Raw genomic sequence first — 72,089 nt, forward strand, 5'->3', positions numbered from 1 at the left:
CAGGGAAACCTCTGTCCTTCAATCTAGTTTTGAGCTCCTTGGCCTGGAACTCAAAATCACCCATAGAACTACAATTCCTACGTACGCTCATAAATTGGCCTTTTGGTATGCCACTTTTGAGGGAATGAGGATGACAGCTATTCCATTGTAGGAAACTATTTGTTGCTGTTTCTTTCCTATGTACCTTAGTGTGGATAGTGCCTTCTGATGTTTTTGTGATTTTCAAATCTAAAAAAGACAATTCTTTCTCACTGATCTCACATGTGAATTTAAGTCCTACATCATTTTTGTTGAGGGCTGCTACAAAATTATGGAACTCATCAGCTGTAGAGTTCCAGAGGATCAACACGTCATCAATATATCTAATCCATAGTCCAACAGATGAAGTCCAATTGACAAATTTGTCCCCAAAGACAATAGTCTCCTCCCACCAGCCAAGAAATAAATTCGCATAGGTGGGAGCAGCAGGACTCCCCATTGCAGTACCACATTTCTGATGGAAAATTTTGTCTTCAAAAATAAATATATTTCTTTCAAGAACAAACTGTAATAACTGCATAACAAACTGGTTATGAGCTGTAAACTGGGTACCTCTAGAACCCAGATAGTACTCAACCGCTTTATAACCACATTTGTGCGGTATGGATGAATATAACGCCTCGACATCCAGACTAGCCAGCATTGTATCTTTCTCCAGGGAAATACCATCAATCTGTTTCAGGACATCCATTGTGTCACGCACATATGATGTGAGACTCAAAACAAAGGGGCGCAACACTTGGTCAACATACGTGCTCACATTTTGAGTTAAATTATTTATGCCTGAAACAATAGGTCTGCCACGTAAGGGAGGATATCCTTTGTGGATTTTAGGCAGGCTATAAAAACACGCCATAACAGGAAATTGTGGGTATAAAAACCCAAACTCCCCTGCACTAATCAAAGATCTGCTCTTTGCATCACTCAAAATGCTCAGCAACTCTTTCTTGAATAATGCCGTGGGGTTATCCTTTAAAATGGTATAGCAGTCATGGTTAAATAAAATGTCCTCACACATCTTCTTATAGCCATCCCTGCTCATGACCACAATGTTCCCACCTTTATCAGATGACTTGAGAACAATATTCTCTTTTTTCTCTAAAGTGGTCAGAGCTAGTCGTTCAGACCAAGACAAATTATTATCCATTCCCCTGCTATCCTGACTGAGACTTTTGATCTCATCTCCCACCATATCCACAAATAAATCCACATTGGTAAAATCTCCTATAGGTGGCAGTTTCCTACTCTTCATTTTGAGGTTGGTGAAGGGACCTATGCCTGGAGTGCGTCCAGATTCCTCTAGTAACCCCTCAAGGGCCGAGAGACCTTCCATATCAGACTCCTCTAGGCCTAATTCCATACATTTTTTTCTATTATGGTGTTTAAAAAAATTTTATCCATTTGAGTTTACGAGCAAATAAATTGAGATCCTTTATCCACGAAAATGAGTCAAATTTGACTGTAGGGACAAATGAAAGTCCCTTCTCTAATAATGTAATCTCTGATGCACTCAAATTATATTCAGAAAGGTTAATGATTTGAAGCCTATCCATGTTATTCCCCTTCACTAATCCTTTTGACCCCTCAGCATATAGCGGGAAATGGGAGGATTGTTGGCTAAAAAATTATTGCCACTATTAGCAGAGGCTCTACCACGGCCTCTATTTCTACTTCTTACTCCTCCCCTAAATTTGTGTTTCCCACCACTACCGCCAAGATATGGGCCCACTCTTTCAGAGTCTGTAGTTTCACTCTCTGATGTGGAAGGGTCAGATTCCCTCGGCCCCCTATTGGTCTGTTGATATTGCTGTTGTTGTGTAGTGACAAAATCATACGCTTTTTTCTCCCTAAATTCCTGTAGGTCTCTCTGGAATTGGAAGTGTTTTCGTTCCTTAAGATGATTAGTAAACCTTTCCAGAGTTTGTTGGAGGATTTTGTCCCTTTTGTCAAAACCAGGGGTATCTACCAAAGACTTGGCTGCCTCAATCTCTTTTTTAAGCTCAACACTAATAGAGTCAAACTGGACTTTTTCTTCCTCTACCAAAATCTGCATCAGTCTAAGTGAGCTACCTGTAATCTCCTGTTCCCACCTTTCTTTAATATTAGCGGTTTTTAATCTTAATGCTGGAACAATGGGGACCCTGAGACCTCTGGGAACTATCTTGTTCTTTAAATAGTTTTCCAGACTCTGGATCTCCCACCAACTTCTAGTATAATCTTTATGCAGTCTATTCAGATTTTTAAAAGTGGATTTGAGAGATGCACCCTGAACTGTATACGTCAGTTCACATTCAGAAAAGACGCTTTTAGCCTCACTCATCCACCCATCTGTGTTTAATTCAGAAAGTGCAAAGGCTGCCATACCTAGATAAACTGAAATAATTAACTGTATGAATTAAATATAATTTCACTGTCTAGTTTGATAGAAATCTAATTGTGCTCCCACAATATGAGTAAATTATATGGTTCACTGAAGTAACAATAAAGTAAAAAATACCTTTTAATAGTAACTAGTTAAAAACAGGGGTAACACACCACTGTGACATAAGCCCCACCGTGATTGTTAAAAAACGTATTAAACAAAAAACACTGAGTCATTATGATACATCTAGCTCAGTGTTTGTAACAATATATGTTTAGTCTGGGAACAGCATATATCCAGGGCACATCATTAGTACAATCCCAAAATAAAGCACAGGTGTCCGAAATAATCGGGTCTCCTAGTGCTGGGTGTAACACAATATGACTATCCCCAATGCAAACATTCCATAAACAGTACAACGACCCTACGCGTTTCAGGTACTCATCCTCAGGGGTCCGTATAATGGTAACTCTGGCCTTCCCACCAGCGATAGAATCCTTTAACAGCAGATATTCTGCTGTGCGTCACGGCAAAGATGCACGTATCGATGTCAACGGCATACTAAGTTGCAGGCGCTACGTTACTATAAACGCTAAACTCCACCCCTCGTATTCTAGCGGCAAAAATGAACTGACCAATCCCCGCACCCTCACGATTAGTGACACCTGCCCATGTGACCCCCAGCCGTCAGCTGACAGCCTGGGGTCATCATCGGCCGCATCAAACCGCACGCGCAGGCGCAGTAGAAGTCAAGGACAAATCGCCCAGACTGCTATGTACGAGAAGGTAAGCGCTACACGATGATAGATTGTAAGTAAATCTCGCGGGACAGTTAAACACCGCAAGTAGGCTACCTCACAAAGCAACTAAAAAGTAATAAATCACATATAGGGTAGAAAGGAGGATTCGATCCCTCATGACATGCGGGACCGAGAGTAGATCGCCGTTAAAAAACGGCAGACCAATAGGGCCATCTCAAACCTACGTGTGTAGGGCAAATATGAACTCACCCACCTCGTGGACAAACCAAGAGGAGATAGGTCGTCCATACAGAGTGTTAAATAAAACATGTATAATTAGTCTGCTCATTTAAACCTGCTGGATGTATGCATTCCAATCTGTGGATCCATTGCGCTTCCTTGCGTAAAATCAGGTTATCCCAATCTCCTCCTCTTTTGGGGGGTCTGACAAGTTCAATAGCTTGAAACTTTAAACATGCTGCCTGGCCTTGGTGTTTGGCATGCACATGCTTGGATATTGGGGTGTCCCTATCATGGACAATATCTCCAACATGCTCCCTAATGCGGCGACGAAATTGTCGTGCTGTTTTTCCCACATAATTTAGGGGGCATGGACATGTGATTAGGTAGACCACTCCCGCAGTCTTGCAATTGACATAATCCCGAATAGTGTATTGTTTCTGTGTGGTGACGCTAGTGAAGCTTTTACCTTTAAAAATGAAATCACAGGCTTTGCAGCTACCACATCTAAAGGTGCCTGGTGTTTGTCTGTCCAGCCAAGTGCCCCTAGGTGAAATGGGGTCAAAACAGCTATGCATGACTCTGTCCCTTATATTTTTCCCTCTCCGATACGTGACAGACGGCCTCTGTGTGATCTGATCTGCTAGATCTACATCAGAACTGAGAATACGCCAATACCTATTCAGTATCTGCATAATATCATTTTGTTTGGAATCATAGGTACCTATGAGTCTTGTGACCTGTTCTTCTTTCCGTTTTTTAGGGACCAGAAGACATTGCCTGTCAGCATCCCTTGCTCCCTCATAGGCCTTCCTGATGACCCTCTCAGGGAAACCTCTGTCCTTCAATCTAGTTTTGAGCTCCTTGGCCTGGAACTCAAAATCACCCATAGAACTACAATTCCTACGTACTCTCATAAATTGGCCTTTTGGTATGCCACTTTTGAGGGAATGAGGATGACAGCTATTCCATTGTAGGAAACTATTTGTTGCTGTTTCTTTCCTATGTACCTTAGTGTGGATAGTGCCTTCTGATGTTTTTGTGATTTTCAAATCTAAAAAAGACAATTCTTTCTCACTGATCTCACATGTGAATTTAAGTCCTACATCATTTTTGTTGAGGGCTGCTACAAAATTATGGAACTCATCAGCTGTAGAGTTCCAGAGGATCAACACGTCATCAATATATCTAATCCATAGTCCAACAGATGAAGTCCAATTGACAAATTTGTCCCCAAAGACAATAGTCTCCTCCCACCAGCCAAGAAATAAATTCGCATAGGTGGGAGCAGCAGGACTCCCCATTGCAGTACCACATTTCTGATGGAAAATTTTGTCTTCAAAAATAAATATATTTCTTTCAAGAACAAACTGTAATAACTGCATAACAAACTGGTTATGAGCTGTAAACTGGGTACCTCTAGAACCCAGATAGTACTCAACCGCTTTATAACCACATTTGTGCGGTATGGATGAATATAACGCCTCGACATCCAGACTAGCCAGCATTGTATCTTTCTCCAGGGAAATACCATCAATCTGTTTCAGGACATCCATTGTGTCACGCACATATGATGTGAGACTCAAAACAAAGGGGCGCAACACTTGGTCAACATACGTGCTCACATTTTGAGTTAAATTATTTATGCCTGAAACAATAGGTCTGCCACGTAAGGGAGGATATCCTTTGTGGATTTTAGGCAGGCTATAAAAACACGCCATAACAGGAAATTGTGGGTATAAAAACCCAAACTCCCCTGCACTAATCAAAGATCTGCTCTTTGCATCACTCAAAATGCTCAGCAACTCTTTCTTGAATAATGCCGTGGGGTTATCCTTTAAAATGGTATAGCAGTCATGGTTAAATAAAATGTCCTCACACATCTTCTTATAGCCATCCCTGCTCATGACCACAATGTTCCCACCTTTATCAGATGACTTGAGAACAATATTCTCTTTTTTCTCTAAAGTGGTCAGAGCTAGTCGTTCAGACCAAGACAAATTATTATCCATTCCCCTGCTATCCTGACTGAGACTTTTGATCTCATCTCCCACCATATCCACAAATAAATCCACATTGGTAAAATCTCCTATAGGTGGCAGTTTCCTACTCTTCATTTTGAGGTTGGTGAAGGGACCTATGCCTGGAGTGCGTCCAGATTCCTCTAGTAACCCCTCAAGGGCCGAGAGACCTTCCATATCAGACTCCTCTAGGCCTAATTCCATACATTTTTTTCTATTATGGTGTTTAAAAAATTTTATCCATTTGAGTTTACGAGCAAATAAATTGAGATCCTTTATCCACGAAAATGAGTCAAATTTGACTGTAGGGACAAATGAAAGTCCCTTCTCTAATAATGTAATCTCTGATGCACTCAAATTATATTCAGAAAGGTTAATGATTTGAAGCCTATCCATGTTATTCCCCTTCACTAATCCTTTTGACCCCTCAGCATATAGCGGGAAATGGGAGGATTGTTGGCTAAAAAATTATTGCCACTATTAGCAGAGGCTCTACCACGGCCTCTATTTCTACTTCTTACTCCTCCCCTAAATTTGTGTTTCCCACCACTACCGCCAAAATATGGGCCCACTCTTTCAGAGTCTGTAGTTTCACTCTCTGATGTGGAAGGGTCAGATTCCCTCGGCCCCCTATTGGTCTGTTGATATTGCTGTTGTTGTGTAGTGACAAAATCATACGCTTTTTTCTCCCTAAATTCCTGTAGGTCTCTCTGGAATTGGAAGTGTTTTCGTTCCTTAAGATGATTAGTAAACCTTTCCAGAGTTTGTTGGAGGATTTTGTCCCTTTTGTCAAAACCAGGGGTATCTACCAAAGACTTGGCTGCCTCAATCTCTTTTTTAAGCTCAACACTAATAGAGTCAAACTGGACTTTTTCTTCCTCTACCAAAATCTGCATCAGTCTAAGTGAGCTACCTGTAATCTCCTGTTCCCACCTTTCTTTAATATTAGCGGTTTTTAATCTTAATGCTGGAACAATGGGGACCCTGAGACCTCTGGGAACTATCTTGTTCTTTAAATAGTTTTCCAGACTCTGGATCTCCCACCAACTTCTAGTATAATCTTTATGCAGTCTATTCAGATTTTTAAAAGTGGATTTGAGAGATGCACCCTGAACTGTATACGTCAGTTCACATTCAGAAAAGACGCTTTTAGCCTCACTCATCCACCCATCTGTGTTTAATTCAGAAAGTGCAAAGGCTGCCATACCTAGATAAACTGAAATAATTAACTGTATGAATTAAATATAATTTCACTGTCTAGTTTGATAGAAATCTAATTGTGCTCCCACAATATGAGTAAATTATATGGTTCACTGAAGTAACAATAAAGTAAAAAATACCTTTTAATAGTAACTAGTTAAAAACAGGGGTAACACACCACTGTGACATAAGCCCCACCGTGATTGTTAAAAAACGTATTAAACAAAAAACACTGAGTCATTATGATACATCTAGCTCAGTGTTTGTAACAATATATGTTTAGTCTGGGAACAGCATATATCCAGGGCACATCATTAGTACAATCCCAAAATAAAGCACAGGTGTCCGAAATAATCGGGTCTCCTAGTGCTGGGTGTAACACAATATGACTATCCCCAATGCAAACATTCCATAAACAGTACAACGACCCTACGCGTTTCAGGTACTCATCCTCAGGGGTCCGTATAATGGTAACTCTGGCCTTCCCACCAGCGATAGAATCCTTTAACAGCAGATATTCTGCTGTGCGTCACGGCAAAGATGCACGTATCGATGTCAACGGCATACTAAGTTGCAGGCGCTACGTTACTATAAACGCTAAACTCCACCCCTCGTATTCTAGCGGCAAAAATGAACTGACCAATCCCCGCACCCTCACGATTAGTGACACCTGCCCATGTGACCCCCAGCCGTCAGCTGACAGCCTGGGGTCATCATCGGCCGCATCAAACCGCACGCGCAGGCGCAGTAGAAGTCAAGGACAAATCGCCCAGACTGCTATGTACGAGAAGGTAAGCGCTACACGATGATAGATTGTAAGTAAATCTCGCGGGACAGTTAAACACCGCAAGTAGGCTACCTCACAAAGCAACTAAAAAGTAATAAATCACATATAGGGTAGAAAGGAGGATTCGATCCCTCATGACATGCGGGACCGAGAGTAGATCGCCGTTAAAAAACGGCAGACCAATAGGGCCATCTCAAACCTACGTGTGTAGGGCAAATATGAACTCACCCACCTCGTGGACAAACCAAGAGGAGATAGGTCGTCCATACAGAGTGTTAAATAAAACATGTATAATTAGTCTGCTCATTTAAACCTGCTGGATGTATGCATTCCAATCTGTGGATCCATTGCGCTTCCTTGCGTAAAATCAGGTTATCCCAATCTCCTCCTCTTTTGGGGGGTCTGACAAGTTCAATAGCTTGAAACTTTAAACATGCTGCCTGGCCTTGGTGTTTGGCATGCACATGCTTGGATATTGGGGTGTCCCTATCATGGACAATATCTCCAACATGCTCCCTAATGCGGCGACGAAATTGTCGTGCTGTTTTTCCCACATAATTTAGGGGGCATGGACATGTGATTAGGTAGACCACTCCCGCAGTCTTGCAATTGACATAATCCCGAATAGTGTATTGTTTCTGTGTGGTGACGCTAGTGAAGCTTTTACCTTTAAAAATGAAAATGGATAATAATTTGTCTTGGTCTGAACGACTAGCTCTGACCACTTTAGAGAAAAAAGAGAATATTGTTCTCAAGTCATCTGATAAAGGTGGGAACATTGTGGTCATGAGCAGGGATGGCTATAAGAAGATGTGTGAGGACATTTTATTTAACCATGACTGCTATACCATTTTAAAGGATAACCCCACGGCATTATTCAAGAAAGAGTTGCTGAGCATTTTGAGTGATGCAAAGAGCAGATCTTTGATTAGTGCAGGGGAGTTTGGGTTTTTATACCCACAATTTCCTGTTATGGCGTGTTTTTATAGCCTGCCTAAAATCCACAAAGGATATCCTCCCTTACGTGGCAGACCTATTGTTTCAGGCATAAATAATTTAACTCAAAATGTGAGCACGTATGTTGACCAAGTGTTGCGCCCCTTTGTTTTGAGTCTCACATCATATGTGCGTGACACAATGGATGTCCTGAAACAGATTGATGGTATTTCCCTGGAGAAAGATACAATGCTGGCTAGTCTGGATGTCGAGGCGTTATATTCATCCATACCGCACAAATGTGGTTATAAAGCGGTTGAGTACTATCTGGGTTCTAGAGGTACCCAGTTTACAGCTCATAACCAGTTTGTTATGCAGTTATTACAGTTTGTTCTTGAAAGAAATATATTTATTTTTGAAGACAAAATTTTCCATCAGAAATGTGGTACTGCAATGGGGAGTCCTGCTGCTCCCACCTATGCGAATTTATTTCTTGGCTGGTGGGAGGAGACTATTGTCTTTGGGGACAAATTTGTCAATTGGACTTCATCTGTTGGACTATGGATTAGATATATTGATGACGTGTTGATCCTCTGGAACTCTACAGCTGATGAGTTCCATAATTTTGTAGCAGCCCTCAACAAAAATGATGTAGGACTTAAATTCACATGTGAGATCAGTGAGAAAGAATTGTCTTTTTTAGATTTGAAAATCACAAAAACATCAGAAGGCACTATCCACACTAAGGTACATAGGAAAGAAACAGCAACAAATAGTTTCCTACAATGGAATAGCTGTCATCCTCATTCCCTCAAAAGTGGCATACCAAAAGGCCAATTTATGAGAGTACGTAGGAATTGTAGTTCTATGGGTGATTTTGAGTTCCAGGCCAAGGAGCTCAAAACTAGATTGAAGGACAGAGGTTTCCCTGAGAGGGTCATCAGGAAGGCCTATGAGGGAGCAAGGGATGCTGACAGGCAATGTCTTCTGGTCCCTAAAAAACGGAAAGAAGAACAGGTCACAAGACTCATAGGTACCTATGATTCCAAACAAAATGATATTATGCAGATACTGAATAGGTATTGGCGTATTCTCAGTTCTGATGTAGATCTAGCAGATCAGATCACACAGAGGCCGTCTGTCACGTATCGGAGAGGGAAAAATATAAGGGACAGAGTCATGCATAGCTGTTTTGACCCCATTTCACCTAGGGGCACTTGGCTGGACAGACAAACACCAGGCACCTTTAGATGTGGTAGCTGCAAAGCCTGTGATTTCATTTTTAAAGGTAAAAGCTTCACTAGCGTCACCACACAGAAACAATACACTATTCGGGATTATGTCAATTGCAAGACTGCGGGAGTGGTCTACCTAATCACATGTCCATGCCCCCTAAATTATGTGGGAAAAACAGCACGACAATTTCGTCGCCGCATTAGGGAGCATGTTGGAGATATTGTCCATGATAGGGACACCCCAATATCCAAGCATGTGCATGCCAAACACCAAGGCCAGGCAGCATGTTTAAAGTTTCAAGCTATTGAACTTGTCAGACCCCCCAAAAGAGGAGGAGATTGGGATAACCTGATTTTACGCAAGGAAGCGCAATGGATCCACAGATTGGAATGCATACATCCAGCAGGTTTAAATGAGCAGACTAATTATACATGTTTTATTTAACACTCTGTATGGACGACCTATCTCCTCTTGGTTTGTCCACGAGGTGGGTGAGTTCATATTTGCCCTACACACGTAGGTTTGAGATGGCCCTATTGGTCTGCCGTTTTTTAACGGCGATCTACTCTCGGTCCCGCATGTCATGAGGGATCGAATCCTCCTTTCTACCCTATATGTGATTTATTACTTTTTAGTTGCTTTGTGAGGTAGCCTACTTGCGGTGTTTAACTGTCCCGCGAGATTTACTTACAATCTATCATCGTGTAGCGCTTACCTTCTCGTACATAGCAGTCTGGGCGATTTGTCCTTGACTTCTACTGCGCCTGCGCGTGCGGTTTGATGCGGCCGATGATGACCCCAGGCTGTCAGCTGACGGCTGGGGGTCACATGGGCAGGTGTCACTAATCGTGAGGGTGCGGGGATTGGTCAGTTCATTTTTGCCGCTAGAATACGAGGGGTGGAGTTTAGCGTTTATAGTAACGTAGCGCCTGCAACTTAGTATGCCGTTGACATCGATACGTGCATCTTTGCCGTGACGCACAGCAGAATATCTGCTGTTAAAGGATTCTATCGCTGGTGGGAAGGCCAGAGTTACCATTATACGGACCCCTGAGGATGAGTACCTGAAACGCGTAGGGTCGTTGTACTGTTTATGGAATGTTTGCATTGGGGATAGTCATATTGTGTTACACCCAGCACTAGGAGACCCGATTATTTCGGACACCTGTGCTTTATTTTGGGATTGTACTAATGATGTGCCCTGGATATATGCTGTTCCCAGACTAAACATATATTGTTACAAACACTGAGCTAGATGTATCATAATGACTCAGTGTTTTTTGTTTAATACGTTTTTTAACAATCACGGTGGGGCTTATGTCACAGTGGTGTGTTACCCCTGTTTTTAACTAGTTACTATTAAAAGGTATTTTTTACTTTATTGTTACTTCAGTGAACCATATAATTTACTCATATTGTGGGAGCACAATTAGATTTCTATCAAACTAGACAGTGAAATTATATTTAATTCATACAGTTAATTATTTCAGTTTATCTAGGTATGGCAGCCTTTGCACTTTCTGAATTAAACACAGATGGGTGGATGAGTGAGGCTAAAAGCGTCTTTTCTGAATGTGAACTGACGTATACAGTTCAGGGTGCATCTCTCAAATCCACTTTTAAAAATCTGAATAGACTGCATAAAGATTATACTAGAAGTTGGTGGGAGATCCAGAGTCTGGAAAACTATTTAAAGAACAAGATAGTTCCCAGAGGTCTCAGGGTCCCCATTGTTCCAGCATTAAGATTAAAAACCGCTAATATTAAAGAAAGGTGGGAACAGGAGATTACAGGTAGCTCACTTAGACTGATGCAGATTTTGGTAGAGGAAGAAAAAGTCCAGTTTGACTCTATTAGTGTTGAGCTTAAAAAAGAGATTGAGGCAGCCAAGTCTTTGGTAGATACCCCTGGTTTTGACAAAAGGGACAAAATCCTCCAACAAACTCTGGAAAGGTTTACTAATCATCTTAAGGAACGAAAACACTTCCAATTCCAGAGAGACCTACAGGAATTTAGGGAGAAAAAAGCGTATGATTTTGTCACTACACAACAACAGCAATATCAACAGACCAATAGGGGGCCGAGGGAATCTGACCCTTCCACATCAGAGAGTGAAACTACAGACTCTGAAAGAGTGGGCCCATATTTTGGCGGTAGTGGTGGGAAACACAAATTTAGGGGAGGAGTAAGAAGTAGAAATAGAGGCCGTGGTAGAGCCTCTGCTAATAGTGGCAATAATTTTTTAGCCAACAATCCTCCCATTTCCCGCTATATGCTGAGGGGTCAAAAGGATTAGTGAAGGGGAATAACATGGATAGGCTTCAAATCATTAACCTTTCTGAATATAATTTGAGTGCATCAGAGATTACATTATTAGAGAAGGGACTTTCATTTGTCCCTACAGTCAAATTTGACTCATTTTCGTGGATAAAGGATCTCAATTTATTTGCTCGTAAACTCAAATGGATAAAATTTTTTAAACACCATAATAGAAAAAAAATGTATGGAATTAGGCCTAGAGGAGTCTGATATGGAAGGTCTCTCGGCCCTTGAGGGGTTACTAGAGGAATCTGGACGCACTCCAGGCATAGGTCCCTTCACCAACCTCAAAATGAAGAGTAGGAAACTGCCACCTATAGGAGATTTTACCAATGTGGATTTATTTGTGGATATGGTGGGAGATGAGATCAAAAGTCTCAGTCAGGATAGCAGGGGAATGGATAATAATTTGTCTTGGTCTGAACGACTAGCTCTGACCACTTTAGAGAAAAAAGAGAATATTGTTCTCAAGTCATCTGATAAAGGTGGGAACATTGTGGTCATGAGCAGGGATGGCTATAAGAAGATGTGTGAGGACATTTTATTTAACCATGACTGCTATACCATTTTAAAGGATAACCCCACGGCATTATTCAAGAAAGAGTTGCTGAGCATTTTGAGTGATGCAAAGAGCAGATCTTTGATTAGTGCAGGGGAGTTTGGGTTTTTATACCCACAATTTCCTGTTATGGCGTGTTTTTATAGCCTGCCTAAAATCCACAAAGGATATCCTCCCTTACGTGGCAGACCTATTGTTTCAGGCATAAATAATTTAACTCAAAATGTGAGCACGTATGTTGACCAAGTGTTGCGCCCCTTTGTTTTGAGTCTCACATCATATGTGCGTGACACAATGGATGTCCTGAAACAGATTGATGGTATTTCCCTGGAGAAAGATACAATGCTGGCTAGTCTGGATGTCGAGGCGTTATATTCATCCATACCGCACAAATGTGGTTATAAAGCGGTTGAGTACTATCTGGGTTCTAGAGGTACCCAGTTTACAGCTCATAACCAGTTTGTTATGCAGTTATTACAGTTTGTTCTTGAAAGAAATATATTTATTTTTGAAGACAAAATTTTCCATCAGAAATGTGGTACTGCAATGGGGAGTCCTGCTGCTCCCACCTATGCGAATTTATTTCTTGGCTGGTGGGAGGAGACTATTGTCTTTGGGGACAAATTTGTCAATTGGACTTCATCTGTTGGACTATGGATTAGATATATTGATGACGTGTTGATCCTCTGGAACTCTACAGCTGATGAGTTCCATAATTTTGTAGCAGCCCTCAACAAAAATGATGTAGGACTTAAATTCACATGTGAGATCAGTGAGAAAGAATTGTCTTTTTTAGATTTGAAAATCACAAAAACATCAGAAGGCACTATCCACACTAAGGTACATAGGAAAGAAACAGCAACAAATAGTTTCCTACAATGGAATAGCTGTCATCCTCATTCCCTCAAAAGTGGCATACCAAAAGGCCAATTTATGAGAGTACGTAGGAATTGTAGTTCTATGGGTGATTTTGAGTTCCAGGCCAAGGAGCTCAAAACTAGATTGAAGGACAGAGGTTTCCCTGAGAGGGTCATCAGGAAGGCCTATGAGGGAGCAAGGGATGCTGACAGGCAATGTCTTCTGGTCCCTAAAAAACGGAAAGAAGAACAGGTCACAAGACTCATAGGTACCTATGATTCCAAACAAAATGATATTATGCAGATACTGAATAGGTATTGGCGTATTCTCAGTTCTGATATAGATCTAGCAGATCAGATCACACAGAGGCCGTCTGTCACGTATCGGAGAGGGAAAAATATAAGGGACAGAGTCATGCATAGCTGTTTTGACCCCATTTCACCTAGGGGCACTTGGCTGGACAGACAAACACCAGGCACCTTTAGATGTGGTAGCTGCAAAGCCTGTGATTTCATTTTTAAAGGTAAAAGCTTCACTAGCGTCACCACACAGAAACAATACACTATTCGGGATTATGTCAATTGCAAGACTGCGGGAGTGGTCTACCTAATCACATGTCCATGCCCCCTAAATTATGTGGGAAAAACAGCACGACAATTTCGTCGCCGCATTAGGGAGCATGTTGGAGATATTGTCCATGATAGGGACACCCCAATATCCAAGCATGTGCATGCCAAACACCAAGGCCAGGCAGCATGTTTAAAGTTTCAAGCTATTGAACTTGTCAGACCCCCCAAAAGAGGAGGAGATTGGGATAACCTGATTTTACGCAAGGAAGCGCAATGGATCCACAGATTGGAATGCATACATCCAGCAGGTTTAAATGAGCAGACTAATTATACATGTTTTATTTAACACTCTGTATGGACGACCTATCTCCTCTTGGTTTGTCCACGAGGTGGGTGAGTTCATATTTGCCCTACACACGTAGGTTTGAGATGGCCCTATTGGTCTGCCGTTTTTTAACGGCGATCTACTCTCGGTCCCGCATGTCATGAGGGATCGAATCCTCCTTTCTACCCTATATGTGATTTATTACTTTTTAGTTGCTTTGTGAGGTAGCCTACTTGCGGTGTTTAACTGTCCCGCGAGATTTACTTACAATCTATCATCGTGTAGCGCTTACCTTCTCGTACATAGCAGTCTGGGCGATTTGTCCTTGACTTCTACTGCGCCTGCGCGTGCGGTTTGATGCGGCCGATGATGACCCCAGGCTGTCAGCTGACGGCTGGGGGTCACATGGGCAGGTGTCACTAATCGTGAGGGTGCGGGGATTGGTCAGTTCATTTTTGCCGCTAGAATACGAGGGGTGGAGTTTAGCGTTTATAGTAACGTAGCGCCTGCAACTTAGTATGCCGTTGACATCGATACGTGCATCTTTGCCGTGACGCACAGCAGAATATCTGCTGTTAAAGGATTCTATCGCTGGTGGGAAGGCCAGAGTTACCATTATACGGACCCCTGAGGATGAGTACCTGAAACGCGTAGGGTCGTTGTACTGTTTATGGAATGTTTGCATTGGGGATAGTCATATTGTGTTACACCCAGCACTAGGAGACCCGATTATTTCGGACACCTGTGCTTTATTTTGGGATTGTACTAATGATGTGCCCTGGATATATGCTGTTCCCAGACTAAACATATATTGTTACAAACACTGAGCTAGATGTATCATAATGACTCAGTGTTTTTTGTTTAATACGTTTTTTAACAATCACGGTGGGGCTTATGTCACAGTGGTGTGTTACCCCTGTTTTTAACTAGTTACTATTAAAAGGTATTTTTTACTTTATTGTTACTTCAGTGAACGACATTAACCCCTTCCCAATATTTGTCGTAAGTATACGTCATGGAAAGCCAGTGCTTCCCGCAAAATGTTGTATACTTACGACAAATGTTTGGCACCGGCTCAGAAGAGGAGTCGGTGCCATAATCGCCGGATCTCAGCTGTATTTGAAAGCTGACATCCGGCTGTAATGGCGTGGACCGAAATTAGCTTTGATCGCCGCCATTAACCCCTTAAGTGCAGCGCTCAAACGCGAGTGCTGATCGGCTTCCGTAGCTGCGGGCAAGATGGCGCCGGCTCAGGAGCTGATCCGGCGCCATCAGCGGTGGAAGTCAGCTGTATGTTACAGCTGACATCCACCTGTAACGGCAGGAACCGGAGCTAGCTCCGATCCCTGCCATTAACCCCTTCGATGTAGCATTGCTGCATCGTAGCGGTTACTAGCAGGTCGCCAGCCCTGACAGGCAATCAGGACTGGCGACTGATGGTATGGCAACAGGAGACACAATGGTCACCTGCTCTGCCATTACGGAAGCAGATTTAGGCTCTGCCGGGAGGCGAAGCCTAATCGGCTTGCTGTCAGTGAATGACTGACAGATCAAATACATTGCACAGTTGGACCTTCAAGTGGTCCTTGAGAAAAAGTGTAAAAAAAGTATAAAAAAAGCGCAAAAAATAAAAGTTTGAAAACAATAAAAGTTTCAAGTAATAAAATAAAACACAATCCCCCTTTTACACTTATCAAGTCCTTTATTATTGAAAACTAATAAACCATACGTATTTGGTATTGCCGCGACCGTAACGACCTGAGGTATCAAAATATTATATTATTTATTGCACGTGGTGAACAGCATTAAAAAAAAAAACGTAAAAAAACTTTACCAGAGTTTCTATTTTTTGGTTACTTTGCCCTACAAATATTGGAATAAAAAGTGATCAAAAAGTCGCACGTATCCAAAAATGGTACCTATAAAAACTATAGCTCATCCCGCAAAAAACAAGCCCTCATACAGCTCCATCGACAAAAAAATGTAAAAGTTATGGTTCTCACAACATGGCGACAGAAAAAATACATTCTTTTTACAAAAGTAATTTTATTGTGCAAAAAGTTGTAAAACATAAAAAAGTGCCATAAATTAGGTATCGCCGGAATCGTACTGACCCGCAACATGTAATTTATAACGCATAGTGAACGTTGTATAAAAAATAAATAAAAAAGCTGTGCCAGAATTGAGTTTTTTTGTTTACCTGGCATCCCAAAAAATAGGATAAAAAGTGATCAAAAAGTCGCATGTACCCAAAAATGGTACCAATAATAACTACAGCTCGTCCCACAACAAACCAGCCCTCATACCACTACGTCTATGAAAAATAAAATTAGTTAAGGCTCCAATAAGTCAGGAAATATATGAAAAATATAAAATATAGGAAAAATATGCAGTTGTGCAGGTCTGAGGGGAACATTTCTTCTGTTTCAAGAGGCGATTTATCAAGGACCTAAAATTAGGGAACCAGGAAGGGGAGAGCCCAAACATATCCGCTGGAAGCGATGGTGCCCGTATTATACCAGGACAACACTTCCTAGCAAAATTCCCCAAACTGCAAAGGTGCGGACTGTGGACCAAAAGGGGAATAAGAAAGGACGCCATTTATCAGTGCGACCCCAGCCTGTGCAGATAGGATTGCTTCACAGTGTAACACACACATCCAGGGCCGGCCCTAGGATAGATGGCGCCCTATGCTAAATGATCTTTCGGCACCCCACCCCATAATTAAAAAAAAAATGCCCCATAAAAAAATGATAATGCCCCTTTAGTGCCCACATACAGTATAATAATAATATTTAATAATATAATATATTACAACCCCTTCAAGGACAGAGTATTTTGTCCTCTAATTGTGCCCACAGTATTATGCCCCCTGTAGTACCCCAACACAGTATAATGTCCGCTTAGTGGCCCCCACACAGTATAATGCCCCCCTGTAGATTTTGCCATACAGCCTCCCTGTAGACAGCGCCATAATCCCCCACCTCCTTTTTGTAGATCATGCCATACAGCCCCCCACACCTCCCCCTTGTAGACAGTGCCATACAGTCCCCCACCTCCCCCTTGTAGACAGTGCCCCCAAACAAAAACAAAAATTGTACTCACCTAGGCCCCGTTCCCACGACGAACTGAGCTGCTCCATGACGGGACCCTTTGTACAGAGTTTCCCAAACTTTTCGGACTCGAGGCAGCACTGGAAACACAAAATTTCCTCAGGGTCCCCCTACCAAAAATTGTTTTGAGAAAGACAGAAAACGGCTAAGAACAAGCACTCCACTCGTAGGGCATGTTCACACACGTTTTGTGTAAGGCAAAAAAAAATCTGCTTCAAAATTCCTTCAGGAACTGACAGCGTTGGGTGACCTTTTTTTTGTGTTTTTTCTTAAGCTGTTGAAGCGAATGCAAAAGACGCAGGAAAAAAAGCTCCAAACGGGCGCCGCAGGTATCTTCTGCCTCCTATTCATTTCAATTGGAGGTCAGAGGTGGAAACCACTTGAAGACCATCAGCCCCCCACTCACAGAAAAATGACCATCAACCCTCCACTCACAGTAAAATCACCATCAGCCCCCCACTCACAGCAAAATGACCATCAGCCCACCACTCACAGCAAAATGACCATCAGCCCACCACTCACAGCAAAATGACCATCAGCCCACCACTCACAGCAAAATGACCATCAGCCCACCACTCACAGATTCCCCCTGTAGGTAGCGCCACACAGCCCCTTGTAGGTAGCGCCACACAGTCCCTTGTAGGTAGCGCCACACATCCCCTTGTAGGTAGCGCCAGACAGCCCCCTTGTAGGTAGCGCCACACAGCCCCCTTGTAGGTAGCGCCACACAGCCCCTTGTGGGTAGCGCCACACAGCCCCCTTGTAGGTAGCACCACACAGCCCCCTTGTAGGTAGCACCACACAGCCCCTTGTGGGTAGTGCCACACAGCCCCCTTGTGTTTAGCGCCACACAGCCCCCGTGTGGGTAGCACCACATAGCCCCTTGTAGGTAGCACCACACAGCCCGCTTGTGGGTATCGCCACACAGCCCCCTTGTAGGTAGCGCCACACAGCCCCCTTGTAGGTAGCGCCACACAGCCCCCTTGTAGGTAGCGCCACACAGCCCCCTTGTAGGTAGCGCCACACAGGAGAAGCTCCTGATGTCTGTGTCCATGACGTCATTGGCTTCTCCTAGAGTGGAATCCCCGATCATAGAGTCTGCAATGCTGTGACCGGGGATTCCGCTTCAGGAGTTTTCCCTGATGTCACTGTCCATATATGGACAGAGGCATCAAGCAGCGCTCCAGGACCGGAATCCCCGGCCACACGGGGATTCCGCTCCTTCAGGGAGCTACGGTGGCGCTATCCTGGAAGGGGGGGGGTTTGATATCTACAGGGGGGCACTATAGCAGAGCAAGGGAGGTATCTCCCTGCTCTGCTGTCTACTAGCGCCGCTGTAGCTGAAGGGAGCTACAGTGGCGCTAGTAGACAGCAGAGCAGGGAGATATCTCCCTGCTCTGCTATAGTGCCGTCGCTACCGCTATAGCAGCCACAGCAGTTGCTAGCGGCAGCACCGCCCTCATGCCCGGTGTCACCGCTATGGCTGCTACAGCGGTAGCGATGGCCACTAAGTGAAGAAGCGCCCGGGTGCGACGGCAGTTAGTATGTGTATCCCCGCTGGTAGTTGCAACGGCGCAGGGATACACACACCCGCTGGCGCCCCTCTTGCCGTGTGGCGGCTGGCGCCCTGTGCGACCGCAGTGGTCGAACATAGCTAAGGCCGGCCATGCACACATCTATGGATTATTTTATTATTTTTTTTACCCCATTATTATGCCACCTAACTATGTCCCTTATATACTCCGCCCGGCTTACATGTACCCCCACATTATAAACGGAAACACCAGCAATACTCAAACAAATCTACTACCAAGCAAAATCCGCTCTCCAAAAGCCAAATGGTGCTCCCTCCGCTCTGAACCCTACAGTGTGCCCAAACAGCAGTTTCCTTCCACATATATGGCAACACATATGTATACAACACATCGAACCGAACCAAAGAGGAGGTAACTGGGATAGGGATTTACTTCAAACAGAAAGTCGCTGGATTCGTGACTTAGGTCAGTGACTCCAGAAGGTCTGAATGAAAGCCTAAATTACGTCTGCTTTCTCTAAAATCAGAATTTTAAACATGCCGAATTACAGTAAGTGACCCCACATGAGCTAAATGAAAGCCTAAAATTATGTGTTCTTTCCTTGAAATCAGAATTCAAAGTATGTCCATTCATGCTTTACATTACTACGAGTGTATTCTATACTACACTTGTTTATAATACCTGATGCATACGAATGTACACTACACTACACCTGTTTATAATATCTGATGCTATTTAATGTCATCCCAGTTTTGTTCGTTATGTGTGGGATTAGGTTGGCATGCTGCTGTCATGAGCTGGTGCCTGATTTAAATTATGATAGTCACCAGATAGCAAGCTACAACTATAATTTAACAATGTTCTTTAGGGTCCAGATCAGAATATCGCTATTGATATTACGAACCCTTAATAAATAGGAATGACAAAATCCCCTATGTCTTGATCGAGAATCTCTACTTCTACGTTCCGTCATTTTGTTATTGAACTATTTACTTTGGCACAAAAATCAATCTATCTGTGTAACTTCTTGATAGGAAAGCTGTTAGCCATATAGGGGAATGGCTGAATGAATCCCCTATTCGATATCTTTGTATCAACACACCGTGCAGGTAACGTAGGACGCGGTATCGAGGGGAGGGTGAAGACATAGTAGCTCTCTCATTTGATTGGATGTCCGGTGACTGAGCCTCCACAGTGGGCGGAGTTTATGCACATAAAAAGAGCGCTGATACAGGCTTTCGCTGCCATTGCCATATGATCTGTCAAGCCGTGAGGCTCTCTATCTCCCTGACGAGCCAGTATAACTGGTGAAACGCGTAGGAGCATGAACCTAGTTTGAATACGGTCTTTATCATAGGGACAGGTTCCTGAAACAACCAGGCCGTTCTTTTAAGAACGTGAGCCTGGTATGTTGGTATAGCAAGGTAATTTGAGACCCAAGGGACAGATAGAATACCATTGTGTTTCATAACTGATCCTGAATAATCCCGCTCAATACGAATCTGGACATCTAATAAGCACTGGGCAAATAGAACCTTATAGTGCTACATATGCTATTTATCTACAGCACCATTTTTATCTATATTGTTATCCCATTTTATATGGACAAATAATTAAAAGTTATATTTTATACACTATCCCTTCCTCAAGATATTTCCCACGGAAGTGCTTCCGTATGCTGCGCGTGATTTTCACGCACCCATTGACTTTAATGGGTGCGTGATGCGCGAAATACGCCCAAACAACAGACATGTCGTGACATTTTCAGACATGTCGGACTCACGCTGTGGAAAAATCACGCAACTGTCTGCACTGCCCCATAGACTAATATAGGTCCGTGCGACGTGCGTGAAAACGTGCACGGACGTATATCCCGTTTGTCTGAATAAGCCCTTAGGGTATGTTCACACAGCCTATTTTCAGCCGTTTTGCGGGCCATAAACTCCCCGAAAAACAGCGAAAAATACGGAGGCTGAACGCCTCCAAACATCTGCCCATTGATTTCAATGGGAAAAACGGCACTTCATTCAGACGGGCGTTTTTTTACGCAGCCGTTTGTAAAAACGGTGCGTAAAAAACACCCTGTAAAAAAGAAGTGCCCCTTTTTTCATTGTCTCAATAGAGAAAAAGGCCCAAAACCGGTTGTAAAAAACGTCTGATGCATAAGGGTATGTTCACACGGCAGCGTCCGTAACGGCCGAAATTACAGGGCTGTTTCCAGAAGAAAACAGCCCCGTATTTCAGCCGTAACGGCATGTGCAGGCGCTTGAACGCCGCGTCCATTCCGGACGTAACTGGAGCTGGTTTTCCATGGAGTCCATGGGAAACGGCTCCATTTACGTCTGAAGAAGTGACATGACACTTCTTTGGCGCGGGCGTCTATTTACGCGCCGTCTTTTGACAGCGACGCGTAAATATACGCCTCGTGTGAACAGACAAACGTCAGCCCATTGCTTTTAATGGGAAGATGTTTGCCAACGCTATCGAGGCGCTTTTTCGGACATAAATCGAGGCGTAAAACGCCCGAATTACGTCCGTAAATAAGTCGTGTGAACATACCCTAAGGGTATGTGCACACGTAGCGTTTTCAGCACTTTTTCGGGCCGTAAACATCCTAAAAAACGGCTGAAAAATTGGAAGCAGAACGCCTACAAACATCTGCCCATTGAAATGGGAAATACGCGGTTCTGTTCCGACGGGGCGTTTTTTTACACCTTGTTTTCCAAACACGGCACGTAAAAAGACGCCCGCGAAAAAGAAGTGCATGTCACTACTTGGGCCGTTTTTGGAGCCGTTTTTCATTGACTCTATAGAAAAACACCTCCAAAAACGGCCGTAAAAAACGTTGTGAAAAACTCGAGTTTAAATAAAAAAACGTCTGAAAATCAGGAGTTGTTTTCCTTTCAAAACACCTCCGTATTTTCAGACGTTTTTGGTTAAAGCTGGGTTCACACGGAGTTTTTTGCAGGCAGAAAACCTGCCTCAAAATTCCGTTTGGAATTTTGAGGCAGATTTTGCTCTGCCTGCACGCCAATTTTCACAACGTTTTCTGCTGCGTTTTTTGCCCGTGGCTATTGAACGCCGCGGGCAAAAACGCAGCGAAATACGCTTTCTCTGCCTCCCAATGATGTCAATGGGAGGTCAGAGACGTAAACGCCCGAAGATGAGGCATGTCACTTTTTTTTCCAGCGAGACAGTGTTTCCGCTCGCGGGAAAAAACACGCCTCTGTCTCCTATTGAACTCAATGGGAGGCATTTTCGGCAGTTTTTTCACGCGTTTTCCGACGCGGTTTCCGCGTCAAAAAACGTGTAAAAAAACTCAGTGTGAGCTGGCCCTTAGAGTGTGAACATACCCTAAAAACGCCTGATGCATGAAAAACGGTTGAAAATCAGGAGCTGTTTTTCCTTGAAAACTGCTCCGTATTTTGCAGCCGTTTTTCGTTTGCCATGTAAACATTCCCTAAGGCTGAGTTCACACTGAGTTATTTTGCAGGCAGAAAATTCTGCCTCAAGATTCCATTTGGAACCCGTTTGCCGCGTTTTTCGCTGCTTTTTTCATTCGTGCCCATTGAGCGCCACGGGCAAAAACACTGCGAAATACGCTTTCTCTGCCTCCCATTGATGTCAATGGGAGATCAGAGACTTAAACGCCCGAAGATAGGGCATGTCACTTCTTTTTACCGGGAAAAAACACCTCCGCCTTCCATTGAAATCAATGGGAGGTATTTTTGGCCGTTTTTTGGCGTGTTTTCAGAAGCGGTTTCCGCGTCAAAAAAAGTGTAAAAAAACGCAGTGTGAACAGGGCCTAATACTATATATGAATATATAGGGACTATATTAGTGTTGGTGTAGAGTTGGGTTTACTACTGGGGAAACCCCGACCCCCTCACCAATCTCATGGACGTCCAGATGTTTACCTACGGGTGTACGTTTTGCACATGCTGATATGTTGAGCTATGATAAGGACATTAATAATAGTTTCCATCTCATCATAATAAACTGCTGTTACATATTTCCAAGATGCGGTTTCCCCTGTAAACATGTAGCAAAGATGATCCTGTTAGATGTAGCAGAGCTGAGGATGTTATTTAGTACTTTTCAGAGGACTAAAAATAAACAGACTATATTATCATGTAAAAATCTGAGTATATGTCTTTGTGCCCATTTTATACCATCTTAGGCTAAGTTCACACGTAAGCTGCCCTATCCGTTTTAATATCATACATTATTTTTTAACAGATGGTATCAAAATAACGGATGCAAACAGATTACAATAAATAAAACGATAAAATAACCTATCCGTTACACATCCGAAATGAAAAATCCCATTGAAGAATTTTTAACGGATCAGTTTTTATCCTTATTCTGATCTAAAAACGGATCAGACTAACGGATTATAGGATGCAAGTGTGAACTTAGCCTAACATGTTATAGAGACAAAAGATGGCATTGGTTGAAGTCTGAGCAATGACTCCTTCCTATAGGCAGAACTACTTATGACAGTGGTCTTTAACCTGTGACTCTCCAGCGGTTGTGAAACTACAACTCCCAGCATGCCCTGACAGCTGCAGGCTGTTAAAGCACACTGGGAGTTGTAGTTTGACAACAGCTGGAGACTCATAGGTTGGAGACCACAGCTCCGCGACATATTTTAGAAGATATATATTCCTTTTTAAATGACAAATTCAGCTCTGCTACATTTATATCTGCATTAACTTTGCTGCGGTATAAAAAAGTACAGGCAGATGGTGAGTAGAGTAGTTCCCTTGTATGTGCGCGCAGCATTGTTGTTATCTGTGTGGTCAGAGAATACCATACAGAGCGGTGTGTATTGTTTGCAGGAGGGTCCAGCAGCCCTGTCACATAGTACCCACCCCATGGCATGTTAATTGCCTGGTATGTGAGTTATGCCACTCCCTTGCCCGGCCTCCATTGCCTTGTCTTGCACATCAACCCTTCCTCCCAGGGTGAGTCAGTAAGCAGAGGGCGTTGGTTCAGCTTCCTATTCAGGTCTTGTCTTTTTACGTAAGCAACAAGGAAGTGTCCTAATTCTGCCTAGTTACTGTACAGCGCTGCCGCCTCTCACTGAAACTTCTCTCTTTCATCGTTTAGTGCAATAACCGGTAATACAGCACCAGGAGCGCAGCACGAAACCCACGGTCCACAGTCACCCGAGCAGCTGCGGCAACAGTCCCACTCCAAGAACGGAGCATCACCATGAGCGGCGTGAAGGATAAGTCTTCCCCGGACACCACACAACCACCATCCACCAATGCCGCAGAACCAGAAGGCCAGCACGATACCAGCGCAGCCAAGGCCTTCTATGACAGCATTGCATCCAAGAAGAAGCCGAAGCTGGTGAGTCCCCCGGTATCTGTGATAAACCAGCGCAGAATCCTACCATCAGGTAATAATACGCTGCTTTATCTCTACAGCCCAAGCCCAAGAATGCAATAACTATCGCCGTGTCATCCCGGGTCCTGTTCAACATGGTACAGGAGAGGAATATGTATGAAGCAGACGGGGTGGAGAAGTATGTGATCTATCAACAGGAACATGAGGAGGAACCTCTCAAGCCAGGGCCTGCATTTCCGTTTGTGAAGGTAACCCATGGCCGCCGCACTGCACCTCACTTTAAAACACTCCAAGGGTCATTAAAAGGCGGCAGCTTATAAGACGAGCCGCCGATGTCTCTCCTACGTATGTAGATATCGCTGGAGACTGTCAGAAATGCAAATACGCGACACGAGAAAGCGATCATAGTGGGCAGACATATTCTAGACATGGTGCCAGTCATCCCAGTGAAAACACAATAGTCATACTCGTCCTATCCTAAAAAGGCTGACAACAGGAAACAATAGATTTGCATTCAACTGTACAACAAATGTTCAAATTAATGCAGCCATGCCGCAGTACCAGGTACAGCCACGACATATGTATGGCGCTGTTCCTGTCTAAACAACAAAAGAAATGCGGCTCTCCAGCTTATGTCACGCTCACCTCATGCAGCTGATCGGCAGGGGTGCGGAGAGACGGGCCCCCAATGATCAAATATTGAGGGCTTATCCAAAGGAAAACCCCTTTAATATGGATAGATACTGTAGAGAGGACGTTCAAGGGACACTGGACCTAGTCCATCTCAGCCCTATACATGTAGCCGGCCCCCTTATCTGTCAGGTCCGGCAGCGCTGCCTGCAGGTTGCTTCCTATCTCAACTTCTTCACATTCTTCTTCCGCAGCTGGAGCAAGGACACCAAATATAGCAGCACTTAGACAACCTGCAGGCGTGGGGGGAGGGGCACCTACTCTCACCATTGACAGAAGAATTTGGGATAGGAGTGTCTGTTCGGAACGTCTGGTCAGAACTAATCAAAACATTATATAATGAAAGAAACTTGAATTTTAAGACACAAAGTGAAAATAGGAGACGTCGTTTATAAGATTTATTCAAGGCCAAATGCAAACGATGCATGTTACGTGCGGATTTGCCGCAGTGTAATACGGTGGCAGCAAAGTAAATGAGATGATAAATCTCATCTACTTGTTACAGAGTTTTTACGCACGTGAATTGACCTGCGGTGCGTATTTTAAAATCCACATCATGTCAATATATCTTGCGTTTCTGCCTGCAAATTGTATCTGACAGGTTTATAAAAAACCGCACCAAAATCCGCAACATTAAAGCGCAACTATTTTCGCATCAAAATGTAAAAACTGCACCTACAAATTACGCAATGTGTGCATTTGGCCTGGAATTAAAACTTGTTCATGTTTATAATGTCAGCTCCTATATATTAAAGAGGTTATCTGACAGCCCTTATTATTCTGAAAAACAGCCCAACAATCAACTGATCAGACATCCCCGGTCAAATCGCGTCAAGAAAACGCTCAAATCAACGGTTCCAAGATAGGTCATGACGCTTTTTTTGGCGAAAAAAAATAAATCCTCTACCTCCCATTGAACTTAATAGAAGATAGATTGAAAGAAGGATTTAGGGTATGTTCACATGGCCTATTTTCAGCCGTTTTTCGGGTCGTAAACGTCCCGAAAAATGGCTGAAAATACGGGGGCTGAACGCCTACAAACATCTGCCCATTGATTTCAATGGGAAAAACGGCGTTCCGTTCCCACAGTGCGTTTTTTACGCACCCGTTTTTAAAAACGGAATGTAAAAAAAATTGCACCGTAAAAAAGAAGTGCATGTCACTTCTTGAGCCGTTTTTCATTGGGTCAATAGAAAAACAGCTCCAAAAAACGGCTGTAAAAAAATGCATCAAAAAACACTTGATGCATAAAAACTATCTGTAAATCAGAGGCGGTTTTCCCTTGAAAACAGCTCCGTATTTTACAGCCGTTTTTTGTTTAGCATGTGATCATACCTTTTAGGCTGGGTTCACACGACCACATTAACGTCCGTAATGGACGGACGTATTTCGGCCGGAAGTCCCGGACCGAACTCAGTGCAGGGAGCCGGGCTCCTAGCATCATAGTTATGTACGACGCTAGGAGTCCCTGCCTCTGCGTGGAACTACTGTCCCGTACTGAAAACATGATTACAGTACGGGACAGTTGTCCTGCAGAGAGGCAGGGACTCCTAGCATCGTATATAACTATGATGCTAGGAGCCCGGCTCCCTGCACTGTGTTCGGTCCGGGTCTTCCGGCCGAAATACGTTCCGTACATTACGGACGTAACATGGTCGTGTGAACCCAGCCTGAAAGTGTTTTTGGTACTGATTCCAATGCGGTTTACGTATCAAAATCGGCGCCAAAAAAAACCAGTGTGAGCTGAGCCTTACATGTCGTCTATGTAATACATGGACATGCTGGGTTCGCTGTTTGCTCTGGCTGATATAGTGGGGTCCTGAGTAGGGGATCACCACAATGGGGCACATTTTCATAATGAGACAACCCCTATAAGGAATGACTAAAGCAGGAATTCCCCCTTGGGCCTATCCATTACTGCATGTTAAGAAAATAATAGGTGCTTATTCACCAATTTGCCATCTTTCATCTGCTACCAACTGGGGACAGGGCTGGATTATAGGTTGTGCACAAGGGGCACTTCCCTTAGAGCCTCAGCGACCGGGCCCTCATCACATTTTTTTTGTCAAGGGGCCTTCACCAACCTTAATCTGGCCCCGACTTGTGGTGGCCATTGCTGCTACCAACACTACATCCCTATGGGGATAAAATAGAGGGACAGCATGGCATATGGCAACAGTGGCAATTCGCCAACCTCCGTGATGCGGTGTTCTCACGGCTGTCACAGTCACATGACGTGGCTTCCCAGTGAACATAGAGCAGTGAGACAGATAACTTAAAGAGATTTTCTAATTGCAGACAACCCCTTTTATATTGGAGCCGCCCAATGATCAGCTAATCGCTGTGGATCCAGCTCCCGGCAGCTGATTTGTACAGGCCATCAACGTGTGATCGATAGTGGGTTGACCCCCTGGGACGCACAAAAAAGTGAATTTCTATTTCTTACTGATGATAACAACATTTATTCTTTTTTTTTATTTAAAGTCACATTTTCTCTATCCGTCTTCCCACAATGCATTGCAGCACAGTTTTTTGCAGTTCCATACACTCTCTGAGGCTGTTCATACTGATCTTCCTGGTTCAAGAATAGAATGCCAGAACTACAGTGGAGACAGACACACAAGCAAAGCAGTAATAGCAAAAATGCTCTTTTTGGCTTTTCACTAGTTTTCACTAATGTAATAGTAATAATACAGGTAATAAGTAGCTTAGTAGCGCGCTTCCAGTATTGAGTCATTTCTCACTCGTCTACATTTTTATATCCCTATCAAAGTCGTGTATATATATATATAGATATATATATCATGAAATAGAAGCTCCTGCAGTAACTATCCCAACATTGAAGTCAACAGAAGAAATCCCTCTTGCTCCCGCCAAGGTCACGAGACAGTCCACCCATAAGTTTCTTAACTTAATGGAGTTGTAAAACATGGTCGCTTTCTTCAAGTACCTCTTGTCCTTGGGCTGTGTGCGGGTTTGGCAGCTCAGTAACATTTAAGTAGATAGGGCTAAGTTGCAATACCAGATACGGCATATAGAAAAAAGTGGCACTTTTTTTGGAAGACAACGGACATGTTTTTTAATCTCCTACATTCCCTTTTTTTTATCTATAAATTTTTATTGAACATTTTACAGAGATTATACATCAAGTATATTAGATGCAGAAATCATATCCATTGCAAATGAACAATATATTAGCCAAACATTCCACAAATGACAGGATATTGGGCACGTCTTGGATCTGGTTTAACAATGAAATATAAGTCATGTACGAACATCAGATAGCTTAACCCTAAACATGACATCCAGAAATACTTCCAATATATATGATTGTCTAATGTGCAAACCGATTCAAAGTATGGAATACATTGGAGAAATGAGCAAAAGAGAACAAACACAAATAGAGATATAACAACCAGACAAATATAAGAATGCAACATCCCAGATTAGGCAGAAACCGGGAAGTACAGTATACGTAGCATGGTGTATACGAGGAGCCATTCCCTAGGAGACACAGTTATAAACACTACATAGCCAAGGTCCCCACAACTATTCAAATTTAGAGTAGGAGTGGTCTACATCCCCCTTTAAAGAAGATCTTTCAGGGGACAATCCTTCATCTTAAAAAAATATCTATTAGATGCCTGCTTAAATGGTGCCTGTGAATGCTCCTCCAACCGTCCTTGGAAATAATTCTGAGGGTTCACCCTCCACCTATACAGAACATGTACTTCATCATAATCTTTCTTGTTATCATTGTACACACAGGACATATCATCAATAAGATCTAATAGGTTATGTGTGAATCATTCCATAAGAAATAGACCCTAGTGGTCAGTGATTGTCTTCAAAGTCCACCCCCAAATGGGGTGTCTTCTACTGGACCTTTGGGACCTGTTGTATCGGGGGTCCGTTATTGTTTCAGAGCCTGGGCCTATCAAAGGATACTCTTGGGGCAGTTTTTTTAACAGACGAAAACTCGAGGACCTACTTGTGATTTTGGAAATATTCAGTAAAGCTGGCTGAAGCCCAGCAGGTGTATTGAATGTGACCAAAAAACAAAGCGGCTGCCAATAGAAGGGGGTATAGGGAATAGTCAAATGGTCCAGCAGAATTTTTCCGCTATTGGGCCTTTTTCTTTAAAGGGATTGTTCGCTTTAGACAATCTTCATTTTCTAGAAGGCCACCCCAACGATTCGGGGACCTCCAGTGATCAGCTATAATCTGTGGAGAAAACAAGTACTAAATTCCCCTACAGCGCCACCATTGGAAAAATGAAGCATTGGACATTTACCTTTTGAAGTCAATGGTGATGAATGGATGTGACAGGTCCTCCAGAAGGAGAGACGCTCTTTGTAGCTGTTCTCCACTCTGGCTAATAGATAGGAATTATTCAGTGGGGAACACCTCTAAAAAAAATTAAGCATTTGAGAACCCTTTAAAGGGTAACTAAACGTTTGACAAACTTCAGACATATCATAGTGACATGTAAGAAGTTTAGATTGGTGGGGGTCCGAGCACTGAGACCCCCATCAATCACTAAAACGAAGCATCAGAAGCGCTTGTGTGAGCGCTCAGCCGCTTCGTGTCTGTTCGACTTTTTCCGGAAATCAATGTATCGGAGTACGGACTCAATAGAAAGTCTATGAGCCCGTACTCCGATACATCGGCTTTCCGGAAAAAGCCAAACAGACATGAAGCGGCTGAGCGCTCATGCGAGCGCTTCTGATGCTTCGTTTTAGCGATTGGTGGGGCTCTGGATTTTATGGTTTTAACTTTTAGTGCTCATTGTATTGAATATTAACCTCTTAAAGAGGCTCTGTCACCAGATTTTGCAGCCCCTATCTGCTATTGCAGCAGATAGGCGCTGCAATGTAGATTACAGTAACGTTTTTATTTTTAAAAAACAAGCATTTTTGGCCAAGTTATGACCATTTTCGTATTTATGCAAATGAGGCTTGCAAAAGTACAACTGGGCGTGTTGAAAAGTAAAAGTACAACTGGGCGTGTATTATGTGCGTACATCGGGGCGTGTTTACTACTTTTACTAGCTGGGCGTTCTGATGAGAAGTATCATCCACTTCTCTTCAGAACGCCCAGCTTCTGGCAGTGCAGATCTGTGACGTCACTCACAGGTCCTGCATCGTGTCGGCACCAGAGGCTACAGTTGATTCTGCAGCAGCATCAGCATTTGCAGGTAAGTAGCTACATCGATTTACCTGCAAACGCCGATGCTGCTGCAGAATCATCTGTAGCCTCTGGTGTCGATGTGTCCTCGCTCGTCCGACACGATGCAGGACCTGTGAGTGACGACACAGCGTGATCTCTTGAGAACACGGCTGTGTCTGCACTGCCAGAAGCTGGGCGTTGTGAAGAGAAGTGGATGATACTTCTATACACAACGCCCAGCTAGTAAAAGTAGTAAACACGCCCCGATGTACGCACATAATACACGCCCAGTTGTACTTTTACTTTTCAACACGCCCAGTTGTACTTTTGCAAGCCTCATTTGCATAAATACGAAAATGGTCATAACTTGGCCAAAAATGCTCGTTTTTTAAAAATAAAAATGTTACTGTAATCTACATTGCAGCGCCTATCTGCTGCAATAGCAGATAGGGGTTGCAAAATCTGGTGACAGAGCCTCTTTAAGGACTAACAGTATGTTTTAGTACTGTCCTTCAGACCTGTACAAAAAGCAGCTCTCTCTTTAGCAGACCAGGCCCGTTCATGTATTACACTGTCGGCCAGTCATTTAATAACCCTTCCCGACATTTGACATAATTGTAAGTTTTGGCTCCTTACTTAATGGGTATCCACTATGTGTTACATGTATGTCACTGTAATGGCTGTGATCGGCGATAACTCAGATCCTGGCCATTTAACCATTTAGATGCCATGGTCAATATCGGTTAAAAAGGAAGGGTCCCTCGTCATTCCACCGCCTCCCTGTGACGTAATCGCAGGGGGGGTGGGCGATGGTTGTCATGGCAGCCATCTTTGTTCTCCTAGGCAAGACTTAATAGGAGGCGGTAAAAATGACAATACACAATTTGGCAGTGAATTGTACCAGAGATCCCTTGTATAAGTTCCCAAGGGATACTTAAAAAAAAAATGGAAAACAGTTAAAGATTTTAGCAATGTACAAAAAAGTCTCCACTTTATTTTGTGGTCACCCCCTTCATGTCGTCTCCCTGCAGTTATGGGTAGGGGAATGGCAGAATTTATGTTCCCTTGAGATAATGTTGACAGGTTGGATACGTAGACAATGCTTCTGTTTGTACCGCAAATATTCTATGGTTATTATACATTTCCATAGCAAACCCTTGTTGAAGGTCTAGTAAATCTACTACTGATGGATGTTTTTATCCAGAGATTAAAGTGGCTAGAACATAGGCTTATATAGTCACAATTTATGGGATTCCCATTGCCTGCGTCAGGAGCTGCTGAATAAACAAGGTGTAAGTGAGGAACTCATTATAGATAAATGTCGGGACCTGTCTATAATCCTGCCTCATGTCTATCTCTTACATAATATGGAATTCATAAGCAAACACATTTTGGGTAATATTTCTAATTACGTCCAGACACATAGGCCATACAACATTAAAGAGGACTTCCACTTTTGTAGGCACCCTAAAAAAAATATTAGGGAAATTCCTACAGTGCTGTGAATATGTGAATAAATGTTTGTCTTCTTTCTTCAAAATGTTCTCCATTGTGGAGTATTTGTCACACTGTATGGGTTCTGATATTTAACCCCTTAACTACGAGCGATGGATATATCCATCACAAGCAGGACCTATATCCGTCTCTCTTGCCAAACTGCCAGAATCTAAGCGATCTCCGATTCCGGCAGTTTAACCCATTAGATGTCGCTGTCAAAAGTGACAGCGGCGTCTAATGTGTTTGACAGAGGGAGGGAGCTCGGTCAGTCACCCCATCGGCAGCCCCACAACGATATTGCAGGGCACCTATTGGTTTCCATGGCAGCCGGAGGCCTAACAAAGACGTGTCCTATTTTCTCATGGACCCTTCACACAGTCCGTTAAAACAATGGCCGTGTGAACGGCCGCATACAATTATATGGGTCCGTGTGACGGCCGTTGTTTCAACGGCCATCACGTGGAGGTTTAACACGTTTGTGTGAATAAGGCCTAATTATACCAAAGCATTGTATCTACAATCACAAGATTGCAAAGTGAAGTCCCCTAGTGGGACAAAAAAAAAAGTTAAATAGTTAAATAAAGTTTATGAAAAAATAAATAAAAAGATTACAGTAAAAATAAAATAAAACCACTTTTTTTCCCCAAAAAGTGGTTTTATTTAGTAAAAGTGTAAAAAAAAAAACACATACACATATATGGTATTGCCGCGATCATAACGACTCAAACAATAAACTTAACACAATAATTTAACCGCCGGGTTAACGGTGCCCAAAAAAAATGCAAAGAACAACAGGAAAATAAAAAAAAAATTCTCCCATTCCCCCCATAAAAAATAAAAGTTAATCAATAATTCCCATGTAGTCCAAAATACTACCAATGAAAACTACACCTTGTCTCACAAAAAACAAGCCCACATACGGCCACATCGACGGAAAAATAAAAAAAAGTTACGGCTCTTGGAATGCGGCAATGCAAAAACAAGTAATTTATTTTTAAAAGGGTTTTTATTTTGCAAAAGTTGGAAAACAAAAAACCTTTAGATATTTGGCATCCCCGTAATCGTGCCGACCCATAGAATAAAGGTAACATGTTATTTACAACGCATAGTGAACGGCGTAAATTTATAACGCAAAAATTAATGATGGAATAGCTGCTTATTTTAAATTCTTTCCTTAAATAAAGTTAATAAAAGTTAATCAATATGTGATATGCACCCAAAGAGGGTGCAATTCAAAAATACAACTTGTCCCGCAAAAAACAAGCCCTTATACGGCTATGTCTACGAAATAGAAAAGAAGTTACGACTCTTAGAAGGCGATAGTGAAAAAACAAAAAATAATCACTGGTCATTAACACGCAAAAAGGCCTGGTCATTAAGGGGTTAAAGAAGCACTCCAGCCATTTTTTTGTCTATATAGTGCAGCCTAGGCTATCATTATAGCATAATGGAGAGGCCCTTGTGTATTCTTGTTTTAGTTAATGTGTCATTTATAGGTTGTCTGCCATCTTGATTCCTTCTTCCGCTTTGATATGGTTCCCCTAATGCAGCCTACATTTCCCATCATGCCTTTGGCTTTTCAGAAGGTACGGACTCTCATCACAAAGCACTTGTTCTTCTCTGAGTCCTATCTAAGTGCAGCAAGTGATAGATCAGTGACATATAACTTCTACCTTCACACAGTGGAGTTTCAGCGTATCCTATGTGATGCAGCTTCACACTGCTCTCCCTGTCTTCTTCTTGTGATAGATTTCTCTCTGTAAGTTTTTACACATGAGGCAGGGGAGACCAGCATTTCATAGAAATACACTGCACTCTCTGCACACAGCAATCACTGTATGCATGGAGGACATGCAGAGAAACAAGGAGGGTGGAGTTAGGTGGGGTCTCAGAGCTGCCAGAAGGGATTTGATTGGTGAGAATTTTCTCCTGTAGTTCACAGAATGTCATCCACACAGGAGATGATGAGCTGTCTACACGTGAGAGCATGATCTATTTTGCTGGTCAGACTGAGGTCACATGACACAGCTGCAGATAATGAAAGGGTTCAAAATGTATATATGTAACTTAGCTGGGAAGAAACAAATGACACTAGAATATTGCTGGTGAGTTAACATGATGTATTTAGTTAGCAAAGTTATCCAACACCCAAGTAAGTGCCTCCTTAAACGTAATAACACTACTCTTAGCAATAATTGCAAATATAGATTTCCCATAATTTGATATCAGTCTTTCACATCTCCTGTGAACCTAATTTTCATTATAAAATTAACCTTACATGAGATTGAAGTAAGCACCATAATGTTTCTACAAGAACACTATGCCAAGATTTAAGGAAATTCTAGTAATAGTAACCAAAAAAAGTAAAAAATAAATAACATGTATTTAAATGAGAAAAAATATCTCTAAATAGAGAAGACTGGAAACCACAATTATTCCAAGTGCGCACCAACAACTCATGCAAGGGGAAAGTTAATGACTTCAAAGTGGGCAAAAATGGCACTATTAAAGGCTATGTAAACCTTTGAAAGCAATTTTTTTTAAATAAAAAGGTCAATCAGTGTGATTGGTGCAACTTTATAATTAGTTTTTATTAAAAAAAATTGTGTTACTTTTTGAGATACAGCTGTTTTGTATTCTGTATACAGAGCAGCTGTATCATGCACTAAGACCTGAATCCGTCAGATCCACGGGACTAACGGGTTCAGTGACAGTGGGTCCTGCATCTCTGACACGCAGGACCCACCTGCCATGACTATGTGACATCATGCAGATGGGTCCCTATACTAAACATTATACCTGTACAACTTGAAACTCGCCTCTCTCTTGGGCTAAGGCCTACAAAATGTATTCAGGCTAGATAGGGATCAGCATTATTCTATACTAATTAAAAACCGCCTTGGACAGATGGAAGGAGCACGAGCCAAGATGGAGTTAGTCACTACTCCCCCAAAAAAGCAATGCAAAGTTAGTCAGCACCTGTGTTTTTGCACAGGTACATACTAGTCCAGCTATAGTAGCTCTACACTGTGAAGATCCTATTAAATAGCTCCTTGTATCTCAGCTTCCTCGACTTCCATGAGCATGACATGGGCGAGTGAGAGCAAATTTTTAGGTTTTGGGTGGGAATAAGCTTTAAAGGGGAGTTTTCTTTTTAAGGATGGGTGTAGATAAAATGCAAGGCAAATTTTAGAAGTAGTAGATATTCTGAGAAAAAGAAAAAAAACAAGACGGATAACTACATGCTCAGTTTTATTAGTCTCTTGTAGTCAATTTATTTTAATCCTTCCAAATTAAACAGGATTTTCTGATGTAAAATGCAAGATTTATAAGAATCCCGGTTTATGAAATGGGCATTTCAGGTTGTTTTAATGATTATCTCACCACGATGGCCGATTAAGTAGAATAAACCTGATTCTTATTTGTGCAGAACTTGGCACACATATTTCAGTTGTACATAGATCACACCTTGTGACAAGCCCTGACCTGTATATTAGATAAGATAACATGCAGGATATTTTGCTCACTATATTTTCTTAATTTAAAAGGTAATGTACACTGCAGGATACCAGGCATGATATAAAATGAGGGTTCAAAGAGCATTTTTTATTGCCTTTAGTTACATCAGTTTTTGGACAGTTGGGTGACAACCACAATTCTCACAGGCATTTTTAGGGATTCCTAGCGATATACCACTAGTTCATGATGCTTATTTGGACAACCCCGATTTAAAATAAATACCCGCTAGCAATCAGCTAAGATTGCCAATGGAAGATGTGGGCAGCCGTGCATTACTCCTGCAGTGGCCACTATAGGAGACATGTGGTAGTACATGGTGGCCATTCAAATGACTAAGTCACTATGTAATATATGGTCAAGCTTAGTACTCCAGAGTTGGAGCTTGTCTATACAGAGTAGTGAACCACCCTCTATGAAGTCTATATGGACAACTTCTTTAACTTTGCAAACTTTGTCTCCTAGATTTCCTAGAAATTCCCAGATATAACTGAGACCACTCAGGAAATGACATTTACAAATTTTTCACAAGCATCGGTAAACTCTAATATATCATTATAGGATGTTACTGTTTGTGAGTTAAAATGACCCCAGTCACACACTATGTGTTTATGTAGAATTGTACTAGGCGTAGATTTTTGTATAGATCATAGGGTAATTATTGGTTGGTAACTTTCTATTTCAACATTGGTTCCTTTTAATTGACCCTCACATTGCAACCTAAAATCCCTTAAAAGACCAGCTCCACCTTTACTTACCATTGGCTTATTAGTAAGCAAATTATTGCAGATTTTTCCTCGAATTGTGGCTGTAAAATACACAGTGTATTACAGCAGCAGCAAAGTGAATAAGATTTAACAAATCTCATCCACACACTGTAGAAAATTCTGATTGCCCTATCATTGCATATTTTTCCCATTGAGTTCAATGGGGAAGTTAAAAATCTCAAGGACCATACTCACCCCCGGGCACTATGGTAGCGACTTGTCTCGTCGCCCTGGACTGGTCTGTGTTGGGCTGGCCTCCTGGGTGGAAGTCTTGTCCCATGTAAGCACTGCAGCCACAGGTTTCAGCATCACGTTGAACTATTCTTCATCCTGGGATCTGGACGAAAAAACTGTACCAAGTCCAATACGATTTGCTGCGGACTTTCGGCCAGAATACCCTGTGGTATCTGGGTCGGATTTGCTACTGAGTTTCCTGCAGAAAATCCAACCTGTGTGAACATATCCTTACAGTACAATATATATTGATGGGTTTTGAAAACCCCATTCTCATGTAGTGGAAAAAATCTGCAATGAAATCAGGGGGTGCTGTGGATTTTCAAACCCACGGTATATCAATTCTGTAGCGGAAATGCCACGGATATCACCCTTTGCAATATGGATTATACTTTTTTTTCACATTTGTGTCCTGGTTTTGGTTCTCAATGACTTTAGTAAGTGGAATGCATGCGATTGCCTAGATTTGAGTGTTAAATAAGATTGGCCCCTCTATGTATTAATATGTCCTTCAGCTGACGCCATGTTATTCATAACCCATATACATTTGTCCCTTACATAGGCCGTGGAGGAGGTTAACAATCATCTGAGGGTGCTTTATCCCGAAAGTGAAGAGCTCTTTGATATTGTGTTGATGACCAATAACCATGCCCAGGTCGGTGTACGGCTCATAAACAGCATCAATCATTACGGTAAGTAATATAAATATCTCTTTCGAGATCAGATTGGCTTCGATGGTGAGGAGCAGCCTTGGCTCTGTATATTAGGAAGCCTCCTTATTGTAGATATGTTTATTTGCCTATGTCAGGGTATGGATGACAACGCATATATTTCAGCTTTCATCAGATGCTTCATTCTAGAACAGTAGACTTAACTTGTCACATCGGAGCACTGAAAAACACCCCCTCCCCATTTTAAACCTGGGGCGATACAGTTGCTTTACAAGAGGATTAAGTGCAGATGTCCTTAGTGTGAGTAATGATGATATCTCCCCCTTGCTGGTGGGTCGAGTGAGAATGAAAAGAGTAGAGAACCTCAACGGGCAGCTGGGGAAAGAGATGGCTAAGAAAATGTAAGGTCAGCAGATAGAGCTCTGGATGGACTTAATGAGGAACTGTGTCTACCCTGGGGTGGTCCCGCTAAAGACTTTCATCATGACACCTATGTCAAGAATTGAAGAATAACAAACTGAAGTGTTGCTATTTCAAGTTAAACACAAAGTAAACCTGAGCCCCACGTCCTGATGAGAACAATATAAGACCTGATGTTTCAAGTTGAAGCTTCAAAGTACAACATATTTTCTTAGAATTGATTCATCTTTTTTCTGGGGCACAAATTACTATGACTTGGAATTTCTTCTCTCCAGTTGTTGGACGGAAAACAAATGATGTGTTTTATATATACATGGAAACTGAACATGAAATCTACATTGAGCTTCTAGTGGTAAGGAACTTGAAGGATCATCCTTCCCGCCCTGTCACTTACCTCTTATCTGCTCACCATTGTTCTAGTCACCTAAGACATTTGGTGGTCTGACCAAGCTCCTCTGTTTTTGGTGCTCAAGCATGCCAAATCCTTCATATCAAGCAACAGTTGGATCGCAGGGTTGAGAAGACCTTGAAATAACAATTAAATTTTTTTCTTCAAAAATACAACCTCCTTTGAAGAGTGGGAAGTGGTTGTAAGTCATTGAGTGGTTGATAGGAAGCTCAATCTTTCCTTTCAAAGAGATTCTGCAGCAGCCTATAAAAGTTAGGGGAACTTGATGTTTATTACTGTTTGGCTTTGCTTTTGTAGAAGGAATCTGAGGGGTGTATTACACAGGACGTAGTAGAAGCTTCATCTTGATATTCACTACTGACTGACACAGAGCTCCCCATGAAGAGTAGGGTCTATGAAGCTGTTAGCCGAGAAGATAGCAGCCCTCTCCAATGTTCAAGTGAGGTTCCTTGAATCCACCAGCAAATTATTCTGATGGTCCACCCATCATCTATACAGAACATGTGCACGTCCACTTTTAATTTCATTATAATCTTTGCTGTCATCATCACACACACACAACATATCATCAATAAGGTATAATCGGCTATTTGTGAATTATCCCACTAGTAATGGACAATTGTGGCTATTATACAGGTATTACGTACACACTAGCGTATCCGGTCTCAGAGTTGTGTGACCTTTGCACAGGGCGCATTACTTGTCACTACTCAAGGGGGCGCCACTGGCCCTGAAGACCTGGACACTTGTACCCCTGTTCCTGCTCTTGGTGCCTGAATCTATGGAGAAGCAGCTGAATAGGAAGATGATACATTTCATAGTTTAATGACTAGGCAGTGTTATTTTTACACTGTTAGATTGTATTATTTGGGCACAATATGTGGCCTGTATATTTCAGTATTATCTTGACATTATATGGCGGTATTATTTGGGCACTATACTTTGCTGTATATTTCAGTATTATGTTGGTATTATGTGTATTATTTGGGCACTATATTTGGGCTGTACATTTCAGTATTATCTTGGTATTATGTGTATTATTTGGGCACTATATGGTACACAATAAAAGGGTGTGTGGGGTATCAAGGAAGATGCTACACAGGGCACCAACCAACCTAAGACTGGCCGAGCAACCTATATTTGTCAATGGGAATTATAGTTTTAGATAGTAAAATAGTCTTATACATTAACAAAAATTGTTGAGCTGGGATACGATTATATCATAACCTGGGTAATGTTGTACTGAAAGCCTCCTGCAAATAATCAGATGGGAGAAGTAATATTAGATTGCTTGTTCACTGGTGTCACGTCTTTATACAGTAAAATCATGGAACTTTTTGGTGATTTCTTATATCTTTCCATTCTATAGTAAGCATACAATATACTCAGACATGTGATCAAACAACTTAGACTTGACTGTATAGCTTTCATTTGAGTTCCCACAATGCACTGCTTTCTGCTAACAGGAATCCAACACGTAATTCAAAATCAGTAACCGAGAACATAATCCGGCACCTGCCAGGTTCTCGATGATGCCATATTTTCCAATAGCATTGGTACTGGTGAAAGTATTAGATATTATGTATTTCCTCTTCATTCATCCTATTAACCCTTTTTATTTTAGGCCTTAACATTGAACGATTCTGCATGACCGGAGGAAAGAGCCCGATCGGGTACCTGAAGGCGTACCTCACCAATCTGTACCTATCATCAGATTCAGAGAAGGTACAAGAGGCCATTGAGGAAGGTAACGTCCACTCAATGCTCTTAACTGGTTCACTTTCTAAACAGGAAAGCAAATTGCCAGAGTCTGGAAAAGTCTGCGAATGAATGTTGTCTTTTCCCCGGCAGTCCTGTACAGATCACTAGGGCAGTGTGTCATGGGGCACTCTGGATGAACTCAGGTCCTACAAGTCTAAAATGAAGCTTCTTATATGGCCGGAGGTGCCTACCTTTTCCATGTCATTCACAAGACCCCTATTCATTCAGCCTCTCGGCACTTGACCTGGGTCTTGTATTTCATCTCTGCATCTCATTTTCCCGGGGTTATAACTAAATGCTCATTTTATTCTAAATAACTAGAAACAGAAAAAAAAACAGTGGCATTCGTATGTGATTTCATTTTAGTCGATGACTATGTACTTAAAGAGTGTTTCCTCTTTAAGGCCGGTTTCACGCAAGTTTAATATGGGCGCCCCTATTATCTCTGTAAGTCCCGTGCCAACTGCAGCTCTAATGATATGAACTAATAATATCATATGAATCTTTGTCGCTGTCATTTGGGGTCATTAGACCTGCAGTTGGGACGAAAGGGTCAGGCACAAAAAAGTGTACCTTATACGAACTCTTGAAACAATCCTATCTAAAAGAATCACTTTTGACCAGAAAAAATTGGCTCAAGTTTTTTAATGGTTTGCTTCTTGAACGGAGAGCTGGGTGGCAGACAATATGGCCAACCTGCACAGGGGCTGTCCCCCAACTTTCTAAGACCCTGTTCACACGCTGCAAAATTCTGCCTCATTCATTTCAATGGGAGTCAGATGCTTCTTTTTCCTTCTGATTTTTTCAGCTAGCGGGGAAAAAGAAGCGTCCTGCTCGATCTTTGGGCGCTTTCCGCCCGAACATCCTATTGAAGTCAATGGAAGGAGGAATCTTCCTGCAGCGAATTTTACGGCGGGACCCGCCTTGAAAAATCTGCTGTGTGAACTGACCCTAAGGATCCTGAATTCAAAATTATCCTAGTTATGCAGTAATGAATGCATCAATACCAACTAAGGGGGATTTGACATTCAGGAGTCTGGGAAAGTGAGGTGAAAGCTATTGTTATTAGCAGCCATATTGGTTTCAGGATCAAGAAATGAAAAAAAATGATGTTTAGACCCTATAATATTAATGCTTTTTTTTTAGTATGAGAGAGAAAACCCCTCAGTGACCACAATGTCCTTTTACATTGTCCAGTGTGAGGACCCCATCATGTGCTCCCCACCTCTTCCGGGATGCCAGGGGTATGACATACTAATAGGGGGGGGGACTGGGGTTATGCTCTACATAATAATAATTCGACTTCTCCTAATAGCACTTGTATCGTTAGCGAGAAAGTCTGCCTCCGCAGAGAGTGGATCATTTTGGAGACGTTCCAGAAGCTGTCAGTCAGGCGCTGATGTTGTGTAATGACTTTTACATGTGTATATTATTTTGTACATAGTTTGCTATGCTTCTTTTGGCGCAGCCTCACTCTTGTAGTAGCAACATATTCCACAGACAGAACATATCAGAGTGCTGCCACTGTGCTGTTTGGCTTCTGTTGTGTAAACCTTTGCTGTCAGGGTCAGGCCAAACAGGCGGCTCATTCAGACCCCTTGACAGTCACAGGCCAGACAGCATGAGGTCTGAAAGCAGCAATGAGAGAGAGGGCAGTGTCTGTCAGGCCACCCCGGTGACTGCTCATGTACAGATGTACTAAAATAAAATGAAAAAAACACGTCGCCACATAGTGCAGATGAGTAAAATAGAGACAGGGGAACACATAATATAACGTGCTCACCTTGAGAATGTGAATACTGGCAAGTATCACAGTAAGGAGTGTGAAATGCACTTAGCAAATTGACGAGAAGAAGCTGCTGCCTGGTTCCATAGGCAATAATCACAAGGAGTTGCCGATATTGAGATAATGTATAAAGCAGAAAAAGGATCCATATATATATATGTGTATATATATATATATATATATATATATATACCTATGTCAATTGTATGTATTTCTCTTGCCTGACGAAGACACCAGTCCGGTGTTGAAACGCGTAGCATCCATTCGATTTTTAATCATTATTAAACATGAACTTAGGTTGATTTTCATCCTAAGCAGCGCCATTGTGGATCCTTTTTCTGCTTTATACATTATCTATGTACAGATGTAGCCAAATTTAACTTGACTCTGATAACTGTATATACAGTATATTACTGCTGACGTCACATTGGGGGTAGGTTCATTGTAGACCTCCTTACAATATATGACCAAAAATTAGAGATAGATAGATAGATACATACGAGAGAGATGGATAGATAGATAGATAGATAGATAGATAGATATGAGAGATAGATATGAGAGATATGGATGGATAGATAGATAGATAGATAGATAGATAGATATGAGAGATAGATATGAGAGATAGATACGAGAGAGATGGATAGATAGATAGATACGAGACAGAGAGAGATAAATAGATATTAGATAGATAGATAGATAGATACGAGACAGAGAGAGATAAATAGATATTAGATAGATAGATAGATGATAGACAGATAGATAGATAGATAGATAAATAGATATTAGATAGATAGATAGATAGATAGATAGATAGACCGCTCAGAGTGCCAGTGAACTTGGTGTTGATCCAGGGTGTCAATAAATATACATTCAAAAAAAGCATCACTCCAGGAATAGTGAATAGAAGCGTTTATTCATTCATTCCATATCCACGTGACGTTTCAGCTCTGTCATATGTTTTTTTTCAATAAAATATACAGGGACCATGCAGGGTATATAAACCACGTGGTTCAATGATATCATGAATTAGTACAAACAATCACCAATAACCATATTTTATAGAAGATTATAAATATAAAAGTCTGTGATGATATAATAATGCATACAAGTGGTAAAAATGTGCCATAAGTGTAAAAATCAGTTGATAAGTGTAAATAAACGGGTAAGATCAGTGGGTTCGGATAACTTTCATCTAATAAGTATCTGCACCTTACAACTATTAGGAAGTAATGGATTCGATCCCCTGTGCACTGTTGTTATATAATGGTGTGAGGGCAGATGTTTTACTTGTCAAGGTTGACAGGACACAGAGGAGTAGTTTAAAGATCCAGGGCCCAGATGCAATATCTGTAGCACAGCCCTCCTCGTGGTTGATGGGTCTCTGGGTCGCCTCAGGTACCAGGACTCCGGTGCGGCGCCAATCTCTGCACCTCTTGTAGCTACAATGCTAGTGGGATATCTAATCTTGTGCGACCATTAATGGAGAACATTAACAGGACACTAGTGACCTCTACTATAAAGGCAACGCTACAAGATTCTGCTTTCAACATGGCGACCTGATTGTGGTGTCTGTTATAATGTGGTAACCCGGCTTCTTCACTTATCTTATTCCAGGTATTGCAGCCGCCACCATGTTTACCTCCAAGCGAGACATTGTTCTACCAGAGAACGAGCTGAGAGTGGCTTTTGATGGGGACGCTGTGCTGTTTTCTGATGAGTCTGAGCAAATTGTTAAAGAACGGGGCTTAGACTCTTTCTTTGAACATGAGAAACAATTTGAGAACAAGCCGCTGGCACAGGTATGGAGTCGTGCACCTGCCAACCATGTGTTTTTAAAACTGTTAGGGTGTGTTCACATCAGTGTCGGGCTTCCGTTCATGGGTTTCCGTTGGACCTTTCCATCGGAGGAACCGATGATCGGAAAGCCAAACGTTTATTTCCAATCCGTAAGGTTTTCGTTTATTTTTGCGGAAACAATAGCGTATTTGACTACGCTATTGTTACCGCAAAAAAATCAATGGTAATGCTAACAGAAGCTATGGTTTCCATTTGGCTTTCCGTTCATCAGTTCCTCCGACGGAAAGGTCAAACAGAACCCATTAACAGAAGCCAGATGCTGATGTGACCAGGACCTAAACCATAAGGACACTAAAAAGGGGTTTTCCGGTTTTATGTAAATAATTCTTAATTACCGTATAAATTAAAAGTTGCAGAGTTTCTAATATACTTTGGGGAAATGTATCATTTGTTCTAGAACAGAAGACAAAATGCAAGTGTCCTAAAAATGTTACAATTTGAGCAAAAAATGCTACTTTTGAGGTATTTGTGCCACTCATGCCACTTTACCAAAAAGTGGACAGACTTAGTGAATGGGCCGGTGCCTTCCACGGTTCAACTAATGTAATTTATTGAGGCCAGAATTTGGCGTAAATTATAGCGCAAATCTATAGCTCATAGCTGTCATGGATTTGACTTTCTGCTGCATATTACTCCAGCACTATCTAGATTAAGACTGGCATATGAAACCCCAGTCTTAAAGGCTACGTATGTACAACTGTAACATTGTTTGTTTGTTTTTTGTAAAAATGTCTATCAGTGTGTTTGGTGCAACTTTCAAAATACATTTTATTAAAAATTATTTTTACTTTTTGAGATACAGCTGCTTTTTATCCTGTATACAGAGCAGCTGTATCGTTCGCTAAGACTTGAATCCATCAGGTCCGCGGGACTAACGGGCACACTGACAGCGGGTTCTGCGTGTCTCTGACACACAGGATCGAGCTGTTACTATCACATCTAAGGTCGTAACTTAGATGTGATAGATTAGGGTGATAGATTAGGGTATGTTCACACGGAGTGTTTTAAGGCGTATTTTGGGGCGTTTATGCCTCGAAAAAGGCCTAAAAAAACGGAAGCAGAACGCCTCCAAACATCTGCCCATTGATTTCAATGGGAAATACATTGTTTTGTTCCGACGGGGCATTTTTTTACGCCTCGTTTTCCAAAAACGGAACGTAAAAAGACGTGTCACTTCTTGGGACGTTTTTGGAGCTGTTTTTCATTGACTCTAAAGAAAAACAGCTCCAAAAACGTCAGTCAAAAACGGTTCTTGAAAATGTGACTTTGATTAAAAAAACTTCTGAAAATGAGGAGCTGTTTTTCAGGTGGATATTGCTTGTCAGAAACAAAAAAGTTCCCGCTGACACTGAACCCGTCAGTGTTGCTGACCTGGCGGATTCAGGTCTTAGTGCACGATACAGCTGCTCTGTATACAGGATAAAAAGCAGCTGTATCTCAAAAGGCAAAAATATTTTTTTAATAAAATGTATTTAGGAAGTTGCACCAATCACACTGATAGACATTTTTATTAAAAAAAAGGGAAAAAAAACGATGTCAACGTTGTGCATGGCCTTTAATAAATTCCCCCTTTGGGATATTACATTTCTACGCATTTTCAAGTACACTGCTTACTGTAAGTGAAGCCGACATTTGTTTACATGTACAGTCTATAAACCGGTACACGTTTAGTCCTGCTCTGAACCTAGAAGTAGATACAAATGTATTCAGTCTAGAAATTGTCTAGACTGGATACAATTGTATCCATTTCTAAACCGAGAGCAGTGCTAGCTTTGTACCGTTTGCAGACAGTGTTTTCATTCACTGACAGCAAACAAATATCTTGAAAACGGTGAGTTGAAACACAAAATTTATTAGAAAGTTGTAGAAGTTTTTATTTATACAGTGAAGAAAGGGGATGTCTGATCCCCACCTATCAGAAGGGTTCCTTGATATTAAGATGATCACAGTGATCAGATGTAATATATAAGGAAACCTGTTAGTAAGTGTTCAATTTCCCAACAGCACTACCACAGGAGAAATCAAGCATTACACAGTGTCCAATCAAATCAATGGGTTGTCTGTGTAATGAAGGACAGTGTCACGTAGGGTTCGTGGACCCACTGGGCAGCTGGCCAGCAGGGTGCAGCTTAAAGTCTATAGTTCGTATAGGGTACCTGTGGCAGCTCGGACAGTAGCAAGGCGGGCTCGGCTGGGACTTAGGCAGCAGGCAGTCGTCAGGCATGGTGAAGCAGGACAGGCGTGGTATACAGCACAGCACGACTTTGGCTCAGCACGGCACTCGACCAGGATAGCATGGGATACAGGTAACAGGATCAGGAACAGGAACACTGGAAAACACTAGGAGACCATCGCGTAGACAAACTTAGGGTACGACAACAGTGCTCAGGCATCGAAGCAAGGGGCTGAACCCTTCTTATAGTCCAGGGCACTCATGGGCTGATAGTTCATTAAAGTCTGGTGTGCGCGCTGACCCTTTAAGAGCGGGCACGAGCGTGTGCGTGCACCCTACGGGATCCAGCCGAGGTGAGTGGAAGCGAGTGCTGGCATCCCCTGAGGAGGAGACTGGGGCCAGCACTTGCCGACCCATGGCTGCGGCCGTCAGGGGGAGAGTGAACCTGACGGCCCGCAGCCACGGACATGACAGACAGGACAGGTCCTCCAGATCGAGAGACAATCTTTGTAACGACTTTCCACTCTGGCCAAGAAATGAGGATCCTAAACAGTTCCCCCGTTATTTCAGAACTCCCTATTGGGGTATATGAAAATGGGGTTTCAAAACTGGTCAACCCCTTTAAGCTTTTTTTTTTTTTTTTTTTTTTATAAACCCGTAAAAAAAGCTTTAATAGGATTTCCATCACTCACACAGCCCAGAACACCTTTATTTACATACTTTGTATATCAAATCTAGTGGAGAAAAAAAGAGCAGTTGCCTATGGCAACCAATTAGGTTGATGCTTTTGTGCATCTGAATAATGAGAGTCTGAATCTAATAGGTTGCTATGGGCAACTTCTCAAATTTTCCCTTACACCACTTTTGTTAAGTCTCCCCCTATATTTTTGTGTTTATAGACCACACAGGGGCACTGTGAGCTAAATAACATCACCAATGAGATGGATAGATCGGACGACTGGTTTGTATACAGTGATGATGAACAAGACCGGGAAATCTTGGTGTTATGAGATCTATTGACAATGTACACAAGATGTTGTCTGCAGCTATATTGTCAATCACAACAATAGATCAGCTTCCTTACAGATGACCCCAAAACAATATTCTGATGCCAGACGTTATATCACAATATTAAATAAACTTGTAAATGCCACCAAACTAAAAGTAAAATACATTGAAAGTGTAAGATCACTTTTAAAATAAAAAGAAAGATATAAAATAGAAAGATACAAGAAACAGAGGGCGGACAAAGTCAGCTGAGGGCCCTCAAGAGAGAACATTATGTATGGACCCTTGCTATTAAATAGTTCAGCATGGAGTACCCCCTTTATTGTATGTCTCTCTCACAATCCACCAATAATTATGAGTTATGAAATTCATTAGTTGTCCACAGGATAGGTCATCAGTATATGATTGGTGCGGGTCTGACCCCCGGACCCCTCACCGATCAGCTGCTCTGGCTACCTCCGGGCACCAAATGTGTTTAAGGGTATGCAGTAGTTGGAGCTGGAATTAGATGGCTCTGACCACTCCCTTTGAATAAGAGCAGAGCTGCAGTACATGGGTGTCCAGTGCCCGGAGTCAGCCGACAAAGCTGATCGGTGCGGGTCCGCATGTCGATCCCCACCGATCATATACTGATGACTGGATAGGTCATCAGTTGTCCGTTCGTGGACAACCCCTTTAACAAATGATACGTTTGTATGTAGATAGAGATGAGAGATTAGAGAGAGCTGAGAGAGATTAAGCGAGAGAGAGCTTAAAAGAGAGAGAGAGCATAAAAGAGAGAGATTGAGAGAGATAGATTGAGAGAGAGACGGAGAGAGAGACAGAGAGAGAGAGTTTGAGAGATTAAGAGAGTTTTTAGAGATTGAGAGATTAAGAGAGATTGAGATATTAAGAGAGAGATTAACCCCTTAATGACCGCCGATAAGCCTTTTCACGGCGGTCATTAATGGGTTTTATTCTACAGCGCCACCATTCCACGGCGATGCTTTAGAATAAAGTAAACCGAGCAGGGAGCTGTCAAATCTCCCTGCTCTCAGCTGCCAGAGGCAGCTGAGGGCTGGGGGCGTCCCTGCTCTGCCGGGTGAGATCGATATAAGTATCGATCTCACTCGTTTAACCCTTCAGATGCGGTGCACGATAGTGGTCTGAGTGGTTTTTGAGAGAGGGAGGGGGCTCCCTCTCATAAGACTGACACCCGGCGATAAGATCGCCGAGTGTCTGTGTCTGCGATGGCAGCCGGGGGCCTAATAAAGGCCCCCAGATCTGCCTGTAGCGAATGCCTGCTAGGTCATGCCACAGGCATGACCTAGCAGATGCCTGTCCGTTTTAAACGGACAGGCAAGTAATACACTGCAATACAAAAGTATTGCAGTGTATTATAATAGCGATCGGAGGATCGCTTAGTGAAGTCCCCTAGTGGGACTAGTATAAAAGTAAAAAAAAGTTGAATAAAGTTAATTAAAAAAAAAAGTGAAAAAAAAAAAATGAAAAACCCACTTTCTCCCCTTACAAACTGCTTTACTATTAAAAAACCCACAATAAAGCAAAAAAGTTGCACATATTTGGTATTGCCGCGTCCGTAACGACCCCGACTATAAAGCTGTTACATTATTTAACCCGCACTGTGAACGCCGTAAAAAAATAAAATAAAAAACTATGGAAGAATTGCTGTTTTCTGTTAATCCTGACTTTAAAAAATTGTGATAAAAAGTGATCAAAAAGTCGCATCTACTCTCAAATGGAACCAATAAAAACTGCAAGTCGTCCCACAAAAAACAAGACCTTATACAGCTATGCCGACGCAAAAATAAAAAAGTTATAGCTCTTCGAATGTGACAATGGAAAAATGTAAAAAATGGCTTGGACATTAGGGCCCAGAATGCAAGCAGGGGGAAGGGGTTAAGAGAGGGAGATTAAGAGAGGGAGAGATAGATAGATAGATAGATAGATAGATAGATAGATAGATAGATAGATAGATAGATAGCAGAAAAAGAATGGTGACAGCACACTGCGAACACCAATGCAACCTAAACCAATAAATATAGATAAATATGCAGTAAAGCTAAATCTATTTATAATAGGGAGGTTCTTAGTGCAAATTTTGATCAAAAAGTGTTTGCCCACCTGGCACGACAAGGCGACCTCTATGAGGTGGGGACCTACTCTGCACATACACCCAGAAGATAGATAGATAGATAGATAGATAGATAGATAGATAGTTTCTTTTTTTGTTTGTTACATAAATAAATAATGTTGTCGTTTTTTCCTTCTATAAATCGATGAGAACTGTATAGTGCCCCGTACATTACACAGGCAGCTTGTACTTTATACACGGTACCAAGTCAAAAAATGGCGTAAGCTGTTAATTCTTGCTTTGTTGTGACAACAGCTTGCTTTCATTTAGCGTAGACATGTATAATGTAACGAGTATCACACAACGCTCTTAGTATTTGTTATTCTACGTTTTCAAAACACTGGAGCAGAATGGTTATGTGATTTTTAAATGCAACAATAGCGGGTGCCAAGTCTATGCCCAGTGCCAGATGGAATTACGCAATCTAAGCAGCCTGCTATAAACCGCTTATATTAGCAAACATTACAATTATTTATAATGTGATTATTCCTTTCAATGTACTTAAGATTTTGTAATTTAAGTTAAACAGAATCTCAATAGATGTAAATGCTGCCGCCACAGAAAACATGTCTATAGTATTTAATGGGAAACATACTCATTTCTTCTACAGGGTCCATTGAAATGTTTTCTAGAAGCACTAGGGAAGCTCCAGAGGAAGTTTTATGCTAAAGATGCCCGTCTGAAGTGCCCCATAAGGACCTACCTTGTGACCGCCAGAAGTGCTGCCAGCTCTGGTGCCCGAGCATTGAAGACCTTGCGTGCCTGGGGTCTGGAGGTGGATGAAGCACTTTTTCTCGCAGGTGCCCCGAAAGGACCAATTTTAGACAAAATTCGACCTCATCTATTCTTTGATGACCAGATGTTTCACATAGAAGGTGCCCAAGAACTGGGTACAATTGCAGCTCATGTCCCTTATGGGATTGGTCAAAAGTACCACAAATCAACCTTAAAAGAGGAAGCCAAGAATGAACCGGAAAAGAAATAGAGATAATATCTTCTTTTTAAGTAAAGTTGTTTGTAAATAATATATTATCTTCTATAGGTGTTTATGATGAAGCAAGTTATCTATCCGAGTCACATAATTCAATCATTTGTCTTGAGGAAGCTATATAGAGAAGGCTAGATGCCTCACAAGCACTAACTGTTGGCAAGACACCTACTCATCCTTGATACCCCAGCTGTATTGGCATGACAGGAGGAGTTTGATCCTTGTCCTCTTGCCAGAACAGAGCAGGAAGACTTAAATTGGTCAGACATTATCGACAAGGGTGATTCCGAATCCTTCTGATTGTTAGAAAAGCTTTCGATGCCTGCCTCCGCCCCCCCCCCCCCTCCATCATGGCTCAATTATTGGATCAGGTGGAAAAATCCGATCACTTGTGGCCAATTGTTGCCTACTTGTATTGAAGATAGACATTTTGTGTAATCTTCTCATGAAAATCAGTGGTATATGTTGTCCTTCATGACAGACTGATGTTGCTAGTCCATAAAACATAAAATTTTAACTGCAGTGCATACATCCGACCTTGAGTTGTTTACGTCAAGATGGTAAAAATTCTATTCCGGCTGTTTTTTTTTAGTTATATCTGCATTTGGAAAGGCTGGATGACAACTATTGAAGCCCCAGTTCGAGCTCCAATTAGGGTTGTCACCCAACTTTATCAGAAACCACCTATTTTTGGATAAAGAGGCAGATTTAGCCTTCAGGACTCAGGAAAAGCTCAGTAATCACCCCATATGTGAGACATATTGGTTGACACCCAGCAGACAAAAACAACTCAAGAACTTTAATTTACTGGTGATTTTTTTATATTTAAAGAGGACATAACCTTTAAATCTATCATTACAACATCAAAGTGTCATGATGGTCAAAATACTTTTGTGGTTTTATAGTGACCTTGTAGATTATTAGTTGGTCCACAACATAACTGTTTTCAGTAAAACTAGGCAATCCATTATGAACTGGAGAGAATAATGCAATACAAAAAAAGAAGGTAAAACCTCTTACCCTAACGTTGTCCTGGTAATCGGAAGCCCTTGGAAGGGTTGGTTTTAAAAAATCTGCTCATTGTCTAAGGCTGGGTTCACACGACCTATTTTCAGCCATAAACGAGGCGTTTTACGCCTCGAATTACGCCTGAAAACACGGCTCAAATACGTCGGCAAACATCTGCCCATTCATTTCAATGGGTTTGCCGACGTACTGTGCCGATGACCTGTCATTTTACGCGTCACTGTCAAAAGACGGCGCGTAAAATAACAGCGTCGTCAAAGAAGTGCAGGACACTTCTTGGGACGTAATTTGAGCCGTTTTTCATTGACTTCAATGAAGAACAGCTCCAAATTACGGCCGTAATTGACGCCTCGCAAAACGCGAGTACGAGCAATTACGTCTGAAATGCAGGAGCTGTTTTCTCCTGAAAACAGCTCCGTAATTTCAGCCGTAATTGTCGATATCGTGTGCACATACCCTTAGGATGGAGGTTGGAGACCAATGGTCTAAGCATACATGTGCTCCCTGTAGATGTAAGTGCTTGTCTATATGACATTTCCTGCTGGACCAATAGGGAATCATTCATGGAGATGAATGGAGCTGCTTACATGTTTGAAGAGCATATAAGGTAGCACTGCTGGTAGGATTTAGATTTTTTTTAGACTTTTGTGCTCTATAGTGTGGTTTTAAATTAGGACTATGTACTTGTATTACATAATTTTCATTAGGACCACCCAGTTTTACATTTAATTTGTGCCTTTTATATGGTCAGGTAGCTTTAGTGCCTTCAACTAACCATAGACTTGTTTATTAATGGGATATTGTCGTGAATTTAATCTATTTCTTTTAAGCACTGGGATTGTGGTCTACTGATGTAGCCATCTTTATCTTGACTTTTAACGCATTAAATACACAGTGGAAAGATCCTTTATCTTGACTTTTTCAATGACTTTTTAATGGCATTTGTTGTATGATAGCACACTGCAGTAAGTTATCAGAGTCAATATACAGATGTAGCAATCTTTATCTTGACTGTGATAACTTGCTGCAATGTGATATCACACAACAAAACAAAAGCCATTGAAAAGTAATTGAAAAATACGAGATAAATGTGCATGTATTGCATGTTGCTTGTATTTAATACTTTAAAAGATATCTACATCTAGATCTACATCTATAAAGATGTCTACATCTGTAAAGATGGCTACATCCGTACATGTTTTACAGGCTGCAATTGAAACTTTTTGTACATGAAAACAGTATTGAAAGGGAGCTCCACCATGACAGAAATCTTAGTTTAGGTTGAGTGGTTTATTTGATCGTTCTAAGACACTTCACACCTTTTGATACTACAAGGCTTTGTAGATACAGCTTAGATACTGTAGGTCTTTGGAGATCCATTTTATATACAAATCTTTACATACAGGTAAGAGCTTAGGTCCCATGCACACAACCGTATTTTTTCCCTCCCGTAAATACTGGCGGAAATACGGATCCTTTGTCACCCGTATTTACAGACTCGTTCCCGTATATACGGGTCCATAGTCACCCATATTCCACCCGTATTTACGGATCTGTTTTCTCTACTTGTCTTTGCACGTAGACAGAGATATTGCAATGAACTAATCGGCAGCCCCTTCTTTCTATCCAGCACTGATCGCCAGCCTCTTCTCTCTATCCAGCTCTGATCGGCAGCCTCTTTTCTCTATCAGTGCTGGATAGATAGAAGGGGCAGCCCTTTCGGGCAGAGTTTCCGCAGCAGAATGCAGCGATAGAAAGAAAAAGAAGTTCATACGTCCCCTGGCCATTGTCTTGGTGACGCGTCCCTCTTTTGACATCCAGTCCGACTTCCCTGGATGACGCGGCAGTCCATGTGACCGCTGCAGCCTGTGATTGGCAGCAGCGGTCACATGGGATGAAACGTTATCCCAGGAGGCCGGACTGGAGGAAGAAGCAGGGAGTTCTGGGTAAGTATGTTTTTGAAAGAAACATTAGAAATAAGCGCCGCGCATGGTACTCACTGTCCAGCGATAGTCACTGTCCAGGGTGCTGAAAGAATTACTGCCGATCAGTGCAGCCCCTTCTCTCTATCCAGCAGTGATCGTTTAATTCTTTCAGCACCCTGGACAGTGACTACCGCTGGACAGTGAGTACCATGCCTAGCAACGTTCCCGTAATTACAAGTGCACACACGTAGCCACCCGTAATTACGGGAGCCCCATAGACTTCTATGGGCCTTCCCCTGCCGTAATTACGGCCTGAAATTGGACATGTTCTATATATTTCAACGGCCCGGGCACCTTCCCATAAGCAAACGGGAAGGTACCCGTGGCCAATAGAAGTTAATGGGCACGTAATTACGGGCGTTTTTACGGTCGTGTGCATGGGGCCTTAGATAGCAACAGGAGTCCATAGATACAGATTACATAGCTCCAGTCTTTTGATATACATCTTAGACGCTACGATTCTTAGAAGCACAGCTTAGATACCGAATGTTTTTGGAGAATACAGTTCTTTGTAGATACAGCTTAGATACTGGAGGAGATACATTTTATATACAAATCTTTAGATACAAGTAAGAGCTTAGATAGTAAAGCCTTTTATATATATATACCATAGGTAGTACAGGTGTCCATAGATACAGATTACATAGTACTAGTCTTTGGATATACATCTTAAACGCTACAGTTCTTAGAAGCACAGCTTAGATACCAAATGTCTTTTGAGAATACAGTTCTCTGTAGATACAACTGAGAGCTTAGATGCTTAGATAGACAGTACAACATTTTTTAGATACATCATAGATATAAGAGGTATAAATACACCATAGATATAACACATCTTATATATCATTGGTCTTTGGAGACAGGGCTTAGATACTACACATCATTGGAGACAAATCTTAGATACCAAAGGTCTATGCAGATGTAGCTGGGTCTTGTGTTGACCTATCAAATTGCAATACATTTTTCATGGTGGAGTTTTTCGTTTAGGTATATCAAATAAATTGCTTTAAAAAGGTGTATTGCATTTTGCTGCTTATAGTTGGAGAAGAGGGTTTGGTAGGAAACCACATACTGCACTGATGGCTGTTTATCAGGGTAACTAATAGGGTAAAATCAGGGATTCTATGTTATGTACTTACACTTTATCATTTTTTTGCTTTATAGATGAGGCAGTTGTAGATTTGGGGATGATTATGCTAAAGTGTCCTTATGTAATGTTTGCAAAATATCACAATCATGGCTGTAGTTGTCAGTTTTCACCTAGCCTACTTTTCTGACTTGTCTGGATGATGGGCTATAAATTAAAAAAGGGGGTTATCCCACTTTAAATCTTCAGGTAAGGCTTCATTCACATCTGTGTCATGGGTTCTGTCAGGCCTTTCCGTCAGGGGAACCCATGAACGGAAACCAAAAGGAAATCATAGCTTTCCGTGATTTCAATAGGAACGCTTCCATTGCTAATAGTTTCCAATTGTCTCCGTTCCGTAAGGTTTCCGTTTTTTTGCGGAATCAATAGCGTAGTCGACTATACAATTGATTCCGCCGAAAAAAAGGAAACCTTGCGGAACGGATGCAAATGGAAACCATTAGCAATGGAAGCGTTACCATTGAAATCAATAATGCAAACGGAAAGCTATGGTTTCCTTTTGGTTTCTGTTCATGGGTTCCCCTGACAGAAAGGTCTGATGGAACCCATTACACAGATGTAAAGGAAGCCTACGTTTTATTTTAGCTAGGCAACCCGTTCTTATGAAGCGGTTCAGGTTGGAATCAAACATAAACATATTTGTATCTATGTAGGTAAATGTCGAACCTTGTTTTACGTATCGAGTACTGATCTGGGGTTACATCATGGCTTCAATTGTATTCTTATCCCACTTACAATTCTGCATGATACTAAGCTCACAACATGAAGCAACTCCTGCTGGTTCAGAGTCTGTGCAGAGCTTAATCTGCTAAATCGTGTCGCATAAAGAAAAAAACAGTCCCGGAATGCAGTGCAGATGATTGCACTACATTCTGGAAGTTCAGTTGCTCCGTTAGGGGTGTTTATGTGGATACAGTGTGAACTGGTTCCAGTAACAATCAGGATTTTTTGTGAATAGTCTACAATATATTGTATTTCCAAAGTGGTAGATTATATGTTGATATAAAGAGGTAAATGGTGTTCAAATATGAACATAAACTGTAAAGGGGTTGTGTAACCTACGGTATATTATAATTACAGATTATAGTCCTACCTGCATAGTGTTTGGCCCTGGTTACTATAGACATAGAATAAGGAGCCAATAAGGACCGTCTGCAACGACAAATTGTCCAATGTGATACATTTTATGATCTTTTGACCAGGCTTGCTGTTTACAAAGGGTGATACCAAATAATCAATTTGTAATGTAACTTTACAATGCTTGTTATTTTTCTCATTCATATTTTTTCATCTAAAAATATTGGGTATATTTGTGAAAAAATATTTTTCTACAAAACATGATATCTTCTCTAATGCTTTGTTTTAACTAGGAATTAAAAAATGAAAAAACAAATTTATAATTCTCAGATTTTTTTTGTCCAGAACCATAGTTATGTAGATAAAAAAACCATATATTTAAAATGACAAGTGCATCACGTTCAACTTTATTTAGACCTAGCAGTTTGACCCAGGAGAAGACCAACTAAAAATTCCCTGGCACTGGGCAAAGACCAATTTGTCTTCATTGAAGAGGTTAGACAATTCTCCTGGATTAAGTTAACGCCATAATTAAATTTATAGTGTGTTCAGTTTGTATATTGCCAGGGGTTCCAGTGTCTTTGAAAGAATATCACAGTTTGTAACTCCAATGGAAACCAAACGGACCCATTATAAGACCATAGGATTTGTTCGGATCCATTAATAATTAGTTAATCACGGGGCCAGCAGAGGGCAGTGTGAACCCACTTTGTCACCAAGGGATTTGATATAGGGCTTAACTAAGAAGCGGAGTCTAAGGGAACCCCTTGTTTTCACCCTTTAACCCCTATATAGGGATTCTGGACTTGATGCAAGGGTACCTCAGATCGCTACCACCAGAGTTGTCTACTTCAATGACGGCCAATGTTTAACCGGTGTAGTGCAAACTCTAGGACAGTATGCAGAGTCAGGTGTAGCAAAAGATCAGGGCAGGTGGCAGAGGTTCGTCACAGGTCACCAGGGCCGCCATCAGGGGGGTATTAGGGGTACTACTGTAGGGGGCCCGGCCAAACTTAATTGAAAGGGGGGCCCGGCAACTGCCGCGACTTGCCTTTGGTAGAAAAAAACAGGCCCCTGCAATGGGGCCTGTTTTTTTCACCAAAACAATGTCGTGAGCTGCGGGCCCCCCTCTCGTGAAACACCGCCGTGAGCTGCGGGCCCCCCTCTCATCACCGCCGCGAAACACCACCCGCTTGCGCGCGTGCGAGCGCGTGTACGAGCGAGCGCGCGACCGCAAGCGCGCACGCCCACACGACCAGGCGCGCCGCCGAGAGGGAGGCGGTGCGCCCGCAACACAAGATCTAGGGGGAAGGACAGCCACACTGGACAGCGGCGCAGTCTACTTACCTGCTGGCACGCCTCCGACTCGTCCGCCTCCTCGTCCGACTCCGCCTCCTCGTCCGACTCCGCCTCCTCGTCCTTTTCCAGAGCGTAGCTGCGTAAGGAGAGGGGGAGGAGTCTAGTTGTTGCGCGGCGGCAGTTCTACGATCCCCGCCATTTTCTGGAGCCTGGAGGTGAAGGACGACATCTGGACCGAAGACATCGCCTGAAGAGGACTGGAGTGGGAGCAGCTCTTCTGACACGGTGAGTAGAGTGTCTCAAAGTGCTGTTTATGTATGGCCCTGTTCACACAGAGTATTTTGCAGGCCGAAAAAACCTGCCTCAAAATTCCTTAAAGAATTTTGAGGCAGATTTTCACCTGCCCACACTATCTTGCCGCGTTTTTTGCTGCGTTTTTTGCCCGCTGCGATTGAGGACAGCAGACAAAAAACGCAGGGAAAAATGCATTTTCTGCCTCCCATTGATTTCGATGGGAGGTCAGAGGCGGAACCGCGGCAAGAAAGGACGTGCTGCTTTTTCTTTTTTCCGCGACTGGCTCCCATTGATTTCAGATTAAATCAATGGGAGGCGGTTTTGGATGTTTTTTGGTGCTGATTCTGACGCAGTGTCCGAGTCAATATCAAGGCCCAAAAACTCTGTGAACTGGGCCTTATTGTTAGGGCTTATTCAGACGAACGTGTAATACATCCGTGCAATGTGCGTGATTTTCACGCGCCTCGCACGGACTTGTGTTTCTCTATGGGGCCGTGCAGACTGTCAGTGATTTTCACGCAGCGTGTGTCCGTGTGTCCGCTGCGTAAAACTCACGACATGTCCGATATTTGTGCATTGTTGGCGCATCACGCACCCATTGAAGTCAATGGGTGCGTGAAAATCACGCCCAGCACTTCCGCAGCAGTATAAACTATGAATGAAAACAGAAAAGCACCACGTGCTACAAACATACAAACAGAGTGTCATAATGATGGCGGCTGCGCGAAAATCACGCAGCCGCGCATCATACGCTGCTGCCACACGGAGCCGTTATGGACCTTTTGCATGCGCAAAATGCCACGTTTTTGCGCACACAAAAAGCACACGCTTGTGTGAATCCGGCCTTAGGGTAGGAACACACTAGGCATGAACACTGCGGATTTTATGCAACACATTTTATTGTGGAAAATCCGCAGCGTATTACAGTCGCAGCAGAGTGGATGAGATTTGAACAATCTCATCCAATCTCATCCAGGGCCCCCCTTTCAATTAGGTTTGGCCGGGCCTCTCACATCAGTACCCATAATACCCCCCCTGATGGCGGCCCTGGGTACCATGATATAGTGCTGGACGGAGTACCGTTAACAGGCGGTGCCATGGTAGGGGGGCCCAGAAAATTTAGCTGTAGGGGGCCCTGAAATTCCTGATGGCGGCCCTGCAGGTCACTATCAAACGGTCAGGGCAAGAGGCAGGCAAGGATGGTTAAAAGGTATAGGCAGAGGTCAAACACAGAAAATCCAATAAATGATATAGCAGATATTCAGAAGACAAGTTTGGATGAACCAAATTGCTCTGGCAAAGAGGACAGGAATGGGAGGACACTTTATACCAAGGGAAAGCTGGATGGAATAATTTGGTGTGCGCTAGCCCTTTAAGAAAAAGAAAGTCGGTGCGTGCCTACTAGGACCCAGAGCGAGGACAGCAGCCAGACGCTGACCTCGGAGAAGAGGAGCTCACTTGCCAGGAGGGAGGAGACGCCAGCAGCAGTTAAGTACATAGTGCCAGCAGCAGGGAGCAGAAGGCATTATAATAGATGAATGACTGCCATGACGCTAGTCTGCACAGAACCTTAGGACACTTGCACACAGGGCCGGCTTTAGGAGTGTGCGAACCTGTACCTTTGCATAGGGCACATCACTCCAGTAGGTGGAAGGGGGCACTGCACTGGCTCCCTTCCCCTGTTTCATAAGCGCCCCGGCCCGGCGACTCGGCAGCTGCCTTTCTGCCCGGCGATTCTTCTCTCACTGTCGTCGCTACCGCTGTAGCAGCCATAGCTGCTGCAAGCGGTGAAACCGGGCATGAGGGCGCCGTGCCGACTTAGACTATCTGTCCAGGAGAAACAGCGCAGGTGCACTTCTGGACTTTGTCTATATTGCGGCCTCGCTGGTCACGTGGTGCGTCTGTGTCCCCAGAAGCCAAAAAACACCAACGCCTAGGATTAGTTGGGGAGACAACCCTGGGCGAAACAGCATTTGACAGAGAACTCTCTTCCAAGCTGTCTATCCCTGTGACTATTGTTGCTGGCGAGAGGACCCACCTGGCCTCTGCCTATCTGGACTCTGGCTCTGCAGACAATTTTATACGCGGAGACCTTGTGGATCTTCTTCAATTGCCCACTACCGTTCTGGAAAAGCCGTTGATCGTTGCCTCAGTAGATGGACTGCTGCTGCCCGACCCAATGTTGTCTGTGACCAAACCGCTGAGGCTTCAAGAAGGAGCCCTTCATTCTGAGCTAATCTCCTTTTTTATCCTACCCAAGGCCGTCAACCCTGTGCTGCTGGATTTGCCTTGGCTCCATCTACACGTCCCAGTCCTGGATTGGAACTCTGGAGAGGTTTTCCAGTGGGGCCCCAAGTGCCTCAACCACTGTCTGGGGCATATCCATCTGGTTCAGCCTCCTCCGCATCAGTCATTGGCAGGGTTGCCCTCTTGCTACTCTCAGTTCTCGGATGTCTTCAACAAGAAGAAGGCAGAGACGTTGCCTCCACACCGGGCGTAAGATTGTCCTTTTGACTTGGTCTCCTCCTCGTGGTAGAGTTTACCCTCTCTCCTTACATGAGACCCAGTCGATGTCTGTCTATATCAAGGAGAATTTAGAGAAGGGCTTCATACGCAAATCCTCATTCCCGACCGGGGCCGGGTTTTTCTTTGTTAAAAAGGATGTATTTATCCGACCCTGCATTGACTACCCGGGCCTTAACCAGATCACGGTAAAGAACAGATACCCGTTGCCTTTAATTTCTGAACTGTTTGATCGTATACTGGGAGCAAATTTTTTTTCCAAACTAGACCTGCGTGGGGCCTACAATCTAATCCGGATTCGTCAGGGTGACGAATGGATGACGGCATTTAATATGCGTGATGGCCACTACGAATACCTGGTTATGCCCTTCATTTTGTGGAATTCTATGTTTTATATGATGTTTTTGTTTATGGAATTTTACTTTCTGTAAATCAATAATAAACGGCTGCTGTGGCCATTAAAATTTAACCTCTGTTTCATGTGTTGTTTCTTTCTTAAGGGGGATTAGAGATGGGGTTAAGGTAAGGAATATATCACACGACTCTACTTATGTCATGAACACTATAGCAGAGCATTCAGGTATCTTCCTGCTCTGCTATCTACTAGCACCACTGTGGCTCCCTGAAGGAGCAGAATCGCCATGTGGCCGGGGATTCCGCTCCTGGACGGAGTGCTTTATGTCTCAGTCCATAAATGTACAGTGAGATCAGGGTCAAATTTTGAAGTGGAATCCCCGTCCACAGCGTTGCCGACGCTGTGACCAGGGATTCCACTCCAGGAGAAGCCCTTGATGTCACTCTCCATAAATGGACAGAGACGTTAGGGGCTTCTCCTGGAGTGGAATTCCTGGACACCACCTCGGCAATGCTGTGGACGGGGATTCTGCTTCAGGAGTTGCCCCTGATGTCACTATCCATTTATGGACAGTGACATCAGGGGCTTCTCCTGGAGTGGAATCCCCGGTCACAGCATCGGGGAAGGGGTTATAATATATTATATTATTAAATATTATTATTATACTGTGTGGGGCCACTATATAGGGCATTATACAGGGTGGGCCATTTATATGGATACACCTGAATAAAATGGGAATGGTTGGTGATATTGACTTCCTGTTTGTGGCACATTAGTATATGGGAGGGGGGAAACTTTTCAAGCTGGGTGTTGACCATGGCGGCCATTTTGAAGTCGACCAGTTTGTATCCAACTTTAATTTTTTCAAAGGGAAGAGGGTCATGTGATACATCAAACGTATCGAGAATTTCACAAGAAAAACAATGGTGTGCTTGGTTTTAACGTTACTTTATTCTTTCATGAGTTATTTACAAGTTTCTGACCACTTATAAAATGTGTTCAAAGTGCTGCCCATTGTGTTGGATTGTCAATACAACCCTCTTCTCCCACTCTTCACACACTGATAGCAACACCGCAGAAGAAATGCCTCCCAATCTGACCCCCTTAGACTTTTATCTTTGGGGTCATCTGAAGGCAATTGTCTATCCTGTGAAGATACGAGATGTGCAGCAACTAAAACTACGGATACTGGAAGCCTGGGCTAGCATTTCTTCTGCGGTGTTGCTATCAGTGTGTGAAGAGTGGGAGAAGAGGGTTGCATTGACAATCCAACACAATGGGCAGCACTTTGAACACATTTTATAAGTGGTCAGAAACTTGTAAATAACTCATGAAAGAATAAAGTAACGTTAAAACCAAGCACACCATTGTTTTTCTTGTGAAATTCTCGATAAGTTTGATGTGTCACATGACCCTCTTCCCATTGAAAAAACTAAAGTTGGATACAAAATGTCAGACTTCAAAATGGCCGCCATGGTCAACACCCAGCTTGAAAAGTTTCCCCCCTCCCATATACTAATGTGCCACAAACAGGAAGTTAATATCACCAACCATTCCCATTTTATTTAGGTGTATCCATATAAATGGCCCACCCTGTACTATGGGGGTCATTATACTTTTTTATGGGCCATTTTTTATGATGGGTGGGGCTCCGAAAGATAATTTTGCACAGTGCGCAATCTATACTAAGGCCGGCCCTGTTTGCACAAACCCTGTATGGCAGCACACAGAGTATTGGGCACTGTATTTTCTCTTACTATCAATGCCTCTGTTTTACCTCTATAAGGCTATGTTCACATCTGCGTCAGGGCTCCGTTGTGCAAGGGTTCCATCGCTTTGACCGGATGAATAGCGTATTCGACTAAAGACAAACTGAAACCATTGGCACCGGATCTGTCACCATTGAAATCAATGGTGATGGAAACGGAAACCTACGGTTTCAGTTTGTGTTAGTCAGGGCTCCGTTACCGACGGAAAGCTCAGACGGAACGGAGCCCTGACGCAGATATGAACGAAGCCTAACATGTAATGCATTGAAGCATGCCATAATTATTTCACAGATTCATTTTGAATCCCTGGCACACGGAGGTAAAGTATGGGCCCATTGTAGACTAAGGTCGCTGTATTAGGCCTTGTTCACACGGCGCTAAAAAAAAAGACATGTTTAATTAGGACTCCCATTGACTATGGCAATAAGGCACGTTTTTCGGCGCATTTTGGCACATTTTACGCGACAAAGATTAGACCTGACGCTTCTTTTTTTACACGATGCGCTTTTTAAACATGTGCATGTAAAGAAAACGGTTCGTATGCACTAACAATGCGCTTCCCATTGATGCCAGTGGGAAGCTTAAATCATGCATTTTTGGAGCGTTGTTGACGTATTTTTTGTGGGGGAACGTGCTGAAAAGCACGTTGAATACACACCGTCTGAGAAGGGCCATACAAATCCATGGATCCATAATGCGGCAATATGCAGGTTGAGTTTTTTGGTGCTGATTTTGATGCAGAAACCGCATTGGAATCATCAGTAAAAAACAGCCAAAATTGCCCTCCATTGATTTGAATGTAGGGCAGGGACGTTTTTTTGCCGAGCGGCTTTTGGCCCGGAGTAGGGAAAAAAAGCGTCATGTTCCTTCTTACTGCGGTTTGCGCCTCTGACCTACCATTGAATCAATGGGAGGCAGAAAAAAACGTGCGGTGCTTGTTTCTGAGCATTTTTCCTGGTCCTTGTGTTAGCTTCAATGGCCGGGGGCGAAAAAAATGCGGGAAAAATACTTGCAGGCAGTTCAAAATCTGCCTCAAAATTCCTGAAGGAATTCTGAGGCAGATTTTTTCTGCTTGCAAAAAACTTTGTCTGAACAGGGCCTTAGGATCCCCACTGCAATAACAGGAACAACCTCCAACCTCTACAATTTGAAGCATACAAGATTTGATCAGTGGCAGAGAACATATTTAAAAAATGTCTCATGTCTACACATAACAGGTCACAAGAGATGAGATGTCGAGCAGGTGTAGAGCTTCCTTTTCCAAATGTTTCAAAGGTATCATGTAAGGTTAAGGAAAGAAAAAAAACCAAGAACTTTGCCTAAGCCAAGAACCTCTGTTTTATTTGGAAATGGTATCTTGGCCGGCAGCAAAAGAAACTGGCTGTATAAAGCAGGTACTTGCACATTGTATTACGTCTACCTTATAAAATGTTCACTAGACTATTATTTTCACTTAGGAATTTATTAGGGCATGCACTTCCAAATCCTAATCAGCCTTCTGGATATGGTAACAACAGGGGAGAGAGTAAAACGCATTAAGATTATGCAAATGTATTCATCATTGTTCCAATACTTCATGCTAAAAACGAAAAAAAAAAAAAGAAAAAATTAATATTGTCATTTTTTTTTTTACTGAAAATCCATTTTTAGACAAAGGATTATTTTCACAATTTATTGATGCAGGTGGAGAATTGAACTGTAGCAAATGTTCCGATGGATCAGTGACAGAATCACTATATCACGCAGTATGATTCTGATGAAATATGGGATCAGATGAATGTGCTTTCTCAGGCTGCAAAGATGTGGTGAGTTTGGGCTGTATTCTAGTATCCCAATTGCAAGAATTCTGGAAAAGTAATGGACATGGGATCTTTTATCTGGAAGCCTACTATTAATATGATAAGCCCACTATTACTGGTACTCCACACACTCATACCGCATGTCAGAAAACATTCTCCTCCTCCTACAGACTTAAAGGGGTTGTCCATCATAGGTGTCCAGCTGCCTCCGGGCATCGGATGTTATGCAGTGGTCGGTGTCAGAAGCAGATCGCTCCTTACACTGTATAGTGGCCGTGCTGTAGTACTGCAACTCTGCTCTTATTCACTTGAATAGGAGCATAGCTGATGTACTGCAGCACGGCCATTATACTGTTATCTGAGCATCTGCTTCTGACACCGGACGCGTGATGCGCGCAAGAGGAGTAAAAATAATGAATGAAAACAGAAAAGCACCACATGCTTTTCTGTTTGTAAACATAAAAACAGAGTGTCATAATGATGCTGGCTGCGCGAAAATCACGCGGCCACGCACCATATGCTGATGACACACAGACCTTTTGCGCACGCAAAACGACACATTCGTGTGAGTAAGGCCTTAGGGGGATCTCCTCTATTAGTCAGAGCAGTGAGCTCTTACTTTGGTAGACTCAGTTCAGTCATGTATTACATGGTCATCTATTAATTTGAATGTGTGACCATCCGTGGCTTCCCCCCATTCACTGCCTACATCCCTGCACATGGTGGCCTCCCCCTATGGCTTTCAGCCGGGTCCGGCCTGTACTGAGTGCTTTATATGTATTTACCTTTTATTAGTTCCATATTGATATTTTTATTTACGGCAGATATGTAAGGTCCCCTATGCTGATCGCAGCAGATGATAGAAGGGGTAACGCTAAACTGGCTGATATATAAATTTCTATGATCTGTTTCAGTATTTTCATGTAAAAATATGTTGATATGATACTCATAGAGAAATACGTAAAAATAAGTGTGTCTGCCACTCAAGTTCTATATTATGCAATAAATTAGGCAAAGGGCATCCAAGTTTTTCATAGGATGCCCAGTATGGTCAGTAGAATCAAGTAATGGTTCAATATAGTCCCCAATCCTCATGTGTTTGTACTGTCGTGCTGTGACCTGTAGATCCAATTTTATTTAGAGGAAGTGGATGGGGGAAGAAGGAGTCACAGGCTTTCTCTATAAGTGGCCGGGGGAAGCAGGGCTCACAGGCTTTCTCTATAAGTGGCCGGGGGTAGCAGGTCTCACAGGCTTTGTCTATAAGTGGTTGGGGGAAGCAGCACTCACAGGCTTTCTGTAATGTTGGGGTAGGGAGACAGACAGGTGAGCCCTAATCTACCCGCCACTCAGTCCCTGCCTACTTGCACAACCCGTCCTAGGCGACGGCGTACAATGGTCCCTACGCTCAATAAGTGCACGACAGACAAACAGACGATGGTACACAGAAGCTAAGGGAAATGGGGCAGTTGCCCACGGCAACACCGTGAGCAACAAGATTAGTGAACGAGCCGAGTCAAACCAGGAGTGCAGCAGTGTACGAGGTACCAAACGCAGAGCAGGAGAGTAGTCAGTAAAGCCAGGGTCAAATTGAAGCAGGGGTCAATAGTACAAGCAGGAACAGCAGAGCCAGGAAACGGGACAGAATCACAGGCAAAGGAAAAGCAGGAAATGAAGGTATAAATAGACCGAGGGCGGTTGCTAGCTCCGTCTGGCCAGTCTGTGATAGATTCTCCCACTCCTCAGCCTACAAGCCTGAGTGGTAGCAGATCGAGTCACTCTATCAGACCTAGTAGCAGATGCAGACTGATTAATCACGGGCTTCGACACAGAAGCTGTGTCTGGTAAATCCTTTACAGTACCCCCCTTTTATGAGGGGCCACTGGACCCTTCCTAGGTGGACCTGGCCTATTGGGGAACCAAAGATGGAACCTCCTGAGCAATACCTCAGCGTGAACATCCCGGGCGGGTACCCAAGTCCTCTCCTCAGGCCCGTATCCTCTCCAATGGACCAGGTACTGGAGGGAGCCTTGGACCATCCTGCTATCCACAATCTTGGCCACCTCTAATTCTACCCCTTCAGGGGTGAGAACAGGGACCGTAGGTTTCCTCGAGGTAGCCAAGGACGGGGAGCAGCGTTTGAGGAGGGAGGCATGAAACACGTAGTGTATTTGAAAATACGGGGGTAACTCCAGCCGGAAGGATAAAGGGTTAAGTACCTCAATGACCTTGTATGGCCCTATATACCGGGGAGCAAATTTTTGGGACGGAACTTTAAGACGCACATTTTTTGAAGATAGCCACACCAGATCCCCGACCACAAACAAGGGGTTGGCAGAAAGTCTTCTATCTGCCTGAGTCTTTTGTATGCTCTGGGACGCCTCTAGGTTCTTCTGAACCTGGGCCCAGACTGTGCACAGTTCCCGATGAACGACATCTACCTCGGAATTGTTGGAACCACCAGGTGAAACGGAGGAGAACCGTGGATTAAACCCAAAATTTCAGAAAAAGGGGGAGACCCCTGACGAGTTACTGACCCGGTTATTAAGGGAAAATTCGGTGAGGGGAATGAAAGAGACCCAATCATATTGACAGTCGTAGATAAAACATCTTAAATATTGTTCTAGAGACTGATTAGTCCTCTCAGTTTGCCCATTAGTTTCAGGATGGAAGGCCGAAGAGAAGGACAGATCAATCTCCAACTTTTTACAGAAAGCTCTCCAAAACAATGAAACAAATTGTACCCCTCTGTCAGAAACAATATTGACAGGAACCCCATGGAGACGCAGGATGTGTTTGACAAACAAGGTAGCTAACGTCTTGGCATTGTGTCGTTTCTTGAGGGGCACAAAGTGGCACATCTTACTGAAGCGGTCTACTACAACCTACACGACCGACTTGCCTTGAGATGGAGGCAGATCGGTGATAAAATCCATGGAGATATGGATCCAAGGTCTCTGGGGAATGGGCAAAGAACATAGTAAGCCCACTGGTCAGGACCTGGGAGTCTTGGACCTAGCACAAATTTCACAAGCGGCGACGTAGGCCTTAACGTCTTTAGGCAACCCAGGCCACCAATAGTTTCTATCAATGAGGTGCTTGGTACCCAGGATGCCTGGTTGGCCAGATAGTGCAGAGTCATGATTTTCCCTGAGTACCCTTAGCCGGAATTGCAGGGGAACAAACAGCTTGTTCTCAGGAGGGTTCCCCGGAGCTGAACCTTGATGAGCCGCAATTTCGGAGACTAAGTCAGAATCAACAGAGGATATGATTATACCTGGGGGCAAAACACAAGCAGGGTCTTCCTCCGAAAGAGGGCTAGCCATGAAGCTACGCGACAGTACATCAGCTTTAATATTTTTAGACCCAGCCCTATAGGTGTCCACAAAGTTGAATCTAGTTGTAAAGGATCTGCCAGGCACAGCTTCGGGGTTAACGCCCATAGATAATCAGTCTGCACCTGCTTCTATGTCTGTGAGACTGACTCCATCTTTCACCACTCAGGGTGGCAGGCTTAGGAGTGGGAGAACCTATCACAGCCTGGCCAGACGAAGCTAGTTCCGCCCTCTGTCTATTTATACCTGCCTTTCCTGTTCCTCCTTTGCTTGTGATTCTTCTCGTTTGGTTTCCTGGCCGTGCTGCAACTTCTTGTACCATTGTCCTTGCTTCATATTGACCCCGGCTTGCTGACTACTCTTCTGCTCTGCGTTTGGCACCTCGTACTCTCCTGGTTTGACTCGGCTTGTTTGCTACTCTTCTGCTCTGCGTTTGGCACCTCGTACTCTCCTGGTTTGACTCGGCTTGTTCACTTCTCTTGTTGCTCACAGTGTTGCCGTGGGCAACTGCCCCTCTCTCCCCCTAGCTCTGTGTACCCTTTTCTGTTTGTCTGTCGTGCACTTATTGAGCGTAGGGACCGTCGCCCAGTTGTACCCCGTCGCCTAGGGCGGGTCGTTGCAAGTAGGCAGGGACTGAGTGGCGTGTAGATTAGGGCTCACTTGTCTGTCTCCCCACCCCCGTCATTACACTAGTAAAGAACAACGCCCATCGAGCTTGTCTCGGGTTTAGCCTCTGGGCAGATTCTAGGAAAACCAGATTCTTGAGGTCGGTAAGGACAGTTACCTGGTGCTTAGCCCCCTCCAAGAAGTGGCGACACTCTTCAAATGCCCATTTGATCGCCAAGAGTTCGCGGTTGCCCACGTCATAGTTACTCTCAGTGGGCGAGAACTTCCTGGAGAAGTAGGCACAGGGACGGAGATATGTGAGGGACCTGGTACCCTGGGACAAAACAGCACCCACTCCCACCTCGGACGCGTCAACCTCCATGATGAATGGCTCTATTTGGTTAGGCTGAATCAGCACTGGGGCAGAGATAAAGCATTTATTAAGGATCTCAAAAGCCTGGACCGCCTCCGGAGGCCAGTGGAGGAGATCAGCACCCTTGCGAGTAAGATCCGTAGGAGGCGTAGCGATGACCGAGAAGTTAGCAATAAATCTCCTGTAATAATTAGCAAACCCCAGGAAGCACTGTAACGCCTTCAGGGAGGCAGGTTGGACCCATTCAGCCACAGCCTGAACCTTGGCAGGGTCCATGCGGAATTCATTAGGAGTGAGGATTTGACCCAAAAATGGTATCTCCTGCACCCCAAACACACATTTTTTGGATTTAGCAAAGAGTTTGTTTTCCCAAAGGGCCTGGAGCACTTTCCTGACATGCTCAATGTGGGAGGACCAGTCCATGGAAAACACAAGTATGTCATCAAGGTACACTACAAGAAATACCCCCAGGTAGTCTCTTAAAATCTCATTTATGAAATTCTGGAAGACCGCGGGAGCATTACACAACCCAAAGGGCATGACAAGGTATTCAAAGTGACCTTCGGGCGTGTTAAACGCAGTCTTCCACTCATCTCCTTCTCTGATTCGGATAAGGTTATAAGCCCCCCGAAGATCAAATTTAGAGAACCATTGGACCCCCTGAACCTGATTGAAGAGATCAGGAATCAAAGGAAGGGGATACTGGTTCCTTACAGTGACCTTATTCACGTTTCGGTAATCGATGCACGGCCTAAGACCACCATCCTTCTTCCCTACGAAGAAGAAGCCAGCACCTACCGGAGAAGTAGAGGGGCGAATGTAGCCCTTGGCCAGGCTTTTCTGGATATATTCTCTCATGGCCTCACGTTCGGGACGAGAGGGATTAAAAATCCTACCCCTAGGGAGCTTAGCTCCTGGTACCAAATCGATTGCGCACTCGTATTCTCTATGAAGAGGTAACACTTCGGAGGCCTTTTTAGAAAAAACATCAGCGAAGTCCTGAATAAACTTAGGTAGAGTGTTCACCTCCTCAGAGAGAGAGAAATAAAATAAAGAGAAAAACAGGATGTCATGCATTCATTACCCCATTTGGTAAGATCCCCAGTATTCCATTTAAACGTGGGATTATGCATCTGCAACCAGGGAAGGATTAAAACCAAATTGGACGATAATCCCTGCATCACCAGTAAAGAGCACTGCTCCAAATGAATGGAGCCAACAATGGAGTTCAAAAACAGGAGTATGCTGTGTAAAATAACCATTAGCAAGTGGAGTGGAGTCGATACCCACTACCGGGACAGGTTTAGGCAAATCAATCAATGGCATAGCTAGAGACATAGCAAATTCCACAGACATAATATTAGCAGAAGACCGTGAATCCACGAAGGCACTGCCGGTGGCAGACCTACCGTCAAAAGAGACCTGAAAGGGAAGCAAGATCTTATTAGGTTTCATATTTACGGGAAATACCTGTGCGCCCAAGCGCCCTCCCCGATGGTCACTTAGGCGCAGAAGTTTTCCGGCTGGAGTATTCTTACGCCTAGGACAGTCGTTTACTTGATGCTTGTCATACCCACAGTAGAAGCAGAGACCATTCTTCCTGCGGAGCTCTCTACGTTGTTGGGGAGACACGGAGGCCCTGAGTTGCATTGGTTCCTCCGAGTTTTTCGTGGAAGAACGAAGCAACGGAACCTCGGGAGCCATCATAGGGGAGCCAGAGGAGAAGGCACAAAAACGTTCAAGTCGTCGTTCCCTGAGACGTCGGTCCAGACATACCGCTAAAGTCATAACCTGATCTAGAGAGTCTGAAGAGGGATAGCTAACTAACAGGTCTTTCAGGGCGTTCGACAGACCCAATCTAAACTGGCACCTCAAGGCAGGGTCATTCCACCGAGAAGCTACACACCACTTCCTAAAGTCAGAACAGTACTCCTCAATGGGTCTCTTACCCTGACGTAAGATCACCAGCTGACTCTCGGCAAAGGCAGTCTTGTCAGTCTCGTCATATATGAGCCCGAGAGCAGAAAAAAAACGGTCAACAGAGGAAAGCTCAGGGGTGTCAGGAGCCAAGGAGAAGGCCCATTCTTGGGGCCCGTCCTGGAGCCGGGACATAATTATACCCTCTCGCTGGCTCTCAGAACCTGAGGAGTGGGGCTTTAGATGGAAATAGAGCCTACAACTCTCCCGTAAGGAGAAAAAAGTCTTCCGGTCCCCTGAAAACCGGTCAGGCAACTTGAGGTGGGGTTCAAGAGGTGAGGTGGGGGGCACTACCAGGGTAGCATCATGCAGGTTGCCCCTCTGAGTCAGGGCTTGGACCTGTAGGGAGTGGCCCTGCATTTGCTGAGCCAGGGTCTCAAGGGGGGTCCATAGTGTGTCTGGGACCAGGGTAGAAAAGGTATATGGGCCTGTGATTATGTAATGACAGGGTAGGGAGACAGACAGGTGAGCCCTAATCTACCCGCCACTCAGTCCCTGCCTACTTGCAACGGCCCGTCCTAGGCGACGGCATACAACTGGGCGACGGTCCATACTCTCACTATGTGCACGACAGACAGACAGACAAGGGTACAAAGAAGCTAAGGGAAATGGGGCAGTTGCCCACGGCAACACCGTGAGCAACAAGAGTAGTGAACAAGCCGAGTCAAACCAGGAGTGTACGAGGTACCAAACGCAGAGCAAGAGAGTAGTCAGTAAAGCCAGGGTCAGTATGAAGCAGAGGACAAATAGTACAAGCAGCAGCAGCAGAGCCAGGAAACCAGCAGAATCACATGCAAAGGAGAAGCAGGAAACGAAGGTACAAATAGACAGAGGGCGGGAGCTAGCTCCGTCTGGCCAGGCCGTGATAGGCTCTCCCACTTCTCAGCCTCCCAGCCCGAGTGGCAGATGATCGAGTCACTCTATCAGACTTAGGAGCAGGTGCAGACTGAGTAACCACGGGCGTCGACACAGAAGCTGTGTCTGGCAGATCCTTTACAACTCGGCTCTCCTATTAACATTTTCAGTGGGTCCTCCCATCGCCTCTAGGGTCTGGAGGCTGCACCAGCGTAGCTGGATAATAAAGAGGTAGTGGCGGAGGTTTCGGCCTCTCATGTGGTGTATTGGGAAAACTTCCTCCCACCCAGACCCGCTAGTTATGTGGGATGCATACAAAGCTATGGTGAGAGGAGCGTTTGTAGCTGGAATGGCAAAATATAGGAAGACACTAGGGGTCAAGGAGAGGTTCCTGACAGGTGAGGTCCAACGAGCTGAGCAAGATTATATAGCGAACCCCCGACCTGACACCAAGAGCCAGTGGGCGGAAGCTCAAAGGGAGTTTCTTCTTCTACACACTGAGCAGACTAAGAAGCGGATTTTAGCTACTGAGGCGTCTATATTTGAATTTGGGGATAGGAACGGTAAACTCCTGGCTTATCTATCGCGCCCCTTTGTGTCCATTCCATCTGTTCTCTCACTGGAAGGCGTGTTGTGTACTACCCCGAAGGAGATAAATCCTATAATTTGTGATTTTTATTCCATCCTATATAGTTCTAAATTTAACGGCCCAATTAGCACTGTGGAGAGTTTTTTGCACTCCCTTCCTTTGTGGAGTCTATCAGCTGCTCAGGCTATTGAGTTGGATAGCCCCATTATAGCGGAAGAAATAGATGCTCCTATTCAATCCTTGCCTTCGGGTAAAACACTGGGACTTGATGGTTTGGGAGGTGAATGGTATAGGGCTAATAGAGAGGTTTTGGTGCCGAAGCTCTGTGAAGTTTATTCTAGTGCACTTGAGTTGGGTGGGTTGCCGTCATCTATGTGGGAGGCTCTTATTGTGGTGGTATTGAAGCCAGCGAAGGGCCCTACTCTACCTGATTCCTACCGGCCTATTTAGCTTATTAATTCGAGCCAAAATCCTTGCTAATAAATGAAAGAAGATTATATTGTCTTTAATCCACCCTGATCAAACAGGCTTTATGCCGGGGAAGTGTACGGATATTAACATACATAGATTATTTCTGAATATTGACACGGCCAGGGGGGATGAGTCTCCTGGGTTCGTTCTCTCTCTGGATACATATAAGGCATTTGACTCGGTTGAGTGGCGATATCTCTGGATGCTTCTTTCCAGGTTAAATTTTGGTCCTAGGTTTCTGGCACTTGTTCGTCTTCTCTATGAAGGGCCGTGTGTTAGGGTGAGAACGAATCTAGATATATCGGACTCCTTTGTACTGGGACGTGGTACCCGTCAGGGATACCCACTGTCCCCGCTGCTATTTGCCCTGGCCATCGAACCCTTGGCAGTGGCTATCCGTCACTCCTCTGAGATACATGGTATAACGAGAGGTCGCATAACCGAAAAAATTTCATGAAGATGATACTTTGGTGTATTTGGCGGATGATGGTCCTTCCTTGGCTTCTCTCTTTGAGTTGATTGACACATTTGATAGTTTTTCTGGTCTATCGGGAAATTGGGCTAAATCCGTTATGTTTCCACTTTCTCCTAGTTATTTCTCCCGACGGGGCCTCCCTGTCCTATTGCAGATAGTCTCCCAATTTACATATTTGGGGATTGAGATCTCCCTTAATTTAACAAGATATCGGGAGCTGAATCTTGACCCTTTGGTGGCGGCCACTGAGAGACAGTTGCATACCTGGAGGACTCTTCCTCTGTCACTGTATGGACGGATTAATTTATTTAAGATGATATACTTACCTAAATTTTTATATCTATTTCGAGCCTGTCCTGTTGTGTTACAAAATTTTATTTTTAAACAGCTGGATAGTATACTGCAAACATTCAATTGGCTGGGTGGAGTTCCTCGGTTTAGCCTGAGTCTGTTGCAAGCCCCTAAACGTTGGGGGAGGGGGGTATGGCGGCGCCAAATCTTCATTCCTATTATTTAGCTTCTCAACTGGTGATTGCCCGCTGGTGGATAGATATAGATCTAAGTAATGCAGCCACTGCACTAGCAGGGGCGCTTATGACATCTTATGAAATTCTAACAAATTTGCTCTACAGATTTAAATCTCAGAGCTGTATACCACTCCCACTTCGGTCGGTGGCTGTAGCCTGGAGGACAGCGCATGCTCTGCTAAAGGTTAATACAGTCCCCTCATACTCCCCTAGGATCCCACTATGGAGTAATCCTTGGTTGCCTCATCTGGAATGATTGCCGGGAGCGGTGATGTGGTCAGGGGAAGGGGTCAAATTTCTGGGGCAGATATGTAATGCAGATTCTGGCTTGGTATC

General features: G+C 43.3%; 1 protein-coding gene across 1 annotated transcript; it reads left to right on the forward strand.

The window, feature by feature from the left end:
* The first annotated feature begins 23,804 nt into the window (after positions 1–23,804).
* On the forward strand, positions 23,805–53,805 carry NT5C1B (5'-nucleotidase, cytosolic IB). Its single transcript, XM_075861067.1, has 7 exons — positions 23,805–23,864; positions 23,952–24,197; positions 24,275–24,442; positions 36,630–36,759; positions 39,192–39,314; positions 42,729–42,913; positions 48,897–53,805. Exons 2-7 carry the CDS (start codon positions 24,057–24,059, stop codon positions 49,269–49,271), a joined length of 1,122 nt encoding a protein of 373 aa, XP_075717182.1. The 5' UTR covers positions 23,805–23,864; positions 23,952–24,056; the 3' UTR covers positions 49,272–53,805.
* Positions 53,806–72,089: the final 18,284 nt, after the last annotated feature.

The sequence above is a fragment of the Rhinoderma darwinii genome, chromosome 4, assembly GCF_050947455.1.
Source record: "Rhinoderma darwinii isolate aRhiDar2 chromosome 4, aRhiDar2.hap1, whole genome shotgun sequence".
NCBI classification, from domain to species: domain Eukaryota; kingdom Metazoa; phylum Chordata; class Amphibia; order Anura; family Rhinodermatidae; genus Rhinoderma; species Rhinoderma darwinii.

What these genes read in the sequence shown, in the direction of transcription:
- NT5C1B (XM_075861067.1), top strand. Translation starts at nt 24,057, where the DNA reads ATGAGCGGCGTGAAGGATAAGTCTTCCCCGGACACCACACAACCACCA. An exon ending in AAACAGCATCAATCATTACG is followed by an intron (nt 36,760 to 39,191) that starts GTAAGTAATATA and finishes TTTTTATTTTAG; the next exon opens with GCCTTAACATTGAACGATTC. An exon ending in ACAAGAGGCCATTGAGGAAG is followed by an intron (nt 39,315 to 42,728) that starts GTAACGTCCACT and finishes ATCTTATTCCAG; the next exon opens with GTATTGCAGCCGCCACCATG.